Source organism: Aegilops tauschii, chromosome 7, assembly GCF_002575655.3.
Source record: "Aegilops tauschii subsp. strangulata cultivar AL8/78 chromosome 7, Aet v6.0, whole genome shotgun sequence".
Lineage (NCBI taxonomy): Eukaryota > Viridiplantae > Streptophyta > Magnoliopsida > Poales > Poaceae > Aegilops > Aegilops tauschii.
Window position 1 is genome coordinate 354,035,503 of NC_053041.3, and position 72,089 is coordinate 354,107,591.

Genomic DNA, 72,089 nt, shown 5'->3' on the forward strand with positions numbered 1-72,089 from the left:
CACGTTGATCACGATTTCAGAGCCCCCTCTCTTTGTTTTCTAGCTTGATTTTGTTGTTTTTTGTCCTAACCCAAAAATTGCCCGACAAAAATAGCCCCAAATTTTTTTGTGGTTTGTTGGTGTGATGAAGTTTTTTTGGGTTTGATCCGCGGATTTCGTGTGTTGCAGGTAGATCTAGCTTTTCCCCAAATTCCATCTACAAATTCCTCCGAATTTTTTGCCCCGGATTTGACCTCTCCACGCGGTGTTCTTCGGATCCCGAGCCCGGACATCTGGCCCGACCAACCCGGACGTCCGGCCCGGCCCGGACATCCGGCCATCAGCCCAGACATCCGGCCCCTGGCAGCATCACTTCCACCCTCCACTCCGCTTTCCGTCTAACTCTCACCAAATTTTGTCCCGGTGCCCACATACACTTCCGCATACCACCACCACTTCCGCATAGCACCACCATAGCCTTTCCCGCTACCAACTCCGACAATTTTGACCCATTTTGTTTTGAGAATTTGAGTTGTGGTTTCCGTATCCTATTGTGTTTCGGCTATCTAGGTACGGTTCGGCATCAACATCACCACCGCTCATCTTCGCCAAGGACTACTACGAACGGCTACATTACTTTGGTATCACCTTCACCTTCATATCATCTTGGTATCGCGATATCATCATACTCTCTTGCATTTGCATTGATAAACCCATGGCCTTACTTTTGCGTAGCTTACCCATCGAGACTAGCCTATGAGTATTGCCGGCAACGTGACTTGTGCACATTAGTGTTCATACTTCACATAGAATACATACCATCATTGAGTTGCATATCTTGGTATCATCTCTTGCGTCACAAAAGTTGTCTTCGCATACACAATTGCTATCTTGGTTCGTGAAGCATTGCATGAGAAAAGAGCTCAAACAACAAAGAGCCAAACAAGCTCTTAAGCCAAAGGAGAAAGATAAGCAAAGAGCTTAAGCAAGAATCATAGCATCATACAACATTAAGATTGTCATACTCGATCATCTTGGATCAAAGCATAGAAACATCATACATATAGCATACTTGGGATAGAAGTCGTTGCATTTTTGCTTAGTAGGTTGTGCACAAGTTCATATCCGCCTATTGTGCAATCGTGCTAGCGTCTCTCTAGTGTTGTGCAACAAGAGCATCTTGCTGGATTCCACATTTTGGCTCACCCTTGGTTGCCCAACCCCACTTATCTATTTGCGTGTGTGTTTCTGTGTACCATATCTTGCTATTGGTCTACTTGTCGCATTTGCAAATTTGTGAATCTTTTCCAACATTATTGAGTCTCACTTACAATTGCATCAAATTTTGTGCCACCATCCTAACCAAGCTCCACCATAAGCTTTTACTTGTGTAGGTGCGAGAACCGACAAGAATTGGTACCAATTGTGCTATTTCCTTGCTACACATTGGAGTGATCTTTGATCCATTTTCAACATCGGTCAAGGTACATTTGGTATTGGTTCTTCTCTTTCTCCCACTCACATATCTTTGTTTGGAATGATGGATAGGCCAAGTACTTCTACCAATCCACTCTTCTTGGAGCAAGACGACGACATGTCATCCTACATCACCAAGACTCAACTATTTGGTGCACACCGAGCTTTGCATCAAGAACAACTTGCATTGGGCGATCGCATCGACAACCTCGCCACCGATCTACGACAATCTGAGCAACGTACAAGAGACTACTTCGACACATCCATGAGTTCCCTCAAAGAAGATATCCGAACCATGATGGTCCGCTCTTCTACAACTTCGTCCTCGTCAAGACGGAGCCGCTCAAGTCGACACTACAACGACACCATCTCCGGTTCAAATACACCGACATCAAACACTCTTCATCGTGCCGCGCGTCAAGACCGTCAAGCTAACCGCAATCCTCTACACGACACCGACTCTCAAGAGCATCGACATTGTCACAACCAAGCTGCTTTCGCACAAGCACAAGAACGGCAACGCCAACAACAACAAGAACAAGAGGAGCGAGCGCGACAACATCAAGATGCACAAGACGCCGAGGCGCAACGTCAAGAACGACAACTACGTGAAGCTCAAGCACTTGAGGCGGAACGTGCTCTTCAAGACTCAAGTCGTGCCGTAGCCAATCGAGGCCGACAAGCTCGACTACATCAAGAAGCACTTCGGGACGAAGCTCAAGAAAGAGTTTACCAAGCACGTGTGCATCGTCAAGCCCCTCGTCAAGATCGACAAGCTCCTCGTCAAGATAGACAAGTTTCTCCTCAAGCGAGAAAAGAACGTCAATTTCATCAAGAGCAAGAAGACAATGGACCCCCTCCTCACCAAGAGAAACATGAGATCGACAACCCTCCTCGCCAAGAGCAACATGAGGAAGACAACCCTCCTCGCCAAGCACAACATGAGATTGTCAATCCTCAACGACATGGGCGTCATCATCCCCGACCCCAACACAATGAAGAGCAACGATATGGCAAGCTAAAGTTCACCATGCCCAAGTTACCGGAAGCAATGACCCCGACGAGTACATATCATGGGCATTGAAGGTTGACAAAATCTTCCGCTTGCACAACTACGAAGAAGAGAAGAAGATCGCAATGGCATCCCTCGAATTCCAAGACTACGTCCTCATTTGGTGGGAACAAGTCATTGAGCGCCATGCGGCAAGAGGTGAACCACCCATCACCACTTGGGCACAAATGAAGGATGTCATGAGAGCACGATTCGTGCCAAACTACTACAACCGCGACCTCTTCAAGAAACTCCAACAACTCAAGCAAGGAACCAAGAGCGTTGAAGAGACTACAAGGAAATGGAGATTGCCATGATACGAGCCAATGTCAAAGAAGATGATGAGCAAACTATGGCACGTTTCTTGAATGGACTCAATCACCCTATCAAGAAGATTGCCGACTTCCAACCATACTCGAACCTCATCGAGCTAGTGCATCAGGCTACCAAAGCGGAACGGCAAGTACAAGGCGACTTCAAGTATGCCAAGTTCTCATCCAAGTCCTATGGCCTCTCCAACAATCAAGCTTCAACGACTCCCACCACGAGCAATGGCGACAAGTCAAGTTACAAGAAAGCTTCGACAAGCTCAAGTCGTCCTCCTACTACAAGCAACTTCAAGCCGAAAGCTTCATCATCATCTACTCCAACCGATGAGACCATCAAGACAAGTTCCATCAAATGTTTCACATGCAGAGGCCGAGGCCACAAGTCCTTCGAGTGCACAAACAAGCGCACCATGATCCTCAATGACGACGGCACCTACGACTCCATGAGTGAAGGACAAATGGAAGCTCTTGAGCAAGTGGCCATGCACCGACAAGTGAACAATGAAGAAGAAGATGATCACATCTTTTGTGACGAAGACTCAAGTCCCGCTCTTGTTGTCTCCAACGTCTTGACTCTTCAACATCAACAAGACGAAGATCAAAGATGCCATATCTTCCACACAAAGGCCGGCATCAATGGACGGTCCGTCAAGGTCATCATCGATGGAGGGAGTTGCCATAACTTGGCAAGTGAAGAACTATGCTCCAAACTCCAATTGGTCAAGATGAAGCACCCGCGCCCCTACAAGGTTCAATGGCTAAGCGACACCGGCACCATACAAGTCGAGCAGAGAGTACAGGTCTCTTTCAAGATCGGCGCCTATGAAGACACTTTGGAGTGTGATGTCCTTCCGATGACCGTGTGCCACCTCCTTCTTGGACGGCCATGGCAATTTGACCGAGGTGTCATTCACAATGGGCGTACAGATCACTATAGCTTCAAGATGAAAGGGAAAGAGTTTGTGCTACGTCCTATGTCTCCAAGCCAAGTGCTCGCCGACAAGCAAAACACCCATCGTGGAGAGAATAGTGAGAGAGTGAACCACCAAAAAGAGAGTGAGTGCCACAAGCCCAAATTGAGTGCCTCCACGATGAGCGACAAGAAAAACTTAGTCCTATTTGCCACCAAACGTGAGATGAGAGAAGTGTGTGAGAACCCATCAAGTGTCCTACACTATTTCCTATTGTGCAAGGATGAGGCACCAAAAACTAACAACTCTCATGATCTACCTTTGGTGTTATCTTCTTTATTGCAGGAATTCCAAGATGTTTTCCCCGATGAGTTACCTCCGGGTCTACCTCCACTACGAGGCATTGAGCATCGAATTGATCTCATCCCCGGAGCGCCGCTTCCAAACAAAGCGCCCTACCGCGTCAACCCCAAAGAAACCAAAGAAATTCAAAGGCAAGTAAAGCATCTCATTACCATGGACATGTGTGTGAAAGTTTGAGTCCTTGTGCCGTACCGGTCATTCTTGTGCCAAAACGAGACGGTAGCTTTCGCATGTGTTCCGATTGTAGACCTATCATTGCTATCACCGTTCGTTATAGGTATCCCATTCCACGCCTTGATGATATGCTTGATGAACTTTGCGGTGCCACTATCTTTTCCAAAATTGATCTTAAAAGTGGTTACTATCAAATCCGCATACAAGAGGGTGATGAATGGAAAACCGCTTTCAAAACAAAGTTTGGTCTATATGAGTGGTTAGTTATGCCTATGGATTTATCGGAAGCACCCGGTACTTTCATGCGTCTTATGCATTACGTGTTTCGCCCTTACATTGGTGAATTTGTTGTTGTCTACTTTGATGATATCCTTGTGTTTAGCAAATCTCTCAAAGAGCATGTCACCCACCTTCGCACCGTGCTACAAACTCTTCGAAAAGAGAAACTTTATGCTAATATGGAAAAATGCCTATTTGGTGTTGATAAGCTTGTTTTCTTGGGTTTCGTAGTATCTTCTAAGGGTGTTCATGTTGATGAATCTAAGATCAATGCTATTAAAACTTGGCCACAACCAACCAATTTGCAACAAGTGCGTAGTTTTCTTGGTTTAGCCGGTTTCTACCGCATATTTGTGAAGGATTTTAGCACCATTGCTTCACCTTTGCATGCTTTGAGTAAGAAAAATGCACCGTTTGTTTGGGGAACATCTCAAGATATCGCTTTCAATGAGCTTAAGAATTTGCTTACTCATGCTCCCGTGCTTGCATTACCCAACTTTGACAAACCTTTCGAAATTCATTGCGATGCTAGTGGTAATGGCATAGGAGGTGTGTTAACACAAGAGAAGCGCCCAATTGCTTATTTTAGTGAGAAACTCTCCGGAGCGCAACTCAATTACCCATCTATGACAAAGAGCTATATGCTTTAGTGCGAGTTTTGCATGAATGGGAACATTACCTACGCCCTCATGAGTTCATCATCCATACCGACCATGAAACACTTAAATACCTTAAGGGTCAAACTAAGTTGAACAAGCGTCATGCTAAATGGAGTGAGTTCATTGAGTCGTTTCCTTATGTCATCAAGTATATTAAAGGTAAGGAAAATGTTGTGGCAGATGCACTTTCCCGTATATGCATGCTTGTTAATCAACTTGAGTTAAATGTCATTGGCTTTGAGCATATAAAAGACTTGTATGAGCATGATCCTACATTTTCTATTCCTTATGCCAAGTGTTTGACGCATACTTCTTGGGATCGATACTACATCAAAGATGGATATCTTATGAGAGCTAATAAACTTTGCATCCCCGAGTCCTCTCTTCGCTTGTTGTTTTTGCAGGAATCTCATGGAGGCAGACTCATGGGACACTTTGGACGCGACAAGACATTTGCTACGCTCTCCAAGAACTACTTTGGCCCAAGATGTTCCGCGACGTCAGTCGCTTCACCAACCGATGCTCTACAAGTCGCAAAGCTAAGTCCAAAGCTCAATCTCATGGCCTCTATATGCCACTTCCAATTCCATATCACCCATGGGAAGACATTAGCATGGACTTTGTGCTTGGTTTGCCTAGAACTCGAAATGGCAAGGATTCCATTTTTGTTGTTGTGGACCGATTCTCCAAAATGGCACATTTCATTCCTTGCAACAAGATAGACAATGCTTCACATGTTGCAAATTTGTTTTGTAGGGAAATCTTGTGCCTTCATGGAGTGCCAAAGACGATTGTCTCGGACCGCGACGTCAAGTTCTTGAGTTACTTTTGGAAGACATTGTGCGCCAAGCTCGGAATCAAGCTTTTGTTCTCTTCGGCATACCATCCACAAACCGACGGCCAAACGGAGGTGACCAACCGCACGCTCTCCACTCTACTACGCGTGTTGATAAAGAAGAACATCAAGGAGTGGGAGGAGTGCCTACCCATCGCCGAGTACGCCTACAATCGTGCAAGACATTCGACTACCGGCAAGTCCCCCTTCGAGGTCGTCTATGGCTTCAACCCATTGTCTCCATTGGACATTCTACCTCTACCGCTACAAGAGCGCACAAACATGGACGCGAGTGCCCGAGTCAACTTCCTCAATAAGATGCACAAAGATACAAGAAACACCATCGAGCGCCAAGTACAACGACTTGCGACCAAGCTCAACGTCAACAAGCAACCCATGATGTTCAATGTTGGAGATCTTGTGTGGATAAACCTTCGCAAGGATCGCTTCCCCAGGGAACGCAAGTCCAAGCTACTACCCCGAGCGGATGGACCCTTCAAGGTGCTTGCACGCTACAACAACAACGCATACAAGATCGACATCCCACGCGACAAGTACTCCGTGAGTGACATCTTCAACATCAAAGATCTACCCCCGTACTATAGTGATGAGGATTTCAATCCGAGGTCGAATCTTTCCCAAGGGAGGGGAGATGATGCAGAGCATCCTACGGTCATCCCCATGGACCTACCATCGTCTCATCAAGAGCCAAGAGGACCTATGACACGAGCACGAGCTAGAGCTCTCGAGAACGAGGTGACTTCCTTCCTTAGTGATATCACATATGATCCACTCGAGACATGGCTACTACCTAAGTCCGATATGCTATGCATGATTAGGTGTCAAGAGGATCCTCCCGAGGATGCACGTGAAGACGGACAAGCCGCCAAGTTCACGGATGAAGAGAACCAACGGAAACGGGCAAGTTCACCTTCCAGGCCCCGCACATCCGGCCCCTGGAGCAACCACAGCAGCAGCAGCCCAGAGGCCCAAGCCTACAGGGCCCGGACATCCGGCCCCAGCCCGGAAATCCGTCCAAAAGCCCGGACATCCGGCGCCATGCTATAGAACATCCAAAAGTTTTGCCCTCCAGCCCGGACATCCGGCCCCCCAGGCTGGACATCCGGCCCCTCCTAAAGACCCGGACATCCGGCCTGTCGCCCAGACATCCGGCCACCCCTGTCTGCACACAGTAAGGGCCGAGGCCCGTGTACCCCTTCGACCCCCTGGACTATATATACTCTTTCTCCTCCATCTTTCTAGGGTTAGCATTGGTTTAGCTCATTTGTGAGATAGAGCATTGCTCATCCATTACGGATCTACTCCACGAGAGAGACCGCGGCCCCTCTACGGAGAAGATCACCTTGGATTCAAGACCTCCTCACGGAGAAGAACCGGTTACCCTTTGTATCGTCCTTTATTGATCGTGGATCGTGTATCTCACTTTGTGTTCTTGGATCTAGCGCATGTGTAATCGAATCTTGTTGGTTTGAGTGATTTTCTTGTGTTTCCCCTCGTGTTCTTCGTGTTCTTAGTTGGGATCCGCTCCTTTCGTGAAAGATCGGCCATCTAGGGTTCCACCCTACATCACAGGTGGGACCCACCCGGTCGAACCGCACGTAGGGTTGTCTGTCTGGTCGCGAATGTGTATGTACATACAGGTCGATCGGTCTGTCTGCAGGCTGCGGCGATGAACCATGGCCGAGTAAGGAAGGGCATGTGTCATAGTAGAGGCGCGGACGTAGCATGTCACGCAGTCCCGTCTATATCGTGTATACATACGTACAGCCAGGGTGCAAAAAGTAAATACGGCCACGTACGTACATACGGGCGGGGTCTCGAACGCCTACTCGCGCATACGTATACTACCCGGGCTCATGTACATGGAGAGGCAGCGGAGGGCAGCAACGGCGTCCTGTTCGTTGGCATCCAACTGGATGGGTCGGAATGGAGAAACTGCGTCGTGTTCATCGGGATGCAAGGAATGTGTCCTGTTCATCGGGAGCCAACCGGCTTGGACGGAACAGCCAAAACAAGGCCTGGCGTACCGCAGAACAGAGGAAACGGCCTTCTGTTCGACCACCTATGGTTGAAATGGGGTCATGTTCATCGGGAGGGGTCTGGCATACCGCAAAACGGAGGAAACAGACTTCTCTTCGACCTCGTACTATCGAAACGGGGTCAAGTTAATCGGGAGGGGTGTGGCCTACTGCAAAATGGAGGAAACGGACTTCTCTTCGACCTCCTATGGTCGAAACGGGGGTCCTGTTCATCGGGAGGGGTGTGGCGTACCGCAAAATGGGACTCCACGGGCTACTGTTCATCCACTATCTACTGCCTCGCTCCAGCCTCCACGGGCTACTATTCATCCACCGTCGACCTCCTCCAGCCTCCACCTGCTATTGTTCATCCATGGCGTCTCCCTCCTGCCTCCACGGGCTCTTATTCATCCAGCCTCCACCGCCTACTGGTCAACCAGCCCTCCACGGGGTCCTGTTCATCCACCCCCAACCGGCTCGATCGGGGTCCTGTTCATCCAGCGGCAATGGCCTCTACTACCACGGGGTCCTGTTCATCCAACCCCCACCGGGAACTGTTCATCCAACCCCAACAACGTTCACTGCTCATTAAGAGGCAGCAGCAGATTCGATCGACTCCGGTTAGCAGCAGTACCGAAGGAATCGCTCGGTTTCAGTTAACAGCCAGGATCGATCGCTCGGGTTCAGTAATGTACGTAGCTAGTGCAATCGCTCAGGTTCAGTAAGTGAATGCCTCGCTTGGGTTCAGTTAGATCCCAACGCCTCACACACACGTGCGTACGTGTACGAGAGAAACGCGCAATCGCTCCGTGCATCGCTCGGCCCCGACCACCCACTGTAACCGGGAACTCCCTGATATTTTCCTCGCCCTCGCTTCTACCACAATTTTTTTCCATCTTGGACTGCCCAAAGAATGTCATGCAGGTGCGTCTCTAGCCCGCCCAGGACGAAAAGCCCATTTTCTGTCATGATTTTTGGTCATAGAAGTAGGAGCCCACCACATAAGCATGACAGAAAAAAATTCATTCGGCCCAAATTGTCACGGATGTGTCTTTTTTTAGTGTATTCTGAACACGAATATTGAGGTGCGGAGCGTGTGGGTTTCATTGCATACAGAATGGAACTCAATCCCTTGGTGCCAAGTTTGTTAGCCATTGCACTATTCCGCAATATTCTTCTGATGCGCGCATTCTCATATTCATTCTGATCATTTTCAAAATCCGAGATGTATGAAAACATAATTAGTAGTGAGATTATCTTTGTAATGTATAGGATATTCCAATATAATATGAGCTCCCCGTAAACCGTTGTGTGCTATCTCTGGAATTCTGATGAGAGAGCCCATGTGTGATGTAATTTTGTGCATATATTAATATAATCTGGCAATACTACTCAAAAAACAGGCTCCCTGTTGTGAGCTCGAGAAGTAATGATAGTTGCCAGATGATAGGTTGAAAATATATTGTATACAAAGTTTATTGCCAAACCATGATGATGCGAGCACACAGAGAAATAGTATTCCCTGATGTCTCTATATGAGGCACACATGCATTTCAAAACTCACGTACTAACATTAGCAGACCAATGAAATGTAAACATTGGAAACATGAGTGGCATGTAGTTTAGCTTGAAGGATGTAGTGCTGCTAGTACGACACAAAGCATCTAGGGAGATCATAGTGTAGATAAAAGGGGGAAACCATAAGCATCATAAGTAAATCAGGAAAGTGGAACTGGCTGGAAAATCTGGGGTTGTGATGAGGACCTGACTACCTTGGATACGACCAAAAATATTGCATACATGTATATTTGTGAGGTGATTTCTAATTCAAACTATGTAATAATTTATTTATGTCAACTAGGACAAAAATACTTCACAGACTTTTGTGTCATGTCTAATTGCAGGTGTACGGGACATTTGTACAATCCACATATGAAGATAAGGGAAAAGGGATGTTTAGGTGCTGTTCAAAAAGTGAAAGGATCGAGAAGAGGTGTCTAGAGGGGGGGTGATTAGACCCTCAACAAACAAAAGTAGAAGTTTTTAAGTTCTTTAAGTTAAGGTGGAGTTTTAGCACAAGTTTATACGTTCACAATACATTTCAAGCAAGCATGGCAACAGTATATGAGCAGCGGAAAGTAAAGCATGCAAGTTGCAAGAAAGTAAAGGGATAGGATTGGAGTGTGCAAACGCAATTGGAGATACAGAGATTTTTGGCATGGTTGTAAGTGCATCTAGTTCCCCTTAGTGACTTTGGTGTATTGAAGACTTATAGGTTAAGGGGCTAATGCGTTTGTGAGTGTATACAGGTCTATAAGTCTATGAGGAGTTTGATATTTACAGAGAAAGTCGACCCCTAAAAATCAATGTCTTCAACTGAAGACTTTGGATTCCTGAAGACTTTCTGAAGACTTTGAAAGTGAAGAAAATGGTGTGACCGTGAAGACTTGGATTTCATGCGAGGAACATGAAGCATGAAGACTTTTGTTTTCGTAGTTTCATTTTCTATTTCTTGAGTCATAGGAAACACCTTACTGTTAAAGATGCTCATCTCAAATCCTACACCTACCAATCCCTTCGAGTGAAGCCATTGGAAATCTCATGCAGTTCAGTCAATTTCTTCAGTGACAGAGATTAAGTTCTTCTGGTCTCTATGGAATTTGTTCTGATTGAGGAGTTGGGAATTCGCCAGTGCGGATTGCCTACAAGTGAGGAACATGATAGCCCTGAGGAATTTGATACTCAAATTTCCGACCGTTGATGTGCTATGCGCCAGCTGTCCCAAAATATCTACCCACCTAACGGTCATATCATTGAAGGGCATTTATATCTTATCATGTCGGGCTGCTCCATAGGCTACAAATAGCCGCCCCCTACAACCACTAGCTGGTTGGTTGCTCCAAGAGAAACTGACACTTGTCATTGAGAGCATCCCATCCTCCGAGGACTTTGAGCGAAAATCATCAAGTGAGGAAAACCCAAACCCAAACACCTACAAACCCAATGTGATTGAGCATCAATGAAGAGATTGATCCTGCGTGGATCCGATGCTTGTTACCTTTGAAGACTGTGCATCTTCCAGACAGTTAGGCGTCAAGGTCTAGAGCGTCCAAGAGGAAATTGTGGATCGCTGAGTGACCGAGTTTGTGAAGGTTTGTGTCGGCGTCCTGGGAACGGGCGTCCCGGGACTTGCCTACCTGCGGCCCATGGCGTGGCTCTCCTAGCGGCCCAGTACGACCCATCTTCACCAACCAATACTCAACACCCTCGCGAGGGGCCAAACCTCGCGAGGCGGACGACACAAGACCTCCTCGGGAGCGGCCTCACCAGGCTGGCTCGCGAGGGGCGGAGAGATCAAGGCAAGGGACACCTCGCGAGGTTCTAGTGACGCAAGCCGTGACGACTGGAGCCAGGCGGGCGCCAGCTCGCGCAGTGTCTTCATTTCCTCTTTGGTGCTAAAGGGGCAGGCGCAGGCGAGGAGTCCCGAGGCATCAGGCAAAGGTTTCCATATCGGTGCAACGAGACCAAGACCAGGAGGACGGCAGGACGGAGGTCACCGTGGAGCCCAAGACGGCGTCACCACCAGAGCCTTCGACAGGCGAAGACTACTTTTGTCAGGATAGCTTGTACTAGTTGTCCCCCTTCAAACTGGCCGTTGTGGCATCCCATCCCGCTCAATATTTGGGAAGAGGACCAAGGCCTCTATAAATAGGACTAGCCACCACCATAGGAGGGAACTCATCTTGGACAGGATCCACTCCATCCTCACACCCACCAAGCACAAGAACACCTCTCCTCAGGAGGCTGTTCTTCCCCTTGTACTATTCATCCTCAGCCCGAGAGGCAATCCACCACCACCACACTGGAGTAGGGTATTACACCACATCGTTGGCCCGAACCAGTATAAATCTTGTGTCTCTTGTGTTGCGAATTCGTCGATCTAGGCTTTGAGATCGCGGTGAGGGTGAGGGAGTGATTAGGTAGGGAGAGATCTTCGCGCGCACCCCAGTGTTCGAACCTCAAGGGTTTTGCCGGAACCCGAAATCCGACATTTGGCGCGCTAGGTAGGGGTGCGCCCGAGTTTTCCTTCCGCTGCTCTATGTCTCATCGCTTTATCGCCTCCATGTCGGACGCCTGTCGAGCCCGCGCTGAGCGCTGGGCCGCCATCGCCGCCCGCGTAGCTCCGACGGCTCCTGTCAGCGGGCCTCCCCGTCGTTCTTCGTCGCCTGCCGCCAACACTGCCACCGGCCCGGCGGGGAACGAGCAGCAAGCATCGCCACCCCATCGCTGACTCCGGCCGGCTCTTCATCTCACACTCGTCGCGCTCCCACGGATGCGCAAGCCGCGCTACTCATGGCACGCGAGCTCCTGCGCTACCGCCCCGTCGACGACCTCTATGAGGACTGGCTCGACCGCATCGCCGAGCTCGTCAGTGCCGCAAGGGGCTCTCCCGTGCCATCTCTCTCGCTGCCTCGCCCTCCACCAGCTGCGGGCGACATAGCCCACGGAGCGCCTCCACCACCTCTGCCCCAAGACGTCGTCCTGGCGCCAAGGCGCGCGGCCCCTCAACGCGACCCACCGCATCAGGCGCCCGCGCGAGAGGAAAGAAGCTGCCAAGAAATCCCTCGGCCGCGAGAGAACGTTCCCGTGCTCCCCGCACCTCCGCGGCAAGACCGTGCGCCGCCTGCGGTGGCGGGGCGCGGACATCAAGGGCAGGATCCACATCAGCAAAGGGTCCTGGTGGCCACCGCGGGCTGCCGCGCCTTCACCACCGAGCTGCGTAGCATCGCATGACCGGGCAAGTTCAAACCAGACCTGCCTCCTCGCTATGACGTTACCCCCGACCCCGCGGAGTTCGTGTAGCTCTACGAGCTGAGTATCGAGGCGGCCAACGGCGACGAGAAAGTCATGGCGAACTGGTTCCCCATGGATCTCAAGGATGGCGCTCGTTCGTGGCTCCTGAACCTGCCTCCGGGCTCGATCTCCTCCTCGGACGAGATGCGCGATCGCTTCGTCGCCAACTTTCAAGGTACGCGCGACCACCCTCCGGCCGCGGGTGACCTGCGCCGCATCAAGCAGCAGCCATGGGAGACCCTCCAGAAGTACATCCAGTGCTTCAACAACGTTCGCCTCAAGATCCCAAAGGTGACGGACGATGCCATCATCTCCGCGTTCTCTGATGGCGTCCGCGACATCAAGATGAAGGAGGAGCTCGCCATCCACGAGGAGTTGTGCACGACCTTGGAGCTGTTCAACCTGGCGACTAAGTGCGCAAGAGCTGAGGAAGGGCGCCTTTCCCTCCTCGAGCTCCCAGCTGCTGACCCCGAGGAGAAGAAGGCCAAGGCCAAAGACGTGAAGCGCAAGGGATTGGCCGTGCTCGCGGCGGAGCTGGACCCAAAATGCGGCCGGGACCAGCCCGAGTCATCCAGGAGCAGCCGACCATTCTGCGCCTTCCACAACGTTCACAACCACAACACCAATGACTGTCAAGAGCTCAGGGCCATTCGAGACGGACCCTTCGATCGACGTCCTGAGCGCAACGACCGGGGCTACGGCCGAGGAGGAGGACGCGACGGAGGACGCTGGGACGATCGTGGCCCACGCCAGGAGTGGCGCGACCATCCTCGGGAGGACCGCTGGCAGGACCAACCTCGCGAGGGCGCCTGGCGCGATCAACCTCGCGAGGACCGCCCTCAGGGCAATGCTGGACTTCCACCGCTGCCGCCACCACCAAGGAGGAACGACGACCACCATCAGGACGAGGGGGCTGGGGGTTTCCAGGAGCCGCGTGCTATCGCCTGCATCTTGGGCGGAGCTCAAGCCCCAGCCTCTCCGCGTATCTTCAAACAGTTTGCTCGCGAGGTGAACGCAGTCCTCTCCAGGCTTGAGGCCACGCGCCCGCTCAGGTGGTCCAAGTGTGCCATCACCTTCAGCTCGGCAGATCAGCTCAAGTGCGCGGCCACCGCTGCCGCCCTCCCGATCCTTTGCTCGCCCGTCATCAGCAACATGTAAGTTACCAAGACCCTCATCGACGGCGGCGCAGGGCTTAATGTCCTGTCCGTTGAGACGTTTGACAGCCTTCAAGTGCCCTACGATCAGCTCCAGCCTACCAAGCGTTTCTCAGGAGTGACCGACAGTTCCACCACCCCGATAGGGCAGGTCCACCTCCTTGTCACCTTCGGACAGCGCAACAACTACCGCACCAAGCTCATCGACTTTGATGTCGCCCACATTCGTCTACCATACAACGCCATCCTCGGGTACCCGGCCCTGGCCAAGTTCATGGCAGTGACACACCACGGCTACAACGTCCTCAAGATGCCAGGGAGCGGCGGGATCATCACAGTCCCCTGCGAAGAAAGAGATGCAGTGTGCTCCCTCGAGCGCGCCTTCCAAGCAGCGTCAATCGAAGACCCCGACAACAATGCAGCATCGTACCCTCCTGAGGTCGTCCCTAAGAAGAACAAGCAGCTACTCAACACCGGGCCTCAGGAGAGCGGCGTCGCAAGTGGTGCCTCGTCAGGCGGTGCCCACGCCTGGGGCGCCTCCCTCCCTTGCCTAGGAAGGCGCGCCCAGCGCCCTCTTCGGGTAGGGCTCAGGGGCTCTCTTCTGGAGGGCCTCCGACCTTGCCACTACTAGGGAAAAGCCTAGCAGCAGCGCGGGTTTTAGGTACATTAGTAGCGGGGGGACAGGCGCTACTAATAAGGCGCTACAGCTAACAGTTAGCAGCAGCGCGTGGGCGCCCGCGCTACTGGTATACAAGTGTAGCAGCAGCGTGCTTCGTGCAAGCTCGCTACTGCTAATAGCTCTAGCGTGCTTGGGCTGGACGCGCTACTGCTACTGGCATGCTGCATCTAACTTCCTCCACTCGCTACTGCTAATTTTAGTAGTTTTTGTTTTTTTCTGCATATTTGTTTTGTATTTGAACAGGCTTTATACAAGAATCTTTAGCAGATACAAATGTCATCATGATACACATACAAATGGTTGCGAGGCCACAAATGTAAGCATAGCATATACATACAAATAGTCTCATCATAATCATCATCCAACACAAAGTGGTATCTCGTCATCATCTCGAAAATAGCAATACAAGTCTCGATTACTTGCAACTACATCGTCATCCATCTAAACAATGATATACACGAGAAGAGCTATCACTTTGAGTGAGAGCGGAACTATGCAGTACATGAGTTCGTATCCCTCTCTCGCATTAGCGTGAACCTAAACTAACTACTGCCTGTCGCTCGGAAACCGGAAACCGGTACACCTGGGCCTGACACTCCGGACACTCGTCGTATATATACTCCTGGCGTAGCACTTCTTCGCCATCGATGATCTATGCAACTGCATCATCACATGAGTCGATGATATGCAACATATATAGTTGAGCAACAGAAAGAGTCAGACTTGGCAAAAATAGAATCAACATATCATAAGCATAAATAACAAAGTTGATCGTACCCAAAATGCCCTAACTAGAGTGATCGTCGCTAGTCGAGGAGGACGGTTTAATTACATCACAAATAAAGTTTCGTCGTGCATAAATCAAAGTTTCGTCATACATAAAGTATGGACTAAACGGACACATTGTCATATATCGACAATCACTCCAACATGTCGCGCCATCCATCCAAGTTAGGGAGATAGTACCCGAGCCTAGTGAAAGGCTTCAGGCCGAGACGCTGAGAGGCTACCCGTGTTCGGACGTCTTCCCGCGACATTTGTCCTTCTTCATAGAACATCCCTGTTTTTCCGATGACCTCCTTCATGATGATTTGGGCAAGTTCGCACTGGATGTGATAGAACTCGGCTCGAAGTCGATGATCCTCGATATCTCCTACGTTCTTTGCCCATTGCAGAATATGGGCATCGCCAGATGTAGGTGAGATGCGAAGGTTCTGGTGATCCTGTCTGTACTCCAGCATGTGGTGTAGGACATAGAATCCATCATTAAGAGAACCACTCGGTTGCTAGATGCAGCAGAAGTCGGTCTTATGGCCGAAGGCGAGCCTGCCGCCCCTTCTCTTCTTGTCCTGGACCTCTCCACCCCGTGCTTCGTAGTAAAACATAGCACTGTCAAGAACATCCTTGATGTGGGTGTAATTCTTTTTGTTAATGTTCTTCGACGAGTCCAAGTAAAGAGCGTGGGAGTATCGGGGGTAGAGGATGATGTGGATGGCGCGCCCACCGCTGCGCAAAATAAGTACACCTCAAATTAATTAGCCTCCACCGTGCAAATGAATGATTGAAATCGAAGGAAGGATATCTGAGCGGATGACTTACAGGGGATGATAAGGCACGAGAATCGCCTCCTTGTCCTTATTGGCGAACATGAAATTGATGATGTATTCCCTCGCGTATTCACGGTGCTTTGCGCAGACTCCCAAGAAGCTCTCCTGCATGAAGTACGGGTCAGCGACACAGATATGAGGTATCTGCTCAACCCCGATGATGTAGTTCATGTGCAAGGCATAAAGGCGGACAAACGTAAAATCCAGCTTCTTCACGTGAAACATGTCGAATATGTAATCGAATCGAAGGAAGAACTTATCCGCGGGGAAGAAGTCGACGTACGACAATTGCCGCGGAACGTTAACCACGTAGAGTGGGTATCCTGGATCTTTCGAGGCGATGAGTCCTTTCTGTATCCGCAGCACATCGTCATGAAGACTCCTTAGATCGCCGAATCTGGCCCTTAGCGCTGTTGCAGGTAGGATTGGTTGACCAGGGATATGCAATTTATCCGCACTGGTGATATCTATACAGTCTTGAACCCGAGGCTGCTGAGGCGGCTGGATCATAGAATCAACTTTCTTTCCTTTCCTCGCTCTCTTCCTAGGCTTCTTTGCCGGAAGGTCGTCTATAATACGTTGAGCCTCCGGAGGCGGCAATTCAGGCACCGACTCATGACGCTCAAACCCTGAGTAGGCGCCAGTATAGACATACTGTTGAGTGCCATCGTCATCCTCATCCTCATCCATGGCGATGTCATCAGCGACTAATGGAGCCTCTTCCTTACCCCGTCCGCTATCACCCAACCCGACACCCGACGCTAATTGGGTAGGTGGGGTGTTGATGATCATACCTTGCTGAGGCTGCGAGCTCGTGGGTGTGCTCCCGGCCGCCTCCAGACGAAGCAGACTCTGTGGCCACAACAGGACCCACCCATTGCAAAAATCAACAAGCCGCCGCGGGGTCTCGTCGTCATCCCCCCTAGTACCAGAGGAGGCAAATTCTCGTGCCCCGGTTTGACACTGGCCACAGAAACCTTGAAGACATTCGGGGGCATCGGCCGGCTATGGAACAATGGTTCCTTCGGCTTCATTATCGTCGCCTTCCCCACGTCCACCTTCTGGTCGCCGATGGTGTACAATATGGTGCACAGGGTTTCGTCGGCCTGCAAAGAAAAGTCTGCGACGTGAGACATCCGAAAGGCAACGAAAACGGGAGATTATACATTTACTGAAGGGGCCGGTATGACAGATACCGTGAGGGCGTCGAGCTCAGCCAAAGACGAAGCACCGCCGAGCATGCGGGAGCCGGTGCGGGAGTAGGTGCAGCTGCAGGTGCTGGTGCAACGCTAGTCGAGCTGCTCCCCAAGAAGTCAGCAAGGGGAAAGTCCGCTGCATTTTTTTCTGGATTTTGCCTGGTCCAATTGAAAATGGCCGGAACCAAGGAAGTAGAAATATCTACAACCATCTGTTTTGCGGCAGCTACCGCTGTTGTGACCGTCTGAGATGATTTCTTTTCAACCGCAATCTCAACCTTATTGTCGATGTTTTCTTCGGTTAACCTCCCTCTTTCCTTTCTCTCCTCCTTGGTCTCACTGTAGTACTTCTTCCACGTGGCGCCGTCTCCGACACCGTGCACGCGTCCATACGACGGTCGAGTATCCACCGGGAGTCGTTTCAATATGTTCAATGCCCGGTTGAATGGAGTGTCCCACTTGGGCCTCGCCAACGCCTCAGACGGCGAGTCGCTTTCGGCCGCAATCCTATGCTGCTCTCTGTGCAAAAGGCACAAGGATCGTTTACAAATATGACTAACATGCAGTCAAATTGATCAAAAACTAAAATTACCAGCAGTCTCATGAACTCCGTCGTGACCGCGTTCATCTTGAAAACATTCTTCACTGGGTCCCAACGGTGCCGGGCCCTGAGGATGTCACGCTCCTGCGGGACGGTGAACTCCGCCAAGAGGTCTGGGATGCCCAGACTCGCGGCTTCTGCGTCCTCCTTGGCCCATTTGGACCTCTTACCGCCGTAACCACGGCTTCCGAGGTGGTGGCTCCCAATGTTCCTTTGTTGAAGCCCCTTCATGTACTTAGACCTTTTTTGGCAGCTTCGGCCTCGCAAGCCGCCTTGAATATTTGAAACTGCTCTTCCGTGATTGTCGGATTATCCTTTACAATGTCGGAGTAGGGTCCCTTCTTGTCGATGATCCTTGCTTTCACCCTTGTTTTCCAGGCGGCCAACACGTCGCTAAACTTGGTCATGGTGTGTTTGTTTATCTTCTTCATTGCCGGGTCCTTATCTGGATCTTTATAATCCTTTTCATTCCGGCCCGGGTACAGAATATCTGGTGAAACTTCTTTAGGAGGGAGGGCCTCATATTATCTATCTTCTGTAGTTTCTCATCGTTGATGGTGGCGGTTGTCCGTACGATGCAGCCTATTTGATTGCCATAGCACGCGCGCGCTTCCTGGGGTGCTTTTGGCTCAAAATTGCCGTCGTCCACCTCCGGTGACCACCCGCCTAGTAGTCCTGAGCTTGTTAGGAAGTCGTTGCCTCTTTGCTTTCGGTTCTACACCGGCTCCGATAGTCTCGGCGCCGTTCTCAGTCTGAGCGCCGGTATCGATGCCGGTCTCAGTCTTAGCGCCGGTCTCAGTCTCGTCCACAAGGCTAAAAAATTCATGTGCCGCCCGGTAGACATCGTCGCAATCACCAGAACCCTGTCCTTCATCGTTGCTAGCCATGTTTCCTACGATTAAATCTAGTCAATTAAATCTAGACCTAATAAAATGAATAATGACATAAAAAAGGCCTATTGTTTTGCAGGAACGTTGACTCCTTCCCGGTTTGGCAAATCTCGGGCACTCGATATGTCCTAGTTTGTAGCACAAGTCATGCCGAAATTCACGGAAAATTTCGGCATGACCTTTGCTAAAAATTGGACAAATCAAGAACCTGAAATTTGCCGAAATGGAAATGAATCAACATTCCGGCAAAACATAGGCCACTCGGCTTCATTCCCTGGAAACAACAAAAGGCCACTTGGGCACAATCGAACCACTTCAATGTCGATTATGATCAATGAGCAAACACAATTGAGGATTTTTCATATATCATGACCACTTCAAATTTGCATCTCCTAGTGTTTGACACTACACAAATCTCATGCTCTCTGAAACTCAATTCAAAAACCAAATATAGATGGATGAACCCTAGAACTCAAATTATGAACCTAGAACTCAAATTATGTCCAAAATTTTTGTCCTAATAAAAATTCACTAAAAGTTAAGAACCTACTAGACTTGCAACACTAATAGAAATTTATATTTTTATATTGATTTTTTTCTCTAAACTAAATCCTACCACCCTAGTTAACATCTAGTTAAACCTTACTTTCCTAACATTTGTAATTAAACACTACAACCCTAACCCTACTGCCCTAGTTAAGCATATAAAAAAATTTCCTACGGTGAGGGAGGCAGATGTGGCGAGGGAGGTAGGGGCATCTCTGTCAAAGCCCTATCTAAATTCTTTTCCTAACTATATTAACCTAACTAAATTCTTTTCCTACCTAAATTAACCTAACTAATTTAGAGAGAGAGAGAGGAGGGGTGGGGGCTTATAGAGGATGGCTCTGGTGGTGGCGCGGGAGGCAGTGGTGGCGAGGGAGGCAGGGGCATCTCCGGTGACGGCGAGGGAGGCAGTTGTGGCGAGGGAGGATCCGGTGGCGTCGACTACGGCTCCGGTGGCGTTGATGAGGCCGTGCGGCTCCGGTGGCGTTGGGGGCGGCTCCGGTAGTGTCGACGGCGCGCGGCTCTGGTGGCTCTGGGGGCGTCGACGTCGGCAGGAGACGGCGGCGAAATGGGGCAACGGCGAATCGGGCAGACGGCGGCGAGGTGGGTCGAGGGATTTGGGGGAGAAGTGGTGGCTGGGGGGAAACGGGTTTTTGGTTAAGCCAAACTTAGCGGTAGGGCTTTTCGCAAAACGTGCTGTAGCTAAGTTAGCTATAGCGATTTTCACAAAACGCGCTACTGGTATAGCTATGTAATTTCCTTCATCTTTCTTATTTCCTTTCTGTTTCTACAGCGGGGGGTCTAGGAAACGCGCTGCAGCTACATTAGCTATAGCGCCTCTTACGAACAAACGCTACTGCTACGCCTTTCTCCTTTTTTCGCTTTTTCATTTATTTTTCTCTACATTTTATTTTTTCCTTTCTCCTTTTTCTATTTCTTTCTTTTTATTTACTTTTCCATTTGTTTTTCATTTTATTTTATTTCCATTAGCAGTAGCGCTTTCCGTGCGAAACGCACTGCTACTTATGTCCTAGCGGTAGCGCGCTTCTCTCAAGACCGCTACTGCTATGCGTAGCCTATCGTTTTAGCAATGGGAATATTAGTGGTAGCGCTTTTTCATGTGCATGCGCTACTGCTACTATTTTATTTGTAGCGCCGTTTTCGCACGCGCGCTACTATTATTTAGCACTAGCGCCCATTTTTGACACGCGCTACTGCTAAATTTCTGTGTATAAGGTTTTCCATAGTAGTGTGCCAACGTCACGAGGGAGGCGCTCGGGCACCACGTGGAGGCGTGCTTCATAGCACGTTTCCCTCAGGAGGGGTGCTGGACCAAGGAATTCAGGGAATACCTGACGCAAGGGACGCTGTCGGAAGAGGAGGAGGACGTGGAGTGTGTGGCCCGACAGGCCACGGCATACTGCATCCGGTACGGTGAGTTATACAGGAAGCGACCAAATGACGTGTCCCTGCGTTGCATCTCCAGGGAGCAAGGGAAAGACCTGCTGGCCGACATACACGGCGGGCGCTGCGGGCACCACTCGTCGTCACGGACCCTCGTCGGCAAGGTGTTTCGCAGCGGATTCTACTGGCCTACAGCACTCAACGACGCGACTGAGCTGGTGAGGTCATGTGAGGCCTGTCAGTTCCACGCCAAGCAGATTCATCAGCCGGCTCAGGGCCTCCAGACCATCCCACTCTCGTGGCCATTCATGGTCTGGGGGCTAGATATCTTGGGCCCGTTCCCTCGAGCGCCTGGGGGCTACCGCTACCTCTACGTCGCCATCAACAAGTCCACCAAGTGGGCAGAGGTAGAAGCTGTCCGCACCATCCCGGCCGGCTCCGCGGTTAAGTTCATCAAGGGTCTCGTGAGCCCGTTTGGGGTCCCCAGCCGCACCATCACCGATAACGGCTCGCAGTTCACTAGCAATCTCTTCAAGACATATTGTGCTAACCTTGGAACACAGATCTGCTAGGCTCCGGTGGCGCACCCCCGGAGCAATGGTCAGGCCGAACGCGCCAATGCGGAGGTCCTGAGAGGCCTCAAGACCAGGACCTTCAAGAAGAAGCTCAAGGCCTGCGGCAGGAGCTGACACGATGAGCTCCAGTCCGTGCTGTGGTCCATCCACACCACCGCCACGAAGCCAACGGGTGAGACCCCATTCTTCCTCGTCTACGGAGCACTCACGAGGTCAAACATCGCTCCGCGCGGGTCCTGGCGTTTGATGAGGCGCAGCAGGACGCCATGAGGGGGATGGTCCTCGTGCTGAGGGAGGAACGCCGCCGTGAAGCCACGCCATGGGCGGCAAGATATCAGCAGGCGCTGCGACGGTACCACTGCCGCAACATCCGCTCCAGGACGCTCGAGGTGGGTGACCTCGTCCTAAGGCAGGTGCTCTCCAGGGAAGGGCTGCATAAGCTCTCACCCATGTGGGAGGGCCCGTTTAGGGTCGCCCACGTCTCCAGGCCTGGCGCCGCACGCCTGGAGATGCAGGACGGGGTACCCATCCAGAACGCCTGGAACATCCAGCACCTTCGGAAGTTCTACCCATGAAGAAAGGCCCAGCGCCTGTGAAGAAGGCTGAGTGCCTGTGAAGGTCTCTGCTCGTGACACTCTCACGTAATAATGAGTGGGGATGTACACGCCCCGGAGTCTCAGGAGTGCCGCCCTCAGGCCTCTGGGCTCCCTCCTACGTCCTAGTGGCAGCAGTTAGCTCTGCGCTAGTGAGAAGACAAGAAGACTAAACTAGGTGCCGGACGCGGCTTTTCATTTGTTTTCCGTAGTTGGCTTGCCTGTCTTTAATCAAAATTTGCTTTCTGGTGTTCGCTTGCCATTCTTGTTCCATCGCCTTCTGCCTCTGTTTTTGCCTCGGTTCTTTGTTTCACCTGTACTCTCTCGCGCGTCCCTCGCGAGGGGGCTAGACAGGTGCCCTCGCGAGCGTCTTGTCTATTTTTTGCGAGGCACTCTCCTTCGAGCTGCAACCTGGAGCTCCTCTCTTAATCCGTGCCCCTCGGGTACCGCAATGCGAGGCGCTGGGTCATGGTCGGCGGCCCTGCGACCAGGGCTCGGAATCCCCTAACTAACAAATTTTTTCAGTTCCTAAACGCCTCGCTAGGTACTGAGGAATGCGCGCCTCGTGAGGCGGAAACTACTCCAAGCACGTCAAGCTAAGTTACTCCTACGTGCCTACATAAGACATTGATATTGCGATGCAACATAGGAACGATAAACATAGCATAACGACTTGGAAATCATAGTTTGTTGCACGCCCCTGCGGGGCCCCATACTCTTCTCTCTCTTAATGCAGGAAGAAAAGGAAGAACAAAACAAAAGCGGCGCGTGCCTCTGCGGCGGCTCGCAAGGTCGGACCCGCGGCGCTCTCCTGAGCTCAGCCGGACCCTTCCTCGTGCTTCACCGAGGCGCGATGGCAAGATGACCCGCTGCCACCTTCAAAGCGAGCGCGGCGGCGTGGCGGCTGGTCATAGCCACCGCTGTTGGAGCTATCGCCGGAGGAAGAACTGCCGTAGCTGGGCACGAGGTCATCCTCGTCCTCGTCCTCATCTCGGCCGTCGCCAAGGCGAAGCACCTCGTCACCGTCGTTGTCCTCAGGGCAGCACCCGACGCGGCGGCCGTCATCTCCGAACACCCTCACATAGAGGGTCGTGTTGCCGTCGTACTTGAAGTGGAGGTTTCACCGCCTGCCCAGGCCGCGCGCGCGGGCAAATGTCTGCTAGCCGCGGGCCAGAGCCACGTTGCCAGCAACGGAGACCTCGACCGTGACCCACGAAGCTTTGCTGCCGCAGCCGTCCGCCTGCAGCCAGAGCCAGCCTGGACCTGCGAACGATAGCTCGCCGGCGAAGAAGTGCGGGAGCTGAAGCCAGGTGCTGGCCGGATTCTCCGACCAAACGACGAACTCTGGCAGCACCTCCGCCGAGGGAAAGCATGGCCGACGAGGCCGTGCGACCATGGAACGCCTCCCCTCACCGATGGGGCTGCCAAAATCTGGGCGAGCCTCACCCCGAGAAGAGGCACCACCGCGACAGGGAGGAGCCGCGGCGGGGGTCGCGACGTGCTTGCGGGGACGGCCACGCCCACGCTTGGGCGGCGGGGAACCGGGTCCCTCTCGGTGAGCCTTCCCCTTCTACGCGGCCGAGAACCTTTTCGTAGGCGCCATGGAGGTCGCTGCAAGCTATGGAGCGAGGAAGAAGAAGCGAGCGGAGCAGGAAGAGATGGGCGACGGGGGCTCCACCTCCCTCCTCATTTATAGCCCAAGGGAGGCCAACCGTCGGCCTCCACGATCGCAGGTAATGATAACCCTTTTTGCATGCAGCAGGGACTCGTCAATTCAGGCAGTTGCCGAGGCAGCGTGGGGAAGCGGAGACGCCCACATCCAATCAGTCACCACGTGTCAAGCGGGGCCGCAGGCTGTTGGGGCCCGCGGCGCTCCGCACTTTCCCTTTGGCTTCCCCTCGAAGCCAAGTCCGAGCGCGCCTTGGGCCCAGGGGCTACTGTCGGCGTCCTAGGAACGGGGTTCCCCAGACTTGCCTGCCTGCGGCCTACGGCGTGGCTGTCCCAGCGGCCCAGTACGGCCCATCTTCACCAACCAACACTCAAGACCCTCGCGAGGGGCCAAGCCTCGCGAGGCGGACGACACAAGACCTCCTCGGGAGCGGCCTCACCAGGCTGGCTCGCGAGGGGCGGAGAGATCAAGGCAAGGGACACCTCGCGAGGTTCCAGTGACGCAAGCCGTGACGACTGGAGCCTGGCTGGCGCCAGCGCGCAGAGTGTCCTCATTTCCTCTTTGGTTCTAAAGGGGCAGGCGCATGCGAGGAGTCCCGAGGCATCAGGCAAAGGTTTGCATATCGGTGCAACGAGACCAAGACCAGCAGGACGGCAGGACAGAGGTCACCGTGGTGCCCAAGACGGCGTCACCACCAGAGCCTTTGGCAGGCGAAGACTACTTTTGTCAGGATAGCTTGTACTAGTTGTCCCCCTTCAAACTAGCCGTTGTGGCATCCCTTCCCGCTCAATATTTGGGAAGAGGACCAAGGCCTCTATAAATATGACTAGCCACCACCATAGGAGGCAACTCATCTTGGACAGGATCCACTCCATCCTCACACCTACCAAGCACAAGAACACCTCTCCTCAGGAGGTTGTTCTTCCCCTTGTACTGTTCATCCTTAGCCCGAGAGGCAATCCACCACCACCACACTGGAGTAGGTTATTACACCACATCGGTGGCCCGAACCAGTATAAATCTTGTGTCTCTTGTGTTGCGAGTTCGACAAGCTAGGCTTTGAGATCGCGGTGAGGGTGAGGGTGTGATTAGGTAGGGAGAGATCTTCGCGCGCACCCCAGTGTTCGAACCTCAAGGGTTTTGCCGGAACTTGAAATCCGACAGTTTGGAAGTCACCTGACGACTTACCACGAGTGATTGGGCGAGGTCTGTGTGACCTTAGCTCAAGGAGAATACGGTGAGGACTGTGTGTCCGGGACTATGTGTCCTTAGGTTTAAATACCTAGCCGCTCCAACCAGACGTACAACTGTCACAGCAGTTGGAACTGGTCTACCAAATCATTGTCTTCACCAAGCCTACTGGTTCTATTTCCTCAACCCTTCCATTTCCTCTTTACTGTGTTGTGTGCTTGTTCATATCTGTTTGAAGATTTTGACTAAAGACTTTCTCAATTTCCTCAGTCCAATTTCTTCAGTCTGTTTGTCTTTATCCTGTTTATCCTGTGCTTACGCTTTCTGTACTCTGTGTTTGTTTTCATTTCATCATGATGTCTAAGCTCATGTTATGTTATGACTGCATCTGAGTACTTATTCCACTTCAAGTAGTTCTTCGCTAAGGAACTTCCTCACCCTGAAATTCCTCAATGAAGAATTCATAAAAATCGCCTATTCACCCCCCTCTAGTCGACTTAACGCACTTTCAATTGGTATCAAAGAAAGGTGCTCCCTTGTTCTGTGTGATTTTGGTTTAACTGCCTGGAGTTTTAGTTATGTCGACCGTAGGTATGATCAAGGTCTCTGCTGGGTGTCCTACCTTCGATGGGACGGACTACCCCTACTGGAAGAATAAGATGCGAATGCATCTTGAGGCAATTGATAACGATATCTGGTATGTTGTGGGGAATGGTGTCCCTCTGTTACTTCTACCATCAACGCTGCTGACGTGAAGAGATTCAAGCAACTCGACTCTCAAGCGAAGAACATCATATGTGGCCATCTGAGCAAAGGGCAGTATGGTAGAGTGAGTGCTTTGGAAACTGCTCTTATCTGGCATAGGCTGTCCAACATCAATGAAGGAGTCTCAACACAGCGTGACTCTCGAGTTGACGTTCTTCGCAATCTCTTCAACTGCTTCAAAAGACTCGACAATGAAAATGTTCAGCAAACCTTCGATCGCCTCACTGACATCTAAAATGAGCTTCAAGCACTTGGTGCCACTGACATCACCGACCATGAGGTGGTGCAGAAATTGCTGAGATCGCTTGATTCCTCATTTGATACTCTAGCATTGATGATACAAGTACGTGGAGATTACAAGTCACTTGATCCCGCTGATATCCTCGAGAGGCTAAACACTCATGAGTTTCAGCTTGCTGAAAAGAGAGATCTCTATGGACCGAGCTATGGCAGATCACGCGCTCTGAAGGACAAGGCAGTGTCTGAATCTGAAGGTGAAAATTCTGGTAGCAGCCTTTGTGATCCTGAAGAACTGAGCCAGGAGCTAGCAATGCTTAGGAAGAAATTCCAGAAGTTCTCAAGACGTGGTCGCTTCGGAAAATCCTCAAGAAGTGATGATTCCTCATCCCGTGACTACAAGAAGAGACTCTGCCACAAGTGTAATAAACCTGGTCACTACATTCAAGACCTTCCTCAGTGGGAAAAGGAATCAAGAAGAAGAAATACAAGGATTACAGTTCTGATGATTCAAAGAAGAAGAAGAAATCTTCAAAATCTTCATCAAAATCCTCGGAGTTTTCAGCTCACAAGAAGAGCAGCTCAAAGAAGGCTCGGGCATTCATTGGCAAGGAAATGGGCTCTGAGGCTGAGTCTGAGGAACATGAGGAAGAGGAGGCATCCGAGGAGTCAGAATCTGGTGTGGCGAGCCTAGCCCTCGCTACTGCGTTTGTCAGCAAGTCCATCTTCAACACTGATGAAAATGGTTTCCACAACAAGGCTGATGACGATGATGATGACTACGCTCCCACCTATTGCTTCATGGCAAAGGGTACCAAGGTACTCAAATATCCCTCCTCTGAATCAAGTGAGGATGAATCTGATGAAAACCTCAAGCCGAGCTACTCTAAACTTGCTAAGATTGCTGTGAAACAACAAAAGGCTTTTGATAAGGTTCAAAATATGTTAGATAAAAGTGATGATATGTTGCGTGAAGAAATGGATCACACTAAAACTTTGACTGAAAATCTTCAGAGACTTTAGTCTAAGTTTGACAACCTTCAAAGTCATCATAACACTGTCTTATCTGATCATGAGAAGCTTTCTTATGAATTTCTTCAAAGAAAGCAAGATCTTGAGAAGCTAAGGGTGAGTTATGAAGATCTTCAGAAGGAGCGTGATTCATTACTTGCTCAACAAATTAGCGCTGCTCAGGAAGAATTTATTGCTCCATGTTTGAAGTGCATTGAACATGAATCTGCTAATTCTTCACCTGAATGTTCAAATGCTTCTACTGCTACAAATTCTTCACCTGTCTCTGCTATCACTAGTTCCTCATCTCAGGATATTGCTAGTATCACTGACAATGCAGGGCTAAGGGAATTATATATGAAAGGCATGCACAAAAGCCTCAAAGGGCATCAGGCTCTTTGTGATGTGCTTAAAAAGCAGATCCTCAACAGGAACCCTAGGAAAGAGGGTATTGCCTTTGAGAGGAAACTCAATGCTGATGGAACATACTGGAAGCCTGAGCAGTACCCCAAAACCTCATGGGTTGCTGCAAAGGGACCTCCAATATATCCATCTACTTTATCTGGCTTTACATGTGAATCTCCTCATTCTTCTGATGAGTCATTTGACTCAAACTATAAGCTGTTCAAAAATCAGAATTGTGAAGTATTTGCTAGATATGTTGGCAATAACTGCAGGAACGGCCCTCCTATGAAGAAAATCTGGGTTCCCAAAAGGTGCCTTGAAAGTCTTCAGGCGAATGTCATCATGACACCACCTGTGAAGAATAGGAACCCCAGATCAAATTATTCATATGGATCCAAGTCCTCATACGGACCAAATTCCTCACGTGGATCAAATTCCTCAAAAGGATCAAAGTCCTCATATGAACATCATCGTGCTAACACTTCTGTTTCGCATGGAAGATCTAAGGGCTATGAATATGAGCATTATTCTTCTAACCATTATGTTCATAAGTCCTCGAAGAATTTCTCTGCTTATTCATATGCTTACCCTAACTCCTCTTATGTGAAACGAAGTGGACTGGCTTCTATGCCACCGTTCTCTTATGGAGCTCGCAGAATGATGAACTCTTTGCCACCCCTTCAGATGTGGGTGGTGAAGAAAAAGAACTAATCTCTTATGCAGGGTCAAGTCTCCAGACGTACTTAAACGTCTGAAGAATTTGCTGGAGACCTGAAAATGCTTGAAAGGACACAAGCTTATCATGAAGAAATGAACTTTCATGTCCTCATATTGCTATATCTGTTCTATTGCTTGATGTAATTGATCTGATAATTTGATGTCATTTTCTTCACTGATGAAGTATATGAGTTCATAAGCTGCAGTAATTCATCTGTAGGATGGTCAACCCAAAGCCACTAAGTGGGTCCTCGATAGTGGACGTACAAATCACATGACTGGTGACAAGAATCTATTGATGGACGCTCCCTTATCTCCATTGCATCTGAAGCATATCACCTACGCTGACAAAGGCAAAAGCAAGGTATTGGGTCTAGGTAAGGTTGCGATCTCAAAGGTCGACACATGGACAAAGTCATGCTTGTCGAGTCCTTAGGATTCAACCACATGTCAGTCTCAATGCTTTGTGATCTTGATATGGTTGTTATCTTCGACAAGTATCGTTGTGTTGTCATCATGGAAGCTGACCATTCCAAAGTCTTCGAAGGCTTTAGGAGAGGAGATCTGTATATTGTTGATTTCTCTATAGGACCACAACCAGCTATATGTCTACTTGCAAAAGCTTCAGAAGGCTGGATATGGCATCGATGACTTGGTCATGCTGGCATGAGGAACTTGCACACGCTCGCGAAGAAGAAGCATGTCATTGGCATTGATAATGTCAAATTCCTCAAGGATCACTTGTGCGGAGCCTGTGAAGCTGGAAAGATGACCAAGGCCAAGCATCCAGCGAATACTATCATGACTACCACTCAACTGTGTGAATTGCTTCACATGGATCTCTTTGGTCCTAATCATTATTCTGCATTCACTAATGAAGCATCTCTATATGGCTTTGTTATTGTTGATGATTACTCTCGTTACACATGGGTACATTCGTCACTTACAAACGTGAAATGCAGGAAGTATTCAAACAATTTTCCTCAAGGGCTTCAAGCAACTTTGGTGGGAAGATCAAGAACATTAGAAGTGAAAATGGAACTGAGTTCAAGAATACTAGTCTTGATGACTATCTTGATGAACTTGGTATTACTCATGAGTTATCTGCTCCTTATACTCCTCGGCAGAATGGCGTCGTGGAGCGCAAGAATAGAACTCTTGTTGAGATGGCTCTCACTATGTTTGATGAATACAAGACGCCTCATCATTCTGGATTGAGGAAATTGATACTGCGTGCCACATCATCAACCAGGTATATCTTCACAAATTCTTCAATAAGACTGCATATGAACTCCTCACTGACAAGAAACCCAATGTGAGTTATTTCAAAGTCTTCAGTACTAAATGTTGGATTAGAGATCCTCATCACAATTCTAAATTTGCATCGAAAGCACATGAAGTTTTTATGCTTGGTTACGGAAAGGACTCGCACACCTACAGAGTCTTCAACTCCTTTCACCACAAGGTTCTTGAAACTGTAGATGTGCGGTTCAATGAAACTAATGGCTCGCAAAGAGAGCACCTACCTCATGTGCCAGATGAACAGTCTCCTGAGGAAACCATCAAGTTCAAGGCTACTGAGGATGTCATTCCTACCAAAGAATCTACAGAAGAAGTCATTCCTGATCATGAAGAACATCATGCTGGAACACCTGAAGAAAATGGTGCTGAAGAAAATGTTGATCCAATTCCTTGTCGTCAACCCGCTCATCCTCGCGTTGCAAATGAAGTGTAGATTGAGAAAATCATCAGCGACATCAACGCATCAGGTCCTCTCACACGCTCAAAAGCTTCACATTTGTCTAACTTTTGTGGGCATTTTGCTTTTGTCTCTATCATAGAGCCCACTAAGGTAGATAAAGCATTTCTGGAGCCTGAGTGGATTCAAGCTATGCAAGAGGAATTAAATCAGTTCGAGCTCAACAACGTCTGGGAACTGGTCAAGCGACCAGACCCTCGCAAGCACAATATCATTGGCACAAAGTGAATCTACCGCAAGAAGCAAGATGAAAATGGCCTTGTGGTGAGGAATAAGGCACGACTTGTAGCTCAAGGCTACACACAGGTTGAAGGAATTGATTTCGATGAAACTTTTGCACCTGTTGCTAGACTTGAGGCCATTCGCATATTACTCGCTTATGCTAACCATCATGACATTATCTTATATCAAATGGATGTGAAAAGTGCATGCCTCAATGGTAAGCTTGAGGAAGAAGTATATGTTGCTCAACCCCCAGGTTTTGAAGATCCAAAGCATCCTGACCAAGTCTACAGACTCAATAAGGCCCTCTATGGCCTCAAGCAGGCCCCTCGGGTGTGGTATGATACTTTGAAGGAATTCCTCATGAAGAAAAGCTTCAAACCCGGTTCACTTGACCCAACCCTTTTCACTAAATCTTATGATGGTGAATTATTTGTGTGCCAAATATATGTTGATGATATTATCTTTAGTTGTACTGACCAACGTTACACTGACGAATTTGGTTATATGATGAGGGAGGAATATGAAATGTCTATGATGGGAGAATTGAAATTCTTCTTAGGTGTTCAAATTTGTCAACAGCGCAATGGCGTATTCATATCTCAGGAGACATACCTCAAGGATGTATTGAGGAAATTCGGCATCCAAGACTGCAAAGGCGTCAAAATCCCTATGCCCACAAATGGCCATCTATGCACTGATGAAAATGGTATTGACTTCGATCAAAAGGTACATCGCTCCATGATTGGTTCTTTATTGTATTTATGTGCATCTAGGCCAGATATTATGCTTAGTGTTTGCATGTGTGCCCACTTTCAAGCTACACCGAAGGAATCACACCATAAGGCTGTGAAGCATATTCTTCGATATCTAGCTCACACTCCAACACTTGGATTATGGCATCCCAAGGGCTCGGCTTTTGATCTCATTGGATATTCGGACTCTGACTATGCTGGTGATCGTGTGGACCGCAAGTCAACATCGGACACATGCCATTTCCTCGGACGATCCGTAGTCTGTTGGTCCTCGAAGAAACAGAACTGCGTATCACTGTCTACTCCTGAAGCTGAGTACATTGATGTTGGATCATGCTGTGTTCAATTGCTATGGATAAAGCAAACCCTCAAGGACTACGGCGTCAATGTGAAGAATGTGACTCTCTACTGTGACAATGAGAGTACCATCAAGATTGCTCATAACCCAGTTCGGCACTCGAAGACAAAGCACATTCAGATTCGTCATCATTTTCTTAGTGATCATGTGTTGAAGGGTGATATCTCCATCGAGCACGTGAAGACTGAAACAACTAGCCGATATCTTAACAAAGCCCTTGGATGAGAAGAGATTTAGCAAGTTGCGGTGAGCTAAATATCTTAGAATCTTCGAATGTCCTTTGAAAAGGACACGCATCCTAAAACTTATGCTAAATAGATGACTTAGATGTGCAACACACGAAGTAACATTTTTCTTCGATCAATGAAGACTAACACTCTAAGTGTGAAGAAATTAACGAAGAATTTGATTCTCAGAGCCCTACGACAATTGTACGCGGTGTCTGAAATCATCATTCTTATATGGTGGGTCACGCCACCAACAAAAGTTGAAAATCTTCAATTTGAGTTTTTCTTCATTTTTGAAATTCCTCAGTTGTTCAATTTCTTCAACTTTGCATTATCTTCACTGTTTCCGTCCTTATTCTTCATTCACTTATTGCTATTTCTTCAAGTTGCTTTTTCTGCTAAGTGAATGTGATCGAACCCTTCCCCCTCTATGCTAAACTCAACCCAATCTGTTCACAAGTTCTTCATGTGCATTCTGTTTGAAACCCGTTCAAATCTTCATTGTGTCCCTGTCAGCTGAAGAAATTGCGAACTAAACATTAAATTTCCTTATCTAAATTTTTGGCTTTTGCCACTCAAACCATTCCAAATTCCACGATATGATTATCCATTCACCCACGATCTCCACCTCTCAGTACGTGGGTGACACATGTCACACGAATGAGAAGGGTCGGGGGCACGTTCATCCATTTTCCTCGATCGAGCGGTTTTTCACCTCGGCTATAAATACCCCTCACCCTCCTCAGACTATTTTTACTCTGCTCGACCTCACTCCCTCGCTCGAGCTCTCAAAACCTAGCACCGCCGCTACTTCCATCATTGCCGGTGAGGAAGAGCTTCGCTCCCTCAACCTCGTCGCCGTCATACTTGCGTCGGCCGCGGATTTCTTCACTCCGCCGCCGCCGTAGCTGTCTTCCTCTGCCAAGTTAGGGCGTGGAAGATCTGAACCGACGAGCTTCAAATCTACTATTCACAGTTCGTCGTGTTCTTCGTCAAGGGTAACTAAAAGTCATTTTTACAGCCCTTGTTGATTCCTTTGATTTCTACAAATCTTCAAAAGGTGTTTATTCTTCAATGTTCACACTCTAAACACCTCAGACGAACATCAGTTCTTGATCTGTTTCCCTAAGCTACATTTTTCTTCAAGATTCGTCAATTGTGTGGATTTTCAATCTATACAACTCTGGAACCTAAGTCAAAGAACGCTTAGTGAAATTCCTCAAGAAACATCTGGTCAAATTCCTCAAACTTGTTCTTTTTTGCAAAAACCTCTGAGAACGCATATGACCTCTCCAAATTCTTTGCACCTATACTCCGTTCATAGGTACACATGTCCGCTGCTGAATCACTAGGTTCTCATCAACTTAACTCATTTGCAGCATTCCTCGAAGAAAAATTACATACCTCATCAGAGAACTCAATTGTTCAGAATCCTCAGCTGAAGAAAATGGCTGACGGCAAGAAAGAAGGGAGGGAAGAAGTTGGAAGTCAACAATGCTTTTGAGATACCTGAAGACATCTATGCAGGGTACATCACTCCTCCTCATGAAACGAAGAATGAGCGCAAAGTGCGCATACAGAGGATTGAGAGGAGATGGGCCAGAGAATGGAGGGAATATCGCTATGTCACTCCCAAGTACATGAAGAAAATCATTGTACACCCTCGATGCCCAAGACCTCCATTGGCACCTGGCCAAGTTGCTGGTCCCTCTAGCATTAGAAGAGATGAGGATTTCCCCAAGGAGTGGGGCAAGCGTCAAGCCAAGTTGGCTAAAATGGCAAAAGAGGCAGCGAAGAAATTCAATGAAGATTCTGAAGCTGCCACTTCTGAGGCCTCTGCTAGCAAGCCTAAGAAGGCTATGCCCAAGAAGCCCGCTCACAAGCCCAGTGCTTCTTCTCAAATGCCATCACGGCCTAGCTCTGCAAAGCCCTCATGGCCAATTCCTCAAGCTACTCCAGCTCCTCCTCCAAAGTCCTCAACACCTGTGTATATCGCCTCGTGCCAAAGGACAAAATGCATCTCAATTTCCTCAGGAGCCTCTGCAAGTTTTTCAGCTCCTCCGCTTTCCTCAACAGGCCCTACCTTGCTGAAGACAAAGGAAACTACTGGACGAGGCACTAGACCAAGTCCTCACAAGAAGCAGGTCGCCTTTCAAGTACCGTCTGATGATGGCGAAGCTGATGATGAGGAACTTGCCAAAATCATCAGAGACATACAGCAAAGGGCCGCTAGAGCCAAAGGCAGTAGTGTGCCATTGATGCTGGATCCAAAGTTGATCCTAGACTTCATCTGTCACATCCTAGTTAGTTCATGCATTAGAGTGTTGCATCATGGCTACATTTCACAGAAACCTGAAATGGGGAATGCCAGAAACCCCCAGCACCCCCCCTGGAACAACTAGGGTTTACTAAAAAATTTCCAATGAACCTGAAATGCCCTCCATAAATGTTCTCCACCTTTGGTCTTGGTTAAAACCTCTGCCAAAAATGGTTTCATATTTTTGGAGGCCATCTTGGATTTTTGCACAAGCCATAAGTATTTGCAATTGGGCATTTTAAATGCTATAAATATTTTCAAATGCCCAAATAACCTTGGAAGTATTTTTAGGCTGTTGGGAATAATCTCAAAGGTGCCTCAGAATATTTTCAGGATTTTTCCAAATGAAATAGTATTTTTACTATTTCAAAACACAGTACAGAAATAAATAAAAAGAGAAAAGAGAACAGAAGGCAGAAAACTTACCTGGCAGCCCACCTGGCGGCCCAGCACTGTGCTGGCCCGCGCCAGCGAGCTGCTTGCTCTCGCCAGAGCAGGCAGACAGCTGACGCCGGCGAGCGTGAGCTCGCCACGGCGCCAGCAGCTTGCCGCCCTCGCCGCGGACGAGCTGGACGACCTTCCTCGACGCGCCCCGAGCCCCTGGACATCGTCACTCTCCCCCATCGCCTCTCCCTCGCCTTTTCCCCACCATGGCCGACGCCGCCGCAGACACCTCACCGGAGTAACCGTGGCCACCGTCGACCTCGCGCCATTCCACTGTGTCCTACAGCTCTGCCGTCGCCCACTCCTTCGAGCAAGCCGAGCCCCGAACGCTCGTTTGCCCCGAAGCTCCGCCACCGACCTCGCCTTCGCCGCTCCCCGTCGGAGATCCCCTCCGCCGTCGCCACTGCTACAGCTCGTCTCCGACCCCGCCGCCTGCTCCGTCGCAACCGCCGTGAGCATGGCCACCTTCCCATCCTCCCCTCTCTCTCTCTCGAGCTCTGTAGCCACCGCACGAAGCTCACCCGAACGCGCCGCCGTACGAGCTCGTCGCCGACGAGGCTCCGGCCATCCAACGGCCGCACCACCGTAGCCATTAGCTTCACCGCAACGCCAGGAACCCGTAGCGCCATCGCATGTCCCTCGCCGTGCTCTCTAGCTACGGTTTCAACCACGCCCGTACTCCGGCAGCCGCACGGCTCGTCGCCGGCGTCGATTCCGGCGACCCCGAGCTCCACTACCACCACCAGTCGACGCGGTTCGCCCCCAGCTACACGTAGGTACTCTCCGCCGTCCTTTTGGTCGCCGGAGAGGGATCCCGCACTCCACCGCCGTGTCTGGATGTCGCCGGCGGCTAAACGCCGGCGAGTCAACGTGGTTTGACCACGGTTTAACCCCCCAGGGTCACTGACGAGTGGGGCCCGCCTGCTAACTAATCTGAGTTAGAGTTAAAACTAATCCTAATTAACTAATTACCTAACAGTGACACTGACACAGGGGACCCACACGTCAGGATTGACCTGGACGACCCCGTTGACCTGCTGACGTCACACTGACGTCAGGCTGACGCAGTAAAGCTTTTACTGGAATTATGCTTATATTGGAAATTCCAGAAATTATCACAAACTTCAAAAAATCATAGAAAATAATCTATAGCTCAGAATGAAAAGATTTATATATGAAAAATGATCAGAAAAATTCATTCTATCCATCTGTACTGGTTTCATGCATGATTAAGCAAGTTAACCTACTGTTTTATACAGAACAAGATAAGGCATTATTATGGGCCATTTATGAACTTGGAATTTGAATCTTTGATTCAAATTAGTCCAAACCTTTCTGACCTTAGTTGCATTAGCCCAATACATCCATTTTGCCATGTCTCATGCATGCATCATATTGTTGCACTTGCTTGGTGTTGATTGTGCTTCGGTATGCTCATCGTGGTAGGTCCTGCCGCCGAGGATATTCACGGGTATCCAACTGAAGGGCAGTATCCCACCACCACTCTGTCAGGCAAGCAACCCATTGATCATTTCGATACAAACCCATCTTCTCGCTTCTGCTCTCGTTTACTGCATTAAGACAACGCGATTCAAACTGCTGTGTGTGTTGCGGTAGTTGAACCCATTTTCCTCTGCATGACCTGTCATTGCCACAGTAACTAGATGAAACCCACTAGCATGTGTAGGAGTTGATTGAGCCATGTTGTGTTCCTACAATGCTATGCTTGCTATGCTTAGAGTTGTGTCAGGTCTGGCTCATCAGGGTGATGAACTGGAGTGAAAGTGTGTGTGTCGGTAAGGAGAGTAAAGTGTTGAATACGATTTGGTAAAGGTATCGATGGGAGGCCATGTAGGAGTACATGGTGGGTTGTTTCATTGAGACCGTCCCTAAGAACTGAGATCTGTATGCGTGATTTAAGATTCAGCTACTACCACACATTGGGCCCGAAACCAATGGACCCCCTCGGCTTCTTATTCACCCTTGTCCTCTGTCCAGGAGTTGCACGTAGTTTCTGGTGTTTGTAGTAAGCTGGAGGCCGTGGACAGCGCTGACCAAGGGGTGGGCTGTGATGCGGTAGGCTCGTGGCACGGTGTACCGGGTCGCCCGTTTGGTGTCCGGGAACCCTGCACACATCGTTCGGGGCCGTATGTGGAAACCTCGGCCGGACTCCCTGCGGATGGAACCTGAATAGGCGATAAACCTGGACTAGAGACTCGAGTGTTTAGGTAGGCTGTGGCCGACACCCACGTTGGGCTTCCGCTTGAAGGTTGCCGAGTACACGTCGTGTAGCGACGATAAGTGGTGAGAGCGTGTGTGACGAAGTACACCCCTGCAGGGTATGAAACTATTCGAATAGCCGCGTCCGCGGTAAAGGACTACTTGGTCGCTTATGCAGTTCATAGACAAGTAAATGGATACTACTAAAAGCCTCAAGATAAGTGTGAGTACCGCGGATGGCCCTCTCGTTGGATGACGAGGGAGGATCCACGGTGGAGTATTGAGTTGGTGATTAGTGGACTCGTGTGCGAAAACTATTTCACAAGTGGTGTATCGTAGGATAGCTTAGCCAAGAGTCAAAGCTGGCTTGCCGCAATAACCCCACTACCTTCTTGAGAATGAACATGTATAGTAGGATCTGTTGTAAGACTTGCTGAGTACCTTTGTACTCATGTTGTTTTAATTACTGTTTTCAGACGACAACACCGCCCCTTCTGACGGGTTCTACGTAGAACTCGACGACGACGAGTGACGCGCCACCCAGGTGGTGACCTAGGCTTGTGAAGGGCCTATGTAGATAGACAGGCTTCGTCAAGCCTTCTTTCTTCTAGTGTCTGTACCCAGACAGTTTGCTTCCGCATGTGCTTGTATGATTGTATGACTTGAGTGTTGGGTCATGCGACCCCTATCTGTATGAACAAGTTATGTAAGGCTCTCCGGAGCCCCTTAAATAAAGTACTTGAGTTGTAGAGTTTTGTTGTGATGCCATGTTGTATTCGCGCATATCGAGCATATTGTGTGTATGTTTGAAATGCTTGGTATGTGTGGGATCCGACAATCTAGTTGTCTATCTTTAGCAGCCTCTCTTATGGGGAAATGTAGTCTGGTGCCTCCTTGAGCCATAGTAGTCCGCTACAGCCCGGTTCACCGGAGTCCTGCTAGCCCAGCACTACTGCTCTGGACACTTGACTGGCCGGCATGTGAGTCATATCGTTCCTGTGTCTGTCCCTTCGGGGAAATGTCACACGGTGACTTCCGGAGTCCTGCCTAGCCTGCTACAGCCCGGGTTCCCGGAGTCCTGTTAGCCCAGTGCTTCAGCCCGGATTCACACGCTGCTGACCGACATGTTCGATGTTGATTCATGTATGCCTGTCCCCATACGTTAGTGCCGCTTTGGGTTCACGACTAGCCATGTCGGCCCGGGTTCTCTGTCATATGGATGCTAGCGACATTGTCATATACGTGAGCCAAAAGGCGCAAACGGTCCCGGGCCATGGTAAGGCGACACCCGTGGGAGTACCGTGCGTGAGGCCGCAATGTGCTATGAGGTGTTACAGGCTAGATCGGTGTGACTTGGAATCGGGGTCCTGACAGGTGATGAGGTGACCAACCGAGTGGCGACGCACGGTGCGGCCGAGTGGTGATGAGGTGAACAACCGAATGGCGACGCGCGAGGCGGACGAGTGGTGATGAGGTGACCAACCCAGAGGCGAATCGCGGGGCGGCCGAGTGGCGATGAGGTGACGAATCAAGTGGCGATGCGCGGGGCAGCCGAGTCGTGATGAGGTGACCAACCAAGAGTTGACGCACGAGGCGACCGAGTGGTGATGACGTGACCACCCAAGTGGCAATGCGCGAGGCGGCCGAGTGGTGATGAGGTGACCAACCAATTGGCGACGCGCGGGGCAGCCGAGTGGTGATGAGGTGACCAACCGAATGGCGACGCGCGGGGCGGCCTAGTGGTCATGAGGTGACCCACCAAGTGGCGACGCGCGGGGCGGCCGAGTGGTGATGAGGTGACCAACCAAGAGGCGACGCGCGGGGCGGGCGAGTGGTGATGAGGTGGCCAACCAAGTGGCGACGCGCGGGGCGGCCGAGTGTTGATGAGGTGACCAACCAAGTGGCGACGCGCGGGGCCGCCGAGTGGTGATGAGGTGCCCAACTGAATGGCGACGCGCGGGGCGGCCGAGTGGTGATGAGGTGACCAACCAAGAGGCGACGCGCGAGGCGGTCGAATGGTGATGAGGTGACCAACGAAGTGGCGACGCACGGGGCGGCCGAGTGGTCATGAGGTGACCCACCAAGTGGCGACGCGCGGGGCGGCCGACTGGTCATAAGGTGACACAGGCCGCGTGGGAGTACCGTGCGTGAGGCCGCAATGTGATATGAGGTGTTACAGGCTAGATCGGTGTGACTTGGAATCGGGGTCCTGACATCATCGACTTATGGCACAAGGACCCCAACACACCTCTGCATGAGATGAACCTCACTCCTGGTCAAAGTCATATGTTGACTGCCTTCATTACTAAGGAAAAATGGAAATATGAATAGGGGAGGCAGGTGAAGAGAGGACAGTACAAGAAAGAGCGCTTTCTGAAGCAAAACATTTTGAAGATTTCACCTAAAGAACTTGTAGCTCTGCAATCAGAGATCAAGAATCTTAGTGATGAATTTGATCGCTACTATGCTGACTGGCTTGGAGCCAAAGTCAGATTCGTCAACTTGACCAAGGGATTCACCTCAAATGTTGCAGCCCCAATGAAACATGAATCTCCTCAGGATGAGGCTTCTGCTCAGTCGACCGAAGAACATGCCAGCACCGCTAATGAAAATCAGGCTGCTGATGAAACGGAAAGTACCAGGGCTGATGACTGCATTCCAGCCGCTGATGACATTGCCAGGGCAACCACTAGTGTTGCGCCTGAGGATCAAGCCAGGCCAGCTGAAGCTTCAACCGTTGTGCCTGAAGAAACTGACCAAGCCAGGCCAACTGCATCAGTTGTGCTTGAGGAAAATGAACCAATTTCCTCTGCTCCTCCTGCACCCACACCAAGTCTAGTTCTTCCTTCTGCATCAGAAGCGAAGAAAACTAAGGCTGTCGAGCGAGGAGCAGTGAAGAAGAGAAAAGCATCTGCTTCATCAAATTCTTCAGCACCGAAGAAGATGAAGATATTAACAAGCTCACTTGAGAATCCCATTGATGTTGTTCCTGTGTCTAGCATGCCATCTAAGGCACTCGTTCCCTTTGGTGAAGATTATGAGATCCCAAGCGGATCTGATGAAGATGTTCCTTCTGCTGCTTCTTCAGAGCAGTTGGACAAAGAAATTGAAGCGGATAATATCCCTTCAACCCCCGTGGTCTCATCGCCTATGCCTCAGTTCACAGCTGAAGAGGCAGGCGTTGAAGAACTGAATGAAGAAGATGAAGACGTGGACATTGGGAGCACCACGCCTGTGATGAATGATGAATTTTGGGAAAGTCAACACCCCAACTCTCCTTTGTTCACGCCACTGCAACAAATCCATCAATCCCCAGTGCACACTGAAGTTCAAATGGGCTATGATGAACATCAAGCCACTCCTTCCATTCATGAAGAAATTCCAGCCACTAGTGCTGATGTTAATGTTGATGAAGAATTGAAGACCCAGGCTGCAATTGAAGCAGAAACTGAAATTCCTCAGCTTGTGTTTCCTGAGATGTGATCCCTGAGGTTGTAATGCAATTGACTAATACTCCTCAGCCCCAGCCGAAGAATCCCTTCTCTAAGAAGCAAAACTTCAAGGTTGATGACTTCTTCCATGAGCATGTATTCTTCGCAGATTACAATCCCTATGACTCTGCTCGCCTACGAAGGAACAGTTTCTGGACTGCCAGCCAAGCAAACTTCTATTCTTCACTGCTTTTTGGTAAGGACAAAGTCTTCGACCATGAGCATATTCCTCACATGGACATGGAATCTCTACCTTGCTTCACCCCAGTCCTCGGTGTTCTTCATGATGCTGGACTGCTCAACTTCTGCACAGATATATGTGGTTGGAATGAAGAGCTGATTCTTCAGTTCTATGCAACGCTGCACATCACCGGAAATACTGAAGATGTGAACTCTTGGGTGTTGGACTGGATGACAGAAAACACTCACTTCAAAGCACCGGCCTCTGAATTGCTTCACGCCCTACTTGTCAGTCCTCCGCTTGAAGGTGCGTGTTGTATATATCATGAACCTGAACTCACTAATCACTATATGCAAGTGTTGATGAAGCCGCTGAAGCCCGATCCAGCCCCAAGGACCCAATTCCTCGTGAAGGAATTGTTGTATGTGCCATGGACTGTCTATCGCATCTTGACCAAAACTTTGAGTCCAATCAAGGGCCACAACTCTAATGAAGAAGAGGTCGTTGGTATCATGAAGAAATCTGCTATTCAACATCATTCATGGCGTTCTTGTCAACTACCATGATTTCTTCATGAGGACTCTGGCCAATGTTGCATTGTCACCTTTTGAGTTGAACCCTTACGCTCCCTGGATTATGAGATTCCTCGAATCAAGGACTTCAATCAATTCCTAGGCTGACTTTCAAAATCATCTCAGCTACTTGCCCCCCATTGAAGTCCTCAAGCGAACATTTTCCTCAGTTGATGACAAGGGAAAGGCCACTACTGTTATTGATGAAGGCATTCGTCCATTGGATGGTCAGTTCCGCAAGGCTGCATCTTACTCCACCAATGATGACTCTGCCACTCATGACTCTGCCGCCAATGCCTCAAAGCAAAATCCTCAAGGCACAACTCCAATGGTGATGACTGATCGTGAGCTTCTCCTCAGTCTTCTCCAGAAGGTCGATCGCAACCACAAATGGGTTAAGCGTCAGTTTGGTTCTATTCTTCACAACATGACTGCTACCCACAATGCAGTGAAGAAGAACCACTTCTACCTCCATGAAGTATTCAATCGCACCTGGGCTGTTCTGTCTCATCTCTGTGGTGAAGAAGATCTGAAGCAAATGGGTTTCAAGCGGGACTTTGACTGGTCTCAACCACCAGCGAAGAAATTCAAGAAAGTCAAAGTTCCTTCCTTGGTGGCCAGCTCATATTCTTCATCGCGCGACACTGATGAGCATGAAGATTTGGACGACACTGCGGCAGGCCCTACTACAACAACCGACCCCAACAACGCTGGCGCTCCTCCATCAACATGATATTCTTCAGGGGCGTTAGTCCTCATTTTCGGCCCTTTTGGTCATTCGATGACAAAGGGGGAGAAATTTGAGTTAGTCTTCAAGTGGGGGTCTATATATGGGCATCTTTTTGTTAAGTTACAACTCTCGTTCGTTTGAAGATTTTTTATTGGATCGAGTTGTAAACTTAAACCCGATGGTGGTCTGATACTTTCGCTATGTTCTTCTGCATGCTATTTCCTCATATATGTTAATGCACCCATGCTGAATCACATCAGTCACCATATTTCATCATGCATTTCAAATTCTTCATATCATATGCGTGTATGAATTACAAGATATAGGGGGAGATCGCCATAATTCTATTCTTCAAATGTGCATTGCTTCAAAAGCAAATTCCTCATTATGCACATCTTCAAGGGGAGTTCTTCTATGTCTTGCAATCAAATTCCTAAATATTTGTATTTACACTTCATATGTTTATCCCCGTTGAAAACTTAACCTATATTGTCATAATCACCAAAAAGGGGGAGATTGTAAGTGCATCTAGTGCCCCTTAGATATTTTGGTGTATTGAAGACTTATAGGTTAAGGGACTAATGCGTTTGTGAGTGTATACATGTCTATAAGTCTATGAGGAGTTTGATATTTACAGAGAAAGTCGACCCCTAAAAATGAATGTCCTCAACTGAAGATTTTGGATTCCTGAAGACTTTTTGAAGACTTTGAAAGTGAAGAAAATGGCGTGACCGTGAAGACATGGATTTCATGCGAGGAACATGAAGCGTGAAGACTTTTGTTTTCGTAGTTTCATTTTCTCTTTTTTGAGTCATAGGAAACACCGTACTGTTAAACGGGGTCGAGGAAAAACTAAGGAAAAGTTTCCAAGTGAAGCTCATCTCAAATCCTACACCTACCAATCCCTTCCAGTGAAGCCATTGGAATCATGCACTTCAGTCAATTACTTCAGTGACAGAGATGAAGTTCTTCTGGTCTCTAAGGAATTTGTTCTGACTGAGGAGTTACGAATTCGCCAGTGCAGATTGCCTACGAGTGAGGAACATGATAGCCCTAAGGAATTTGATACTCAAATTTCCGACCGTTGTTGTGCTATGCGCCAGCTGTCCCAAAATATCTACCCACCTAACGGTCATATCATTGAAGGGCATTTATGTCTTATCATGTCGGGCTACTCCCTAGGCTATAAGTAGCCTCCCCCTACAACCACTAGGTGGTTGGCTGCTCCGAAAGAAACTGACACTTGTCATTGAGAGCATCCCATCCTCCAAGGACTTTGAGCGAAAATCATCAAGTGAGGAAAACCCAAACCCAAACACCTACAAACCCAAAGTGATTGACCATCACTGAAGAGATTAATCCTGCGTGGATCCGACGCTTGTTACCTTTGAAGACTGTGCATCTTCCAGACGGTTAGGTGTCAAGGTCTAGAGCGTCCAAGAGGAAATTGTGGATCGTCGTGTGACCGAGTTTGTCAAGGTTTGGAAGTCACCTAACGACTTACCACGAGTTATTGGGTGAGGTCTGTGTGACCTTAGCTCAAGGAGAATACGGTGAGGACTGTGTGTTCGTGACTGTGTGTCCTCAGGTTTAAATACCTAGCCGCTCCAACCATTCGTACAACTGTCACAACAGTTGGAACTGGTCTACGAAATCATTGTCTTCACCAAGCCTACTGGTTCTATTTCCTCAACCCTTCCATTTCCTCTTTACTGTGTTGTGTGCTTGTTCATATCTGTTTGAAGATTTTGACTGAAGACTTCCTCAATTTACTCAGCCCAATTTCTTCAGTCTGTTTGTCTTTACCCTGTTTATCCTGTGCTTACGCTTTCTATACTCTGTGTTTGTTTTCATTTCATCATGATGTCTATCCTTATGTTATGTTATGACTGCATCTGAGTACTTATTCGGCTGCAAGTAGTTCTTCGCTAAGGAATTTCCTCACCCTAAAATTCCTCAGTGAAGAATTCATAAAAATCGCCTATTCACCCCCCTCTGGTTGACTTAACGCACCTTCAGTGGTTCCGATAGGTTGTTCTATGGTACATCCATGTTGGTGGATAGTTCAACCCACGAAAGGTGACGGCTGCGCGAGTCCATGGAGGGCTCCACCCATGAAGGGTCAAAGAAGAAGCGACCTTGTCTATCCTACCATGGCCATCGCCCACGAAGGACTTGACTCACTTGGGTAGATCTTCACGAAGTAGGCGATCTTCTTGCCCTTACAAACTCCTTGGTTCAACTCCACAATCTTGACGATGGCTGTCGGTGTCAAAACCGGCGGATCTCGGGTAGGGGGTCCCGAACTGTGCATCTAAGGTCGATGGTAACAGGAGACAGGGGACACGATGTTTACCTAGGTTCGGGCCCTCTCTATGGAGGTAATACCATACTCCCTACTTGATTGATCTTGATAAATATGAGTATTACAAGAGTTGATCTACCACGAGATCATAATGGCTAAAACTCTAGAAGTCTAGCCTGTATGATTATGATGATGATTATTATTTTCTCTACGGACTACGCCCTGCGGTTTATATAGACACCGGAGGGGACTAGGGTTATACAAAGTCGGTTACAGAGAAAGGAATCTTCACATCAGGGCACCAAGCTTGCCTTCCACGCCAAGGAGAGTCCCATCCGGACACGGGAGAGTCTTCGGTCTTGTATCTTCACAGCCCATCAATCCGGACCACATACTATTGTCCGGACGCCTGAGGACTCCTTAATCCAGGACTCCCTCAGTAGCCCCTGAACCCGGCTTCAATGACGAGGTGTCCGGTGCACAGATTGTCTTCGACATTGGATGGCGGGTTCCTTCTCCGAATACTCCAACATAGTCATCGAACACAATGAACGTGTCCGGTTCTGCAAAACAAGTACCACACACAACCGCATAGAGTATGATATTTCACAAGTCCGATCCGCTGACAACTTTTTGGTAGCGTGACATCACGTCCCTACCCAGTTATTATTTCGAACTGTTTTTGGCCTGTCGCTCCACGTTTCAAGATGTGGTTTTATTGGCACGTCTTGTTGAAGCAGAGATCGTGTCCCCTTATTGCGGGATTCTCATCAATACGAGCATGGGTAACCCAACCGTTCGGTTGGCATGATTCCTTGGGAGTAGGCAGGTTTTAAGGCTTAAGAGGAGGCGTTTGATATTCATCGCCTTTATAAAGGGGCTAAGATCCGTCCTTCCCCTCCGCGCCAAACCTTTCCTCAACCTCTCCAACCTCGATTTCCATCACCCAAGGTTCAATTTAGTTGCTTCGAGCTTTCCAGTCATGTCCGGACCCAGCCCTCAGGGCCGGTGGGTGGCTTCCTCTGTCATAGAGGAGGATATTGCAAAGCTCCGGGCGGCAAGATGCCTGACCGCGAAAATCCCCCACAGGCTCTCTGCTCAAGGGCAGGTTATTCCTACTCCCAGATCAGGCGAGAGGGTCGTATTCATCTCTGACTTCCTCCGAGGGCTAGGGTTTGCTCTTCATCCTTTTGTTCGAGGGCTCATGTTCTATTATGGGCTAGATTTTCACGATCTAGCTCTGGACTACTTCCTTCATATCTCGTCGTTTATCATCATGTGCGAGCCTTCCTCCGTATTCCCCCACACTTCAGCTTGTGGCTCAAGACCTTTAATGTGAAGCTGAAGGTAGTCGAGGGGAAGCAAACGGAGTGCGGTGGTGCTACGGTGAGCAAACTCATCAATATGCCTTGGTCAAAAGGCTCTTTCACACTCCCGGCCTATGGCAGCGGGAGTGGTTTTACATCACTGAACCCCGTGGCACCAAGTGGGCGGCTACACGTGCGTTCCAATCTGGCCCTCTGTTACGGCTTGCATCGTGGATTAATAAGGGGCTGGACTGGGGATCAATTGATGAAGTGAAGACGTTGCAAAGCCGCATCCGGAGCCTTATTGAAAAGGACACCGGCCTTATTGACGTAGTCCAAGTAATGCTAGTCCGTCGGGTCCTACCGTGCCAGCGACGGCCTCTCCGCATGTGGGAGTTTAATCCGGAAGGACCACGAACCCTTCAGCATTTCTTCAGCACGACGCACAGGGTAATGTGGAAATTATTCTTCGGGTCACAAAAACAGTGGCCGAATACTATAGAGGACATCGGCCTTGACTGCAACCATCCGGATACCTCGGTAAGCACTCGACTCCCGAACACAGCTTAGTTAAATATCCCTTAATAAGATACCGAGAAAACCATCTTCTTCTAGGGCTGGATAAAGAAGGCAAAGCAAATTAGGTGTTCGGCCCCTCTTCCCGAAGACTCAGCTAGTCCCGTGCTAGCAAGGATGCTCGTCCCGGCACCATACCAAGTGCCGGTGAAAGAGGGTAATGAGGAGAGCTAGAAGGCTAAAGGTGGCCTCCATTCTGAAGGCATACCAGACACTATGTCCGGAGAAGTTAAGGCTCCCTCCTTGGAAGACAAAAGAGAAGGAGAAGCAGATATCCTTTCTCCCCATGGTAAGAAAAGGAGAGTCTTCGAAGATTTGGAGGTAAAGGCTCCCAAGCGAGGGAGACTGACCCTTTCGGGTGGTTCGGGTTCAGAAGACGGTGATGCCACGCAGTTCTTCCGCAAGGACAAGCCTTTAGCCGAGTTGTAAGTGAACAAGGGTGCCCTAAGCATATCCCGTTCCTTTCAGGCTACAAGGGTAACATTTAATATATATATATATATTTGTAGTCCGGCGCGCAGTCTTCCTCAACTGTCCCCCTCGGGGGAGCTGCTTCCGGAGATGATGGAAAGCGAAACGCCTCCGTAGTCTTCCTCGCCCAATAGGGCGGACGACTTTGAGGTGTCGTCCCGGAGGATCCTTCCCGATCAACAAGTGGTGCGGGGGACATCGAAGACAACGCGCGAAGGTGAAACTTTGGTCGTCCAGGGCCCGGGGTGTGCGGCCCCGACGGGGATTAACCATAAAGGTCTCGGACTATCCGGTTTACAGTTGGGGACGACTCTAGAGTCGGGTAAACATGCCCCTTCGAAGGGAGTCCGCACTCCCACGGCCGCCCCAGGAATCCGGAGGCGCCGGATACAATGATGGGCATGCTGCAACATGCATCCGTCTCAGAGGAACATCGTACCTTAATGAGTATGGTGGCTGAAAGGATACTATCCACGAAAAGCAGATTGAATGAAGCCTTCGTGGGCCTGCTAAGAGGCTTCGAGGTACGTACTGTAATATTTTCAATTGTGCTCTATACGCAAAATGCACCTGTGTATAGATAGTAGCCCCTGAGACTCTGGTTGGCGTCCAAAGGGAGGCAATCAGAGGATCGAAAAAGATATGCCCAGGAGATAGTCTAATTAATTGAAACACAGGCTGTTACCTTCATGGCGACTGCCCACGCTACAGAGGTTGCAGGTCTGAAGCAAAAACTTGATGTGGCGGATGATGACATCACGCTTATTAACTGGCGGCTCGACGAGGCGCAAGGTATGTTTTGGGGCGGTCAGTGTATGTATGTATGATAACATGAGCATGAAGCTAGAATTATATACTGAGACACGCATAACTGCAGATGGTGCTGCCTCAGTGGAGACCCTTCGGGCTGAACTTACCCGAGCCAAGGAGCAAGCCCAGATGAGTAATTTGGCTGCCAATAAGGAAGCTCATGAGTTAAAAGCCGAACAGGCTGCTCGGCGCCAGTGTGAGGAGAGAATGTCTATTATGGCGCGCGAGCTAAAGGAAACCACTGCCCGGTGCGAATTCCTCGAGAGGGATAACAAAGCCAAAGCGACCGATCTTGACAAGGCCTTACAAGAGGCGAGAGAAGCCCGATCCGAGTCTAGAGCGGCTCAGGAGGAGATCCGGCAAGCTGGGGAGATAGCGGCCGGTAAGCCTTTCTTATTATAGACTAAATTTGGCGATCCGAAGTATGTCCCGCGTAATCAAATGTGGAGCTCCCCAGACGCATTTTTGGACTTCCCGAAGAGTGCCTCTGATGCGACGCAATTTTACCAAGCGCAGGAAGGGTGTGCAACGGAGAAGCTTTTCTGGTCACAATTCGGCGCGCCAAAGCGTCCGCTGTTGCTGAACGAGCAGATGGCCTAGTGGGCCGAGCTCCACAAGATATCCGACTCTGCCATGAAGGACGTCATAGTCCGGCTGTGGCCGACTGAGCCAATTCCGTATAGTTATTTCGGTTTGGTGCAGCGACTTGTTGATGCAGTGCCGTGTATCAACGCTGTTAAGCGGTCAACATGCATTGAAGGTGCACGGATGGCCTTTGCCCGCGTCAAGACGTACTGGGCGAAGATGAAGGCCGCCGATATTGCAGCGCAGAGTCCACCCAAGGGCAGCCGTTTTTTGTATAATCTGAAAGTTTGCCAGTCGTCGGCTTCAGCCCCCTCGCATATAGTACGGGGGTTTTCGGAAAAGCAATTGATCACTCTTTACCCAACGTCTTGGTCCGTGAAGGAGGAGTCAATGCGGCAAACTAGGCAATCGGACTATAGGGCTTTAACACTTTCACTTAGCCATAGGAGTTTGACGGTGGGTCTACGATATAGCCCCTAGTATGTACGCAGTTATCCCGATACGGTGCGTTACATAGGTGACCTTAAGAATGGTCCTTCGTGTAATACGGAAGGAATCGCGAAGATTCCAATGAGTCATCAAGTGGTTGACCAGCTCTCGCCGCATCATGACAGTTAGTTTTCGGCTTTCTCTACTGAGGTGCTCATCCGGATAAACCGGGGCACAATCGCAGTAGTTCTCCCTTTACTACCCTAGCCGATAGAGCGGAACGTAAGGTAGTAAGCGCAGGAGCCGGGCAACCCAACTATTGACTAAAGACATGATTCGGAGCTGGTGCACATAAGGCCGAACTCGTGACGCCAAAGTGCGCTATAAAGATGTTCGGACTTGTCAGCAACTCATTTGTTCCCATATCGAGCGCCTAGCAATTTGTGCCGAGGTGCGTGTGTGAAACTACCGAAAAAGCAAAATTCAGTTCTTAAAAAAAAAGGTGAATACTAAATGCGGATTATGTTCACTGGAACCTGATTGATATGTCAATTGCCATTGTACAGATAATAATGCCACGACCTAGGATATTTGACATGCCGGTGGCCGAAGGCTGAGAGAGAAGACACTTTACAGGCTCGAAATAGAGAGTGCGGTCTACAAAATTATTTGGACCTCCTGTCGCACGTCTGCGCCGCCTTCCCTCGGGGAAAGGATTCCTTGACAGGAATAGCCTTTTGGTAAGTGTACGAAGCCGAACTCCGAAAGAGGCCGTGAGATGACCAGTCTTTGAGCCACCTGTGATAAAAGATAGAAAGTAATTAGAAAAGAAAAGGAGGATATGGGAGTGCTTGTCTATATTGTGCCTCCGCCGATGACCAGGGTATTTTTAGTACATAATTATGTATGCGCGGTACAAACTTCGCGGGTGTATGAGGCGAACGACGGAGGCCGAACTGCTTATCCAGCTCTGAGATTGAGCGGTTCCATTTAATGCAGACCGGCGGCTTAATGGCTGATGAGTTATGCGGCTTGATGAGGCTGCTTTGTACTTCGGTTGTAGTAGCCGTAGTAGGATCCTCTGCACGCAGGGAGTGTTATGTATTTCCATTTATTGTTATTATGCCACGTGGACTGGGCATCTTAAGTTTTGCGCGGGCGTAAAGTGGGACCGCATTAAAACGTGCAAAGGCGGTATGCCCCATAAGTGCATGGTAGCTACTGCGGAACGGGACAATATCAAAGGTCAAGCCTTCACTTCGGAAGTTGTTCGGCGAACCGAAAACAACTTCTAATGTGATGGAGCCCGTGCAGTGAGCTTCTATGACGGGTACTGCTCCCTTGAGAGTGGTTGTAGTGGGCTTGATTCTTGAAGGATCGATGCCCATTTTGTGGACAGTGTCTTGGTAGAGTAAATTAAGGCGGCTGCCGCCGTCCATAAGGACTTTCGTGAGATGGAACCATCGATAATTGGATCAATGATCAGAGCTGCCGAACCTTCGGGACGGATATGGCTAAATTTTGGGGGGACCGGCTCTATGGCGTATGTGTCCCGTAGTGCGTGCCCGCTTTTCCCTGTAGGGGTGTGCGTCACGTATACCATGTTTACGGTTTTCACTTCGGGGGGAATCGCTTCTGAACCCCGGTATTCGGCTGGCGAGTCTCTTCGTCATCGCTGTCACTGGGCGGCCCCTTCCCCTTGAGTTCGGCATTAAGCTTGCCGGCTTGTTTGAACACCCAGCAGCTTCTGTTAGTGTGAGTAGCTGGTTTGTCGGGGTGCCATGAATCTGGCAGGGCCGATCCAGTATCCTGTCTAGATTGGATGGTCCGTCTCTATTTGCCTTGAATGGCTTTTTATGTTGACTGGGTTTGGAGCCGCTGAATCCGGCGTTGACCGCTGTGTCTTGCGTTCTTCCATTGTGACGCTTGTGTTTATTGCGTCGTGGCTTGCCATTGCCGTGTCGGACTTCGGAAGTGCCCGGATCACTGGCGCTGTTGCTTCTACGAGCGAGCCAGCTGTCTTCTCTCGCGCAAAAGCGGGTCATTAGAGCGGTGAGGGCTGCCATGGATTTTGGTTTTTCTTGACCAAGGTGGCGGGCGAGCCACTCATCCCGGACGCTGTGTTTGAAGGCTGCGAGGGCTTCGGCGTCCGGACAATCGACAATTTGGTTCTTTTTAATTAAGAACCTAGTCCAGAGTTTCCTGGCTGACTCTCTGGGTTGCTGGATGATGTGACTTAAGTCATCGGCATCTGGTGGTCGGACATATGTACCTTGGAAGTTATCGCGAAAGGCGTCTTCCAGGTCTTCCTAGCTGCCAACGGAGTTCTCTGGAAGGCTGTTTAGCCAGTGCCGCGCTGGTCCCTTTGATTTTAGTGGGAGGTATTTGATGGCGTGGAGATCATCACCGCAGACCATGTGCATATGGAGAAGGAAATCCTCAATCGATACCGCGGGATCCGTTGTTCCATCATATGATTTGATATTCATGGGTTTAAACCCTTTTGGAAATTCGTGCTCCATTACTTCATCAGTGAAGCAGAGGGGGTGTGCGGTGCCTTTATATCGGGCCACGTCATGACGTAGCTCGGATGGAGTCCGTCTATGGTTCTCGGCCCGGGCGTGAGTATGATTGTTGCGTCCGGCTAGGTAGCCGTTGTCGCGTGTCGGGGCACGTCCTCGTGATCCATAGATCGATCTGTACTGACCTGCTCTACTGTCCAAGTCCTGCCGCAGGTCATATGTATGTCCCCGAGCTGTTTTATCTCTGCCCTTACGGTGAGGTAGGGCGGGCTGGTGTTCGGCTTGAGTTGCCGCTTTGTCCTGACCACATGGTGGTCGGTCAGCCGCATTGCGTGAAGATGGTACGGGCTCCAGCGCCTCGTCATCGAACTGAGGTAGCAATTTGCGCTTTGGGTAACTTTTGGCTGGGGGCTTGATGCCGTATTCCTTGGCTGCCAGGACATCAGTCCATCTATCGTTGAGCAGATCTTCATCAGCTTCAAGCTGCTGCTGCTTCTTTTCAGGCTCCTTGAAGTGGCTATTAGCTGGCGCTTGAAGCGCTCCTGCTCGAGAGGTTCCTTAGGCACGATAAAATCCTCGTTGCCAAGGCTCACCTCATCCTCGGAGAGCGGAAGATAATTACTGTCCTTCGAGTCTTCGTGTATGGCCTGTTCGTCAGGGCTAACTTGCCCATCTTCCCGATCATCCTGTTCGGCAGTTTGCTCGTCGGGATCTTCTCTGTCTTCGGCACCGTCCGGAGTGTTATCATCTCCTGTGCCAGTGTTGCTGTCTTTTCTGCAGCGTGATTTAGAGCGGCGCCGCTGACGTCGGCGCTTTGGTTGTATCTCAGGAGGTTCATCCTCAACTGGATCTTCCTTGTCATCGCCGCTATTCTCTTTGGGTGCATCCACCATGTATACATCGTATGAGGAGGTGGTCGTCCAACGTCCGGTAAACGGCGGGTTTTCGGCCTGCTCCTCTCCAGCATCGTCGTCCATACCATCGATGTCTTCTGAGCCGTAATCAAGCATGTCGGTTAAATCTTGGACAATGGCTATTAAGTGGGAGGTGGGTGGGAAGCAAAATTCCCCGTCATCATCCCCCAGCTCAAACCGGACATAATTCGGCTGTGAGTCCCCAGCTAAGGAGAGGATTTTAATGAGTTTACCACATCACCTAAAGGTGAGTGCCAGAAGATGTCTACGGCACTGAATTCGATCGGCGCCTGATCAGGCTCGATGGCCGCGGATGCGCGTGGTTCGGAACCTATGGCCGGAGACGAATCCGAGGTTCCGGTGACGCAGACCCCACCCGAGGTTGGGTCTGTGTGCAGCTCCAACGCTGCTGAGTTTGTGATTTCCATGGCGGGGTTGACCTTCCCGTCCTCGGATGGCGCGATTTGCTCCGGATCTAGGGCTAGCGCAATTACATGCGCTATCTCCTGGGTGTGGTTCAATGACAAATTTAAGTCATGTTCTTCGTGGTGGCAGGGAGCAGCTACCATGGGCGCGAATCCATTGAACATGAAGTCTCCGCGGATAACAGCGACGTAGTTCAAGCTTCCAAATCTGACCTGATGGTCAGGGGCGTAGCTGTCGATCTTCTCTAGATGGCCAAGCAAGTTGGCCCACAGTGCGAAGCCGCCGAATACGAAGATCTATCTGGGAGGGAAGACTTCCCAATGGACGGTATTGTTGTAGATGATTGACGGGGCCATCAAACCTTTTGCGACGACGCAGCGGAACTCTCAATGCAAGCACCAATGTCGGTGTCAAAACAGGCGGATCTCGGGTAGGGGGTCCCAAACTGTGCGTCTAAGGTCGACGGTAACAGGAGACATGGGACATGATGTTTACCCAGGTTCGGGCCCTCTCTATGGAGGTAATACCCTTCTTCCTGCTTGATTGATCTTGATAAATATGAGTATTACAAGAGTTGATCTACCACAAGATCGTAATGGCTAAAACCCTAGATGTCCAGCCTGTATGATTATGATGATGTTGATTATTGTCTCTACGGACTATGCCCTCCGGTTGACATAGACGCCGGAGGTGACTTGGGTTATACAAAGTCGGTTTCAGAGAAAGGAATCTTCACATCAGGGCACCAAGCTTGCCTTCCACGCCAAGGAGAGTCCCATTCGGACACGGGAGAGAGTCTTCAGTCTTGTATCTTCACAGCCCATCAGTCCGGCCCACGTACTATAGTCCGGACGCCCGAGGACCCCTTAATCCAGGACTCCCTCAAATACCCTACTTCCTGCTTGATTGATCTTGATGAATATGAGTATTACAAGAGTTGATCTACCACGAGATCGTAATGGCTAAAACCCTAGAAGTCTAGCATGTATGATTATGATCGCCCCTATGGACTAAACCCTCCGGTTTATATAGACACCGGAGGGGACTAGGGTTGTACAAAGTCGGTTATAGAGAAAGGAATCTTCATATCCGAACGCCAAGCTTGCCATCCACGCTAAGGAGAGTCCCATCCGGACACGGGTGAGAGTCTTCGGTCTTGTATCTTCATAGCCCATCAGTCCTGCCCATGTCGAATAGGCCGGACGCCCGAGGACCCCTTCAGAGGGGGTATGGAGCCAGCCCGCCGCTCTTCTTGCTTGACTATAAAAGGGGAGTCGGGAGGAGGGATGTGCATCTCCTCGCATCTTCTCTTCTTCTCCGTTCTGCATCCACCGTCATGTGCGCGGTCGTGGCCGTCCTTCTATGGATGCGACTAGATCCTCTTCTTGCCAGAGAGCCGCGGCGGTCAAGGAGGAGCCAAGCGACCAAGGTGGAGGTGCTGGACGGGGCCGCGGTCGGTGTGGTGGTCAAGGCGGAAGAGGATGTGGAGGTGGGGCACCTGCGGCGCCGCCGTCTCCTCCCGCTTCGTCAAGCGGCCATGTCGGAGACACGGCGCTGGAGTTTATCCTGCAGTTGCGCGAGCCGCCGCGTAGCCACCTTTGTCTTCCCGAGGCGTTCGCGAGGGTGCTGGAGGTCGACCAGCCGCCGAGGTTGAGGCTTCACATGAAGGGATGTTGCAATGGTGACATGTGGGCGAACACAAGGTTCCCATCCCTCATGTAATGCTTCTTCGTCGGGGTTGGAAAACCTTCGCGCGAGCCCATTACCTGAGGAAGGGGCACGTCCTCCACTTCAAATTAGTGGAGGCCGACCTGCTCTCCGTCAAGGTCTTCGAGCGCTCGGGAATCAGGTTAGGGTGCTCCGCGGAGAGCTCGACCGACGATGAAAGCTCCTCCTCGAGCGATGGCGACGAGGAGGGGACCAGTGGGGAGGACGATGGGGACGGGTCCGACTATACGTCAGAAGCCCCATCCCCAGGCGACGCCGGCAGTAGCACTATCTGCACCTGGCCTTCTCCCCGGCAGAGTGATTTGCCGGGGGGTAGTTCTTGGTAGCGGCTCCTCAAGCCAGCTCCTTGAACTTCTCGGGGCCGTCGCTTCTGGCAGCTGGCGTTGGAAGGCTGGAGAAGACGAAGAAGGCGGGTGGCGGGCCATCAAGTCAGAGTACGATGGCATCGACGCCTTCGTCTCGTATTGCCGACCCGCTGCCTCATCTGTCGGCTCCTTCCCCGGCACCATCATCACCAGCCCTCTTCTGGGCGGCCGCTGGGACGTTCTCTTGGTGTCTTATGCTGCTCGTACCTCACCTAGGCACTCCTTTTGCCCTCCTGCTATCTTGATCCGCTTCCTGAGGAGAGGGACAAGAAAGAGATTACGGGCATCTTATCTTTTTTTAGATCTTAAGCCTGCGGGCACTTGTCAAATTTAGAAATTGTAATCCCTTGCCCATGTTTACATTCCGTATGGACTGTACTTGCTAATCAACGTATCAATGAAAAGGGAGTTTGCCGGGTTTTTTTTGTGCGCGAGTGAGGCTCACACCAAGGAATGAGTCCTCGTTTTTCTTTAAATAAACAACGTTGCCGGGCAACAGGCCTTGCCGTCCTCCCACCTTATACCACGACTACACTCAAGCCCTTGGCGGGGGTAGGGGCAAAGTAGGATTGGGCCCTTCGTCTGTCTCCCTTCCACCGCAACTACAACCAAATTCCAGCCTGAAAGTGATTCGGATATAGGAAGGAGGGAGCACGGCGGCATGGGATTATGCGAGGGTTCATACGTTCAAGTTTCATACAGAAATACATGGCTGGGAAAAAGACTTATCTGAATCTGCTGCCCCCGGCAGGAATGGCTTGCCGGGGTCGGGGTGCCAACTCGTCTCCTTTCCCCAAAAAGTTCCGCTGAAGCGCCCGTGCAGTCTGCGAACCATGAAGAACTGGAAGGGACGCAAAGACATATACTCGACCTCTATGCTAGGGGTTAGTTGCTGCTAAGCACTATCGACCCTACCAGAGGGAGACTCAACCTAACCTGCATGCTAAATCTTAGGGCGCCAGCGCTTCGTTTATTCATCTGTTGCTCAGGGTTTGCGCCTGGCTTTGTACAAAGTGTTACATGCCTCGCCGGCAAGGCTTGTACAAAAAGGTGGTTTGCCGGGGGGCCTGACAACCGCGCCTTACGGGTAAAACTTGCGAAGATGTTCGATGTTCCAGGAATTACTCACTGGGATACCATCTTCGGTCTCCAGGCGGACTGTGCCGGGCCTGGTGACTCGTATTACCCGGTAAGGGCCTTCCCACTTCGGCGTCAACTTGTTGGAATTCTTAGCGGATTGGATTTGCCGAAGAACAAGGTCACCTTCCTCAAGGCTTCGGGCATGAACCTTGCGGCTATGGTAGCGGCGCAAGGCTTGCTGGTAGCGAGTGGCTCGCACAGCAGCCCGAAGACAATCTTCCTCAAGGAGCGTCACATCATCTTGGCGCAACTGCTCTTGCTCGAGCTCATCATAGGCGAGCACTCGAGGGGACCCTTGTATGAGTTCCGTGGGGAGAACTGCCTCTGTCCCGTATACCAGGAAAAAGGGTGTCTGGCCAGTGGCTCAATTTGGCATCGTTCTGATTGACCAAAGAACCGTTGGCAACTCATCAATCCAGCGCCTTCCGCACTTGTGTAGCCTGTCAAAAGTTCTGGTCTTGAGGCCTCGCAAGACCTCTGCGTTCGCCCTCTCAGCCTGGCCGTTACTTCTGGGATGAGCAACAAAAGCAAAACAAACCATGCCGCCGAGGTCTTGGATATACTGCATAAAGGTGCGGCTTGTGAACTGCGTGCTGTTGTCGGTGATGACTCTATTCGGCACACCAAAATGGCAGACTAGTCCCAGTATGTCGATCCCCCAGACCGAAAAGGGACAGGAAAGAGGGATTGTTTGAAGGGCTTGGGTTGGCTGATGAAGCTTCTTTTAATGGAACTGGCATGCTTCACACTTGGTTACTAGCGCAGTTGCATCCTGGAGAGCGGTGGGCCAGAAGAAACCTTACCGGAATGCCATGCCGACAAGGGCTCTTGACCCTATGTGGGAGCCACACATGCCTCCATGTATCTCTACCAACAGCTCCAGTCCATCCTCCTGAGGAATGCACTTCAATTTCACGCCGTTTGGTCTCCTTCTGTATAGGACCCTGTGTGGGAGCCACACATGCCTCCATGTATCTTTGCCAACAGATCCAGTCCGTCCTCCTGAGGAATGCATTTCAATTTCACGTCGTTTGGTCTCCGTCTGTATAGGGTATCATCCACAAACGGGTACATGCTGGACCGACAGGCTACTTTCTCTGCTTCTTCCTGTTCCTCGGGGAGTTCCCCCGTTTGGAGGAAACGGACGGTGCGCTGCGCCCATACTGGAGCCTGGGGCTTGACGGCAAGGACTAAAGGCTCATCTTTGGTCGTAGGGGCAGCTGCCTCTACGGTCAGGGCCTGGGGCCCTGCCGGAGGTTGCTGTTCCCCGACAAGCTTGGGGTACCTGGCAACTTCCTTGCCGGCGGCTCCTGGGAGCTCAGCGGGAAAGTACTTGCCGGGGCACGCCTTCCTTTGCTTGTTCTGTCCTACTGATGGATCAACGGATGGCTGGGTTAGTTGAATCACAAAGGTACCTAGTTCCACAGGCAGCTTGAGGGCAGCGCGTTTTGACAAGTCGCGACAATGATGTTCTCTGTTCGGGGAATATGCTTTGCCTGTAGGCCGTCAAAATGCTCCTCCAACTTCCTCACTTCATCCACATAGGCTTCCATCAACGGGCTCTGGTAATCCTTGTTAACTTGCTTGACGACAAGCTGCAAATCACCCCTGATGATAAGCTTCCTGATTCCGAGGTCTGCCGCGACCCTGAGACCGGAAACAATCCCTCGTACTGTATAGTGTTGTTCATTGAATTTTCCTGTGGAAAGTGCATCTGGACTACGTACTTGAGGCGCTCTCTGGTGGGTGTGACGAGTAGCACGCCGGCACCAGCACCTTGCAGCGAGAAGGCCCCATCAAAATACATAATCCAATCACGGCTCGTCTCCTTGCCAGGAAGGGTGGTCTCTTGAATCTCTCCGTCGGGCGTTGAGGTCCATTCTGCTATGAAGTCCGCCAGGGCTCGGCTCTTCATTATTGAAGTACTTTCAAACTTGAGGCCAAAGATTGATAGTTCCAACGCCCACTCCACAATCCTCCCGGTTGCATCCGGGTTGTGCAAGATTCGTTGCAAAGGGAGGCGGGTGACAATGGTGATCTCATGCGCTTGGAAATAGTGACGCAGCTTTCTCGAGGCCATAAGGAGGCCGAAAAGTAGCTTCTGCATACCAGAATATCTTGATCTAGCCCCCTACAAGAGGGAACTGACAAAATAAACTGGGTGCTGCACCACTGTAACGCCCCAAGACCGACGCTTCAGAAGACTTCCATATTTTCGTGGTCACCGTGTGTTTCTTTTGTGCTTGCTCTTTTATTTTTGTATTGCATCTTGTCATCATGCCATCATGTCATTAATCTTTGCATCACAACTCAACTAATAAATTGCATAGATGGTCCATCTTTTTAAATCGAGGGAAGGGTGACTTCTCTTTATAACATATCCTCCCAATATTAGGGAGCTATATTAAATATTTCTCTAATTTGGAAATCACCTTAACACACTTGCAAATAATCCCAATGCCTTTGTTATTTCAATTCTTGGTCTCCGACTTGTCCTCATATTCTTTTATCGTTTTATCGAGGCTCTTCCTAAATGTTCAACATTTTGGAAACTTCGGGTTCACACTCCTTGTTCTAACCAATTGAATTTATATCTTTCAATCATGCCACTTCTATTTTTCCTAGATCAAGCGCATTTTTATGAGCCCGGAAAAATTAACTGCATGCGCAAATTCTTTTCTCTAACCCTCTCTTTCTTTTTCTTTTCTCTAATACCATTCTGCCAAAGAATTAAGGGAGAGAGAAGAGAGAGACCCCCAGCGCACCCCAGCCGGCCACTTGGGCCTCCTGTAGCCGCAGCCCGTCAGGCCCAGCCCAGCCTCTCTCCCTCGCTAACCCTAGCCTCCCTTCTCTCGATCCCATCTCCCTCCAGCGCCGCCAGGACCCCGATCCCCATCTCCCTCCGCTCGATCTCCTCCTCACCCTCTCGATCTCCCACACGCATACACCCAGCGCCTCCAAGGGAGACGCCCGATCCCCTAGACCTTGACCTCGGCCTTTGGCCATGGAGCCGCGCCGACGACCACCAGCAGGCCGCCGCCCTGTGCGCGCGCCCATGCAGGACTCTCCTTCCTCCGCCCGACCTCCGCCATGGACGTGCACTGCCGCTACTCTGCTGCACACGCCCCGCCTCCCTCGTCGCGCCCGCTCCTTCGCTGCTACTCGGACGTCCCTGCGGCCAAGTTCCCCGGAGTACCACCAGGCCGCTGCTTCCCTGCCTCGTCCTCGGCGCCTCGTCCCCGAGCTCCGAGTTTGCGGCCACCTTGCTCCTCCCTTGCCGTCCTCTCACCGGTGAGCAGCACCAGGAGGAGCTCGTTCGCCGCTGTTCTGTTGCTCCCCTGCTCCGGCAAGCCCCTGCTCTGCTGCACCACTACGACCCGCATGCCCTGTCTGCCGTAGTGGATGACCGCAACGCCCCGCTGTCATCATGCACCTACGATGGTTGTTGCTGTTTGACTCAAAGTTCGACTACGTTTTGCTGCCTCGACCAAGACCGTCAAGTACCGCGACATCCGGAGACCCCGGATACGCCAAGTTCCTCTACGACCGTGTACCACTACAATCGCCGAAGACCCGTGTACAACTACGGCCCGTGCACCACTACTTCCCTCAATGAACTTGATCCGTTCCGAAAGGCACGCTTCGAAGGTATAACCCCGAGACGACGCCCGTGAACGAATGCATGTGTGTTGTATGAGATGCTTGTGTTTGCACCATGTCCGAGAGAGGTCTTTGCACGTTCCTCGATTGCCATGCCGCCATACCGTGGGAACCCGGATTCCGGGAGCACCCCACCATCCTTTCATGACACGCTCACGCCCACTTCTTTTGCACCGGTATCTCCATGAGCTATCGGAACCGATATGTTGCCGTGGCATCATTTTCGGATTCGTTGCCGTGGCACCCCTTTTCTTCCACCATGGTGACAAATGCTTCATAACATGATTATGTCAACATTTTCATAAATTGCATAAAACTTGTAAATGTCATCTGCATCATGATAACAACATTTAAAATGTTTATATTTGTTGTTTCCATTAAATTGCTAAATATGCATATGGGGATTTTCCGGAATTGTTGTTTGTTATTTCCGGTCTCATTTAACTTGCTTAAATAGTTAGTTTACTTATGCTTCACCCCTTGCCATGTTTAATAACATTAAATATTGTTGGGTACATAAACAAGAGCGAACTAAATAACTTGAATGTGGTGTTTCGTCAATATGCAACTTGTTACATATTGAGCTCCACTTAATTTGTAGTATTGTTTGTTGTATTTTGCCATGCCATGCCTCATTAAATCGGACATGCATCATACTTGTTTGTGCATCATGCCATGTGTATGTGGTGGTTGTTTACTATGTTGTTTGTTTCTTTCCGGGTTGCTTCTTCTGTTAGCTTCGGTTTCGTTCCGGAGTTGTGAGGATTCGTTCGACTATGTCCGTTAGTCTTCTTCATGGACTCGTTCTTCTTCCTTGAGGGATCTCAGGCAAGATGACCATACCCTCGAAATCACTTCTATCTTTGCTTGCTAGTTGTTCGTTCTAATGCTATGCTGCGCTACCTACCACTTGCTATATCATGCCTCCCATGTTGCCATGTCAAGCCGATAACCATCCTTTCCTAGCAAACCATTGTTTGGCTATGTTACCGCTTTTGCTCAGCCCCTCTTATAGCGTTGTTAGTTGCAGGTGAAGTTGAAGATTGCTCCATGTTGGAACATGATTATGTTGGGATATCACAATATCTCTTTTTTAATTAATGCATCTATATACTTGGTAAAGGGTGGAAGGCTCGGCCTTATGCCTGGTGTTTTGTTCCACTCTTGCCGCCCTAGTTTCCGTCATACCGGTGTTATGTTCCTTGATTTTCCGTTCCTTGCGTGGTTGGGTGATTTATGGGACCCCCTTCACAGTTCGCTTTGAATAAAACTCCTCCAGCAAGGCCCAACCTTGGTTTTACCATTTGCCACCTAAGCCTTTTTCCCTTGGGTTCTGCAAACTCAAGGGTCATCTTTATTTTAAACCCCCGGGCCAGTGCTCCACTGAGTGTTGGTCCAACCTGTCAGTCGTCGGTGGCCACCAGGGGCAACTCTGGGCTCGCCTATCGGAAGCTTGGACAATCCGGTGTGCCCTGAGAACGAGATATGTGCAGCTCCTATCGGGATTTGTCGGCACATTCGGGCGGCTTTGATGGTCTTGTTTTACCATTGTCGAAATGTCTGGTAAACCGGGATTCCGAGACTGAGCGGGTCATCCCGGGAGAAGGAATATCCTTCGTTGACCATGAGAGCTTAAAATGGGCTAAGTTGGGACACCCCTGTAGGGTATAAACTTTCGAGAGCCGTGCCCGCGGTTATGAGGCAGATGGGAATTTGTTAATATCCGGTTGTAGAGAACTTGACACTTGACTTAATTAAAACACATCAACCGCGTGTGTAACCGTGATGGTCTCTTTTCGGCGGAGTCCGGAAAGTGAACACGATTCTTGTGTTATGGTTGTGCGTAAGTAGTTTCAAGATCACTTTCTTGATCACTTCTAGTTTCACGACCGTTGCGTTCCTTCTCTTCTCGCTCTTATTTGCGTATGGTAGCCACCATATATGCTAGTGCTTGCTGCAGCTCCACCTCACTACCCTTTCCTACCCATAAGCTTAAATAGTCTTGATCTCGCGGGTGTGAGATTGTTGAGTCCTCGTGACTCACAGATACTTCCAGAACAGTTGCAGGTGCCGAGGATACCAGTGCAGCCGATGCTACCGAACCCAAGTGGGAGTTGGATGAGGACCTTGGTTGTTACTATGTTTCGTTTCCTGTTGATCAGTAGTGGAGCCCGGTTGGGACGATCGGGGATCTAGCATTTGGGGTTGTCTTCTTTTATTTTGGTTCCGTAGTCGGACCTATGTGTGTACTCTAATTGATGTATGATTTATTTATGTATTGTGTGAAGTGGCGATTGTAAGCCAACTCTTTATCCCATTCTTGTTCATTACATGGGATTGTGTGAAGATGACCCTTCTTGCGACAAAACCACAATGCGGTTATGCCTCTAAGTCGTGCCTCGACACGTGGGAGATATAGCCGCATCGTGGGTGTTACAACCACCTTCTTCTTCTGTTCGACTTCGCCTATTTGCGCAGACTCTGTCTTGCCGGGATTGGGCCTTGCCGGGGGTCCCGCCCTACCGGCATCAAGCCCTGGGGAATGCCCCGGCCCATCATCCGACGGCTCTACCGCTGCCGCTGTTTCTTCCTCATGTTCCCTCTGCGCTACTAGCGCAGCACTGACCACCTAACTCGTTGCCGCCAGATACAGCTGCAACGGCTCTTGCGGCTTAGGCGCGACTAGTATTGGCGTGGAGGAGAGGTACCTCTTCAGATCTTGCAGCGCTGCCTCTGCCTCCGGAGTCCATTTCATTGGACCCGCCTTTTTCAAAACTTTGAAAAAGGGGAGCACGCTCAGCAGATTTGGAGATGAACCTACTTAGAGCAGCAATGCAGCCGGCGAGCCTACCAACGTCTTTGACCCGTCTTGGCGCCTCAATCTACTCAATCACTTTGATCTTGTCGGGATTTGCTTCGATTCCGCGTTGAGACACAAAGAAACAAAGAAGCTTGCCGGACGGGACGCCGAACACCCACTTCTCTGGGTTGAGCTTGAGGTTGATCTTGTGCAGGTTTGCAAATGTTTCCTCCAGATCCTGCACGAGCGTGGCCTTGTCCTTGGTCTTGACCACTATATCATCCATATAAGCTTTCATATTTCTATGCAGCTACAGCTCAAAACCAATTTGGACTGCTCAGTCAAATGTCGAACCAGCACTTTTCAACCCGAAAGGCATCCGTACAAAACAGTACGTACCACATGGGGTGATGAACGCGGTCTTTTCTTCGTATTCCTTCGTCATGAAGATCTGGTGGTATCCCGAGTAGGCGTCGAGGATTGACAGCAGGTCACACCCGGAAGTGGAGTCCACTATCTGGTCAATGCATGGCAGAGGGAAAGGATCCTTTGGACAGGCTTTATTGATATCTGTATAGTCAATGCACAGCCTCCATTCCCCATTTGCCTTACGCACCACCACTGGATTGGCCAACCACGTGGGGTGGACCACTCCTCTGACCAACCTGCCGCCTCCAACTTCCTGATCTCCTCGATGATGAACTCTTGTCGTTCCAAAGCTTGCTTCCTGACCTTCTGCTTGACGGGCCGCGCATGAGGATAGACAGCAAGATGGTGCTCAATCACCTCCCTGGGAACGCCGGGAATGTCAGATGCTTGCCACAGAAACACATCAACATTCGCCCACAGGAAGGCGACGAGCGCGCTTTCCTATTTGCTGTCGAGGGTGGAGCTTATAGTAAAAGCCCCGCCCGTGCCGTCCTCCTTGACGGGCACCTTCTTGGTCTCAGGTGGTGCTGCCTTAGATTTCTTGCTCTTGCAGGTGGAGCTCTCTAGCACGCCCTCGACGGGAGCGCAGCACTCCGAAGAGGCGCGCTTGCCGGAGTGGGTGTAGGAGGTCTTGCCGGAAGAGGTCTTACCGGAAGGGGTCTTGCCGGCGGAGGCAGAGATCCTGCCAGTTTTCTTCCGTCAGGGGCTTCAGCAGCAGGAGCAAGTGCCTTGGCGGTAGTTGCTGCAACTGCCTCCCGGTAAAGTTGGTCAGCGCAGATGAGCGCGTCTTTCTTGTCGGAGGGGACGGTGATGATGCTCATTGGCAAGGCATCTTCAACGTGTTATAGGCGTAATGTAACGTTGCCATGAACTTGGCCAGCGCTGGGCGGCCAAGGATCCCATTACAAGGAAAGGGGATCTTGGCGACATCAAAAATGATCTTCTCCGTCCGATAGTTCAGCTCGCCCCCAAATGTAACGGGCAGCGTGACCTTACCCTTCGGTTGACTCCACCCCGGGTTGACCCCTTGAAACGTGCCCGTCTCCTCGAGATCTCCATCGGGGATTTGCAATCTCTCGATCACGGAGGGCGAGATCAAGTTCAGACCGGCCCCTCCGTCAACTAGCACTTTTGTCCCCTTGAGGTTGCATATTGTTGGTGAAACCAACAACGGCAAACAGCCGACCGCAGTTGTGCGATCGGGGTGATCCTCGGTGTCAAAAATGATACGCGTGCTGGACCACTTCAGTGGCCTCTGGGCATCGAACGATGGCTCTGCCGCAGTGACTTCACGCGCCCACTGCTTCAGCTGGCGGTGAGAGGTGTGCAACGAGGCGCCACCGTTGACGCACATGGCCTCCGTGGCCTTCTGGAGCTCGTGCTCGGTGGACTCGTCGTCCTCATCATGGTCATCATCTCCCTCCTTCTTGTCGCGGCCCTGAGCGGGCCTCTCTGGCTGGTTATCTTTGCCGCGGCGATCCCCTCGGCCGCCACGCTTCTTGTCGGACCCCTCAGCACCATCCCGACCCTTCTCCTTGTCCTGCCTCTCATATTCAGCTTTCAGCTTCTCTGCAAGCAGCTCAACATGCCGGTAGTTCTGGAGGTCATGGCCCTTGGTGCGATGGATCTTGCAGTATTGCTTGTCGGCAGCCGCCAAGGCCCGGCAGGAGGCACACCCGGCAGCTTCCTTCCCGGGGTCGTCAGCCTTGGCCTTCTTGGCGGCACCGGGGTCACCGGACCCCACAACAGCAAGCACGGTCTTGCCCTTACGCTTCCTATTGCAGTGTCGGCCCTTCTTTGCCGGGGCGACGGCGTCTTCGTCTGTGGAGTCGGTTTTCGTGCTGGCGTCTTTGCCGGGGTACTTCCTCCCTTCTTCAGCCCGAGCACATCTATCGGCCAGAACATAAAGCTCGGCTACATCCTTAACCTTGTTCATCGCCAGCTCTTCACGCATCTTGCAGTTGCGCACATTCTGATGGAATGCACTAATGACGATGGTGGGGTCAACATCTGGGATGTTGTACTGCACACGGCTGAACCTTTATATGTACTTGCGCAGGGTCTCGCCGTCCTTCTAGGGGATGACATGCAAATCACTTGCCTGGCCAGGAGCTTGGTGGCCTCCGGTAAAGGCGCCAACAAACTCGTGGCATAGATTCGACCAAGAAGAGATGGAATCCACTGGCAGGCGCATTAACCATGACATGACGTTGGGCTTAAGTGCCAATGGAAAGTAGTTGGCAAGCACCTTGTCGTCGCGAGCCCCGGCAGCTTGCATCGCGATAGTGTAGAAGCTGAGGAACTCCGACGGGTGAGTCTTGCCGTTGTACTTCTCTCCGACCTCAGGCTTGAACATGCGGTGGGTGGGCCACTGGAACTGTCGCAGCTCATGGGTAAAGGCTGGACAACCCACCTCGTAAGGTAGGTCGCCGGAGCCCCCCGGCGCTGGGCGGTCCATAGTGGGCCCCGCACGCCGGTCTGACTGATGGCGCGCTTCCCGCCGCCACTCGATGCTGGTCCGAGCGTCCTCCTGAGCTTGCTCTCAAAGAACTTGGCATTAGTCGCAGCGGGCTCACGGGTCGGACGACGCTGTGGAAACATTGTCACAGGCGTCGGCCCGACGAGCCGGCAGCTGCTGTTGCTGGCGTGGGGGAGGAGAGTGCACCGTGGTCGCAGGAGCCCCGGTCCTTCCACCACTGGCGTGCGCCAGCTCGACGGAGCACTGGCACGAGGGTCCCGCTGGTCGCAGTTCATCTTTATTGGCAAAGCTAATGAGGCTCTGAATGGTGGCTCTCCACTCGTCGAGCTTCTCCGCGGCAGGAGGAAAGTCGAGGAGCAGTTGCACGTGCGCCAGCGCTTCTACTGGCGTGGGTGGCGGCGAAAGGTGCGTGGACTGTGACGCGCTCCGACTTCTAACTATGTTAGAAGGAGCTCTATCACGGTCTCGCGGTCGCGCGTCGTTTCCGCCAGCGTCCGGGTGCGCACGCCGGCCTGGTGCGTCCTGGGAGCGACGCAAAGGGCTCTTCCCGCGGCCGCGCCCGGGGGCACCAACGTCGCAGTGTTGCTCGTCGCGCGCGGCCTGGGAAGGCCGCGGCACAGGCACCGGGTGGGGCGTCCTGGAGGTTGCCACGCCGCCCGTGTTGCAGCACGGCCCCGCCCCCAGACCCAGCAGCGTGTGGCTCGTTATCTTGGACGCGAACGACGCCGCTTACCTGGCTCCGATTGCCAGAGTGTCGTGGATGCTCGCGGGCCACGCCTCCGCCACCACCCGCCCGCGCTGGTGCGGACGGGTTGGCTCCGGATGACCCGATCGCTGTGATCCCCTTCTTCTTGGGGGGCCATGGCGATGATGAAGTCGATACGCTAACTTCTAGACCAGATTTTCATAGCCTCAGCTGCCCCCAACCTGGCGCACCAAAGATGTCAGGGGAAACGACACCTATGGGATCACAGGGAATCCCTACTACGGTTGGCGGGGCGTGGAGCTGCATAAAGGGCAGGTCTAAAAGGTCAACACGAGGGGATTTTTAGCACGGTTTGGGCCGCAAATGATGCGTAATACCCTAGTTCTCCTTTCGTGTATATTTGGTGTTCTTGAGCTCTTGAACTAGCTGCGGTGCATGCCCAGTCCAAAAAGTCCGAATCCTTCCTCAGTACGCCTCGGGCCTCCTTTTATATGTCAAAGGGGTCGCCACAGTGGCACACAGAAGGTGGAAAGTATCTACAGTGTACAAGTATATCGCCTGGTACCATAGGACAAACGCATTCAATGCGCCGCCTACGTGCCCTCTCGCTTTATCGGGGACGGCAACAAAGCCCGTCCCGTCCGTCGCTGCCTCATCTGGCTCCAACGCGTGTCCAAGCTGACGAGGCATGCAGCGCCGTGCTGGCTGGTTGGCTGTTGTGCTGGTGCGGTGACAGAGTCTTCACGAAGATCTGCATGTCACCACGCAGGTGCTTGACTGGTCGGCCTAGAAGCTACATGCTGCCACGCAGGTGCTCCCCTAGTTGGCAGGCAGGTTGCCACGTCGGGGCGGCCAAGGGGTGGCGAAACTTCGGTAGGTGCGGGCCTGGTTGTGGCCCCGCAGATGCCCCCGGCAAGGGTCTTGCCGGGGTAGGCAAGGGTCTTGTCGGTGTCTCGCTGATACGTCTCCAACGTATCTATAATTTTTGATTGTTCCATGCTATTATATTATCTATTTTGGATGTTTAATGGGCTTTACTAAGCATGTTTATATTATTTTTGGGACTAACCTATTAACCGAAGGCCCAGTGCAATTTACTGTTTTTTTGCCTATTTCAGTGTTTCGAAGAAAAGGAATATCAAACGGAGTCCAAATGGAATGAAACCTTCGGGAGAGTTATTTTTGGAACAAACGTGATCCAGGGGACTTGGAGTGGACATCAAGAAAGAAGCGAGGAGGCCACGAGGCAGGGAGGCGCGCCTGCCCCCCTGGGCGCGCCCCCACCCTCGTGGGCCCCTCGCAGCTCCATCGACGTACTTCTTCCTCCTATATATATCCATATACCCCAAAAACATCCAGGAGCACCATAAGACCCTATTTCCACCGCCGCAACCTTCTGTACCCGTGAGATCCCATCTTGGGGCCTTTTCCGGCGCTCCGCTGGAAGGGGAATCGATCATGGAGGGCTTCTACATCAACACCATAGCCTCTCCGATGATGTGTGAGTATTTTACCACAGACCATCGGGTCCATAGTTATTAGCTAGATGGCTTCTTCTCTCTCTTGGGATCTCAATACAAAGTTATCCTCGATCTTCTTGGAGATCTATTCGATGTAATTCTTTTTGCGGTGTGTTTGTCGAGATCCGATGAATTGTGGGTTTATGATCAACATTATCTATGAACAATATTTGAATCTCCTCTGAATTCTTTTATGTATGCTTTGTTATATTTGCAAGTCTCTTTGAATTATCAGTTTGGTTTGGCCTACTAGATTGATCTTTCTTGCATTGGGAGAAGTGCTTAGCTTTGGGTTCAATCTTCCGGTGTCCTTTCCCAGTGAGAGCAGGGGGAGCAAGGCACGCATTGTATTGTTGCCACCGAGGATAAAAAGATGGGGTTTATATCATACGGCTTGAGTTTATCCCTCTACATCATGTCATCTTGCTTAATGCGTTACTCTGTTCTTATGAACTTAATACTCTAGATGCATGCTGGATAGCGGTCGATGTGTGGAGTAATAGTAGTAGATGCAGAATCGTTTCGGTCTACTTGTCACGGACGTGATGCCTATATACATGATCATGCCTAGATATTCTCATAACTATGCACTTTTCTATCAATTTCTCAACAGTAATTTGTTCACCCACCGTAATAATTATGCTATCTTGAGAGAAGCCACTAGTGAAACCTATGGCCCCCGGGTCTATTTTCCATCATATAAGTTTCCAATCTATTTTACTTTGCAATCTTTACTTTCCAATCTATATCATAAAAATACCAAAAATATTTATCTTATTATCTCTATCAGATCTCTCTTTTGCAAGTGGCCGTGAAGGGATTGACAACCCCTTTATCACGTTGGTTGCAAGGTTCATATTTGTTTGTGTAGGTACAAGGCGACTTGTGTGTAGTCTCCTACTGGATTGATACCTTGGTTCTCAAAAGCTGAGGGAAATACTTAGGCTACTTTGCTGCATCACCCTTTCCTCTTCAAGGGAAAACCAACGCATGCTCAAGAGGTAGCAAGAAGGATTTCTGGCGCCGTTGCCGAGGATGTGTACACCAAGACAAGTCAAGACATACCAAGCACCCATCACAAACTCTTATCCCTCGCATTACATTATTTGCCATTTGCCTCTCGTTTTCCTCTCCCCCACTTCACCTTTGCCTTTTCTTCACCCTCCTTCTGTTCGATCTTGTGTTACCATGTGCCTTCTTTTTGCTTGCATCTTTGCTTGCTAAAAGTTTATGGATCCTCATCCACTTGCTAATATCTTTAAGAGATCCAATTATGATGAACCTATTGCTAGTAAGTTGAGTGCACTAGATTATCTTTATGAGGTTTTGCTTGAAATTCGTGAATCTGAAAATTGTGATGAAAAAATTTATGAAGAGATTCATGATAGTTCCTTGAATAGAAAGCATGATTGCTATGATTTTACTATAAATTCTCTTGATGTCAATTGTGCTAATAATATGCAAAACCCAAAGCTTGGGGATGCTAATTTTGCTATGTCTACTACTTGTTGCAATGATCATGATTGGGGTGATTCTTCTTATGATCTTGAAAATTTATTTATGCCCCATGATGAATATGAGATTGATAATAGTGTTTGCAATAATATTGAAAGTGGGTTTGGAAGAGTGTCAACTTCATATCCCACATATTTGGAGAATGTTCAATCTTATGGTAAAAGTGGGTTTGGAGAGGTCATGACTTTAGTTAATGTTAATCCCACTATTTTGGAAGAGTGTCAACTTCGCATGCATGTGGATCGTGTTGAGAATATGTTATGTGATAGCTATTTTGTTGAATTTTCTTATAATCCTACATGTAATTATTATGAGAGATGAAAATATGGTTGTAGAAATTTTCATGTTACTAAATTACCTCTCTTCATGTTGAGATTGCTATCATCTCTTTCTTCTTCCTTGCATATGCTAGTTTTTGCTTGCCTTGATAATTTGTTTGCTTATAAAATGCCTATGCATAGGAAGTATGTTATACTTAGATGTGTTTGTCACGTGTTTTATGATACTCTCTTCGTGCTTCAATTCTTGTCTTTCATGTGAGCATCATCGAAATCTCAATGCCTATCTAGGGGCGTTAAACGATAGCGCTTGTTGGGAGGCAACCCAATTTTTTACTTTTGTTCCTTGCTTTTTGTTTCTGTTTAGTGATAAATAATTCATCTAGCCTCTGTTTAGATGTGTTTTTATGTTTTAATTAGTGTTTGTGCCAAGTAGAACCAATAGGATCTTCTTGGGTGATAATTATTTGATCTTGCTGAAAAAGACAGAAACTATGTGCTCAAGAAAATAATTGTTAAAATTCACCAGAACATGATAAATTGCCAATTCGTTTTGCAGTAGACCAATATACAAATTTTCCAGGCTGTCCTAGTTTTCCAGAATTTTTGGAGTTCCAGAAGTATTCGAACAAATCAAATTGCTACAGACTGTTCTGTTTTTGACAGATTCTGTTTTTCGTTTGTTGTTTGCTTATTTTGATGAATCTATGGCTAGTATCGGAGGGAATGAACCACAGAGAAGTTGGAATACAGTAGGTTTAACACCAATATAAATAAATAATGAGTTCATTACAGTACCTTATGGTGGTGATTTGTTTTCTTATACTAACGGAGCTCAGAAGATTTTCTGTTGAGTTTTGTGTTGGGAAGTTTTCAAGTTTTCAGTAAAGATTTGATGGACTATGGAATAAGGAGTGGCAAGAGCCTAATCTTGGGGATGCCCAAGGCACCCCAATGTAAAATTTAAGTACAACCAAAAGCCTAAGCTTGGCGATGCCCCGGAAGGCATCCCCTCTTTCGTCTTCGTCTATCGGTAACTTTACTTGAGGCTATATTTTTATTCACCACATGATATGAGTTTTGCTTGGAGCGTCTTGTATGATTTGAGTCTTTGCTTTTTAGTTTACCACAATCATCCTTGCTGTACCCACCTTTTGGGAGAGACATACATGAATCGGAATTTATTAGAATACTCTATGTGCTTCACTTATATCTTTTGAGCTAGATAATTTTGCTCTAGTGCTTCACTTATACTTTTTTAGAGCACGGTGGTGGTTTTATTTTATATAAATAATTGATCTCTCATGCTTCACTTATATTATTTTGAGAGTCTTTTAGAACAGCATGGTAGTTTGCTTTGGCTATAAAATTAGTCCTAATATGATGAACATCCAAGATAGGTATAATAAAAACTATCGTATAAAGTGCATCGAATACTATGAGAAGTTTGATACTTGATAATTGTTTTGAGATATGAAGATGGTGATATTAGAGTCATGCTAGTTGAGTAGTTGTGAATTTGAGAAATACTTGTTGGTGATTCCCGTAGCATGCACGTATGGTGAACCGTTATGTGATGAAGACGGAGCATGATTTATTTATTGATTGTCTTCCTTATGGGTGGCGGTCAGGGACGAGCGATGGTCTTTTCCTACCAATCTATCCCCCTAGGAGCATGCACGTAATACTTCGTTTCAATAACTAATAGATTTTTGCAATAAGTATGTGAGTTCTTTATGACTAATGTTGAGTCGATGGATTATACGCACTCTCACTCTTCCACCATTGCTAGCCTCTCTAATACCGCGCACCTTTCGACGGTATCATACACCCACCATATACCTTCCTCAAAACAGCCACCATACCTACCCATTATGGCATTTCCATAGCCATTCCGAGATATATTTCCATGCAACTTACAGCCGTTCCGTTTGTTATGACACATTTCTGATGAGGACATCACTAACAAAGTTACACCCACAGCCCCTACTGATACATATACAGGACCAATTACTAGAGCTCGCGCACGCCAATTAAACTACCAGGTACTTTCGTTTCTTGGTAATGATTCTAATGTTCATGAGAATATGATGTTGCCTAAATTGGATACATTTGTCTTGCTTACAAATGAAGGGCCTAGCTTGGACAAGAAGGATGATCATTGGAGCAAGATCAAGCATGGAGATGATGGCATGCGCAAGGGGAACAACAACGGAGTTACAAGTGATGATTTCAGGACTTTGAAGCCACCATAATGAGTGTGTGAAGCCTTGGACGAAATATACAAGATGCCACTTCATAAATTTCGTCCAGAGGCTATTATATGTGCTGCGTCACCTTATTATTGGGCCAGGCCCATGTAATTTCAAAAATACTTGAGTATAGGCTGTTTTTAGAGTCCGTATGTGTGGGGAAACAAGAGTTAGGGTTGGTTACGGACCCCTCCTCCAAGGGCCACGAAATTCCCCCCTCTTCCTCCATATATACAACCCTTAGGGCATCGTTTAGGCTTTGGGTTTTATTTAGACTAAAAGTTTGCCATAGCTGCAACTTCGCATACTTCGTTTGTGTTCAACGACCAGACAAAGGCGTCACAGAACCACACCTTCATTAATAAAGCTTTCCTCTTATATTCGCAATATCCAGATTGCAATCTTGGTTTCTTGCTTGTTCTTCGTTTGCTCGTAGGAAACAGACCCTCATGGTCAGGTTGATCGTGCTCCGGCATGGTCACTAACCCCTGGGAAGTTGGTTTAGCGATTGCTAAGGCACAACGTCTCGCACGTTCGTAGTCGGATCGTCAAGGTCGACTCCCACAGCAAACGATAGTCACCATCTCATCAAAACATCGGGACACCTTCGCCTCTATCAAGTGGTATCAGATTCCCAGGTTGCTCGGTGAGATTTTACAGTTTTTTGTAGTTTAGATCGAGTCTGTTCTTCATACCTATAGTCCACGAAAAAGCCAAAAAAATTAGTGTTAGTTCATCCCATCCGAACCAATCTGAGACTTTGCATAATCTTTTCTGTATTTGCTTTGTTGAATTTGCGGTTGCATCGTCGTGTCAAGTTGCTGGTCTTAGCATCTAGTCCTTTAGAGTTTCGAGTTCTGTTCACAGGTTGTCACGTCGCCGCTGCCATATATCACCACCGCATCATCATCATCGTTGCTGCCATATACCACCACCGCGCCAACTTCATCACCGCTGCCATATACCTCCACTACATATTCACCGCCATTCCGAGTCCATATACGCCACCACATATCTGCCGCCATCACGCCAATCCGAGTCCACCTGCAACATATATCCGCCACCAGTCCGAGTTCCACCAGATTCATCTCCGCCACCAGTCCGAGTTCCACAAGATTCATCTCCGCCACCAGTCCTATTCCGAGTCTAGTATTTTGTTACTTTGTTTTGGATTTCCAGATCACGCCATACTCCGAGTCGTGACAGAGAAGGACTTCCCAACTTCCGTGCTACCCGCAGTAGAAAAATAGTTCCAAACTAAAAAAAAACTAAGTCTGGAAAATTCTGGCTAGGCAGTTTTTAGACCATTTGTAGACTTTTCCGAAAAAAATTGTTGCGGAGCAAAAACAAAAGAGGAAAAAAAGTGCAAAAAAAGAAAAAAAAGAGAAAAAAAATTCAGAGTGTGCT